Here is a 72,089-nt window from a genome sequence, read left to right as displayed (position 1 = left end):
GTCATGATCTGAGGTCAAATGATTTCTCTGTACTGCCTTTGTTATCCATTATTGTTAGCGTTACCCATTTTGCCTGAGTATCCACAAGGCTGTGATCCATTGAATATTTATGCCCACCTTTTGTTTGCCCTGTAACCACGTCTCTCTTGTGTCTAAATTTCTTTTATCTCTGTGTCACAAATCAATCTACCTTATTGAAGAGAGTTAAAAATCACACAACACCAGGCTATAGTCCAACAGGTTTAATTGGAAGCACACTAGCTTTCGGAACAATGCGCATTCATCAGGTGACAGTGGAGAGCTCGATCGTAACACAGAATTTATGGCAAAAAATTACAGTGTGATGTAACTGACATTATACATTGGAAAATTGATTGTCTGTTAAGCGTTTCATCGTTTAGAATACAGTGATAGTTTCACTTCTTTCATGTGTTTCACAAAACATTTTTTTTAAAGTTGCATTCTCGTGTTAGCTGTGAACAATGGTGATAGCTGGACAATATGTTGAAGGTATTAGACCCCTGTGTTCACTGTCTAGGCCCTGATATTTAGATTGATTCTAATCTAAAAAGTGAGTTAAGAGTTTGACATAAATTCATGCACTTTTTGAGCTCAGAGTTCTACATGAATGCATGCAGTTTTTGAGCAAAGAACAATGTAATCCTGTAAGTAGAAATTCACCCCACAAAATATATGTGTGCCTGGGGGTCTTTGTCTGTCTGTGTGTGTTTGCTGTCTGGGGGGGGGGGGGGGTTGTGAGTGTGAGAAAGTGTGTCTGGAGTGGGTGCAGAGTGTCTGAAGTCTGTGAGGTAGTGCATGTTTGAGTGTGGGAGTGTGTGTGGCTCTAAGGGTGTGTGTGGGTGTCTTTGTGCCCGTCTGTGTGTGTATGTGAGAGTGTGTGTGTAGGAATATCTGTGTATGTAGGAATATCTGTGTGTGTGTGTAGTGCAATGGTGATCACCTGTAATGTGACATGAACCCAAGGTCCCGGTTGAGGCCCTCCCTATGGGTACCGAACTTAACTATCAGCCTCTGCTCGGCCACTTTTCTCTGCTGCCTGTCCCGAAGTCCGCCTTTGGAGGATGGTCACCTGAAGGTCCGAGGCTGAATGTCCTGGACGACTGAAATGTTCCCCAAATGGGAGGAAACCCTCCTGTCTGTTGATTGTTGTGCGGTGCCCATTCATCCGTTGCCATACCCTTTGCTCGGTTTCCACAATGTACCATGCCTCCGGGCATCCTTGCCTGCAATGTATAAGATAGACAACGTTGGCTGAGTCACATGAGTACTTTCAATCTTTTCTGAGCACTTTCAACTTTCACAACATCCTTCCTATAGCGGAGATTCTGGAATTGCAGAGAACTCCAAATGGGGTCTAACATATTACTCTTGTTCCCTGAGTTCCCCAGTCTTTGTCCACAATAAGTTCTGGAGTAAAAAAAATGTGTTCAAGGTCTTAGACATATCTTGCTGTTCCACACATCAGTAGTCTTATTGATCTTTAAGGGACAGCATTTTGCCGTGTACAAGGTGGGAGGTTTTCCCACGCGTAATAGTGGTATCTATGTCCACAATCTGACAAGTCTTGCAGCGTCCACCGTGAAAGGTTTGTATGGAGTTGTCCTGAGGGCCATCCGCTTTATCCTCGAATACAACGTCTTCACTGTCCACTGTGCCACCCTCCAGCCTTTCCAGCACATCACACATGGTTATCAATGGTACAAATATCTTTGCTCGGGGCTCCACAATGTTCTGTGATACACTTAATCAGATCCTTGGGCTTTCCATAACTTTGTGTTTTAAAACCTTCTATAACATGCACTATTTTCAAGTCATAGAAATGTACAGCATTGAAACAGACCCTTCGGTCCAACTCGTCGATGCTGACCAGAAGATGTAAGTAAATACATCCCATTTGCCAGCATTTGGCCCATGTACTTCTAAACCCTTATTATTCATATACCCATCCAATATCTCTTAAATGCAGTCGTAGTATCAGTATCTGCTACTTTCTCTCTCAGCTCATTCCATACACACACCACCGTGTGCATCAAAAAGCTGTCCCTTCAGTGCCGTTTAAACCTTTCCCCTTTAACCTTAAACCTATGCCCTCTAGATTTAGACTCTCCAACCCCTGGGAAAAGACCTTGAATGTTTACCCAATTCATACCCCTCATGTTTATATAAACCTCTGTCAGGTCACCCCTCAGTCTCTGATGCTCCAGAGAAAGTAACCCCATCTTATTCAGCAGTAACCCTGGCAATATCTTGTCAACCTTTTCTGAGCACTTTCAACTGTCACAACATTCTTCCTATAGCGGGGATACTGGAATTGCAGAGAACTCCAAATGTGGTCTAACGTATTATTCTGGTTCCCTGAGTTCCCCAGTCTTTGTCCACAATAAGTTCTAGAGTAAAAAAAATGTGTTTAAGTTCTTAGATGTATCCTGCTGTTCCACACATCAGTGGTCTCACTGATCTTTAAGGGACAGCATTTTGTCTCGAATTAATCTTTTACTCAATATATTTATACAATCACTTTTGGATTCTCCTGATCATTCTCTGCCAAGGCTTTACTCAGCGGGTTGTGAGTTCATGTAATGCCCTGCCAGTATCAGTGGTGGACTCTCCCTCTTTATGGTCATTCAAGCGGGCATTGGATAAGCATATGGAGGTTATTGGGCTAGTGTAGGTTAGGTAGGCTTCGGTCGGCGCAACATCGAGGGCCGAACGGCCTGTACTGCGCTGTATTTTTCTATGTTCTATGTTCTATGTAATGCATGTACACTTTCTGTAATCCTGATTTCTACACAAAGTGTATTCCTACAGCCCCTGTGATCCTCAGCCCCTTGATCCAGCTGGCTATACCTGACATGTACCCCCTTTTCCTTGACCAAACCATCAGTAGACAGCAAGTGTTTACAAATGCTGTCTGCATTGACCTGCACACAAACAGGAACATGCTGGTGGTGATCACTCAATTTATCTCACTTTTAAAATATTCTCACTTACCCGACTTCCCTTTCCCTGCAAATAGACTCCCCAATCACCTTTTGAGAGTTCCTGGCTAATATTATCAAGATTACTCTGGCCCCATTTTATAACTTGAACCTGGGGACCAGCCCTGTTCTTGTCCATCGCTATTTTCAAACTAATAGAATTGAGTCACTTTGGCAAAATGCTTTCCCACTCACACGCCAGTCCCTTTTCCTACCTTGTTTCCAAAGGGGAGGTCAGGTTTTGCCCCTTTCTCTTTTCAGACCATTTACATATTGATTGGGAGTTTTCTGGAACACAATTAGCAAATTCCTCCCTTGCAAACGCTGAACATTGACAGTCCCAATCTAGGTTTGGAAAGTTCAAAAAGCCCAATCATAACAGCCCTTATATTATGATTGATATTTGAGATCTCCTAATAGGTTTGTTCCTCAGTCTGCCACTGAATATTCAGGGTCAGTACGATAATCATGTCAGAGTGATGACCCATTCTTATTTCTCAGTTCAACTAACATAGCTTCATTGGGCGATCCCACATGAATATCCTCTCTAGGTACTGATGTAATGATTCATGCAATGAAAACCCACCACCACGGGTCCTCTCTTGCCTCCCCTTCGATGTTTCCTGTAGCATCTCTACCTTGAAACAATGAGCTGCCAGTCCTACCCCTCCCTCAGCTTTGTTTCTGTGATAACTATAATCTCCCAGTCCCATGTTCCAATCCATGCCCTGAGTTCATCTTCCTTAGCTGTCAGGCCCCTTGCATCGAAATAAATGCAGTTTCATCATCAGTTCCCCCTCCCCCATTCCCTGCTATGTTCTTGCCTGCCTTGTCTACTGAAATTGCTGTCTTTAACTTGTGCACCAACCTCAATCTTCTTTCTGGTCTTATGACTGTTTAAGGTCCAACACCCTGCCAGATTAGATTATATCCTCTCAAGCAGCTCTAACAATTCGCCCCATCAGGATGTGGTTCCCCCTCCTGCTCCCAGTTCAGGTGCCTTCCCCACCCTGTCAACCTGTGCTGACACCTTCAGGTATCCAGGGACTTGCCCACCAAGGTCCCGGTGTTACTCAGTTCTCCAGGAGGACCTACCCTTCATGATGTATATCGTTCGCTTATGAGACTTCCCACAGTGCATTACCTCACAGTGATCAGAAGTAAACTCCATCTGCCATTACTCAGAGTGTGTACAACTCTGAGTATGACTAACTTCATCCAGTCTCCCCAACCATCCCTACCTCTAATTGTTGAGAGAATGCACAACCCTCCCTATTGCGTTAACCTCCTCCAGTCCCTCTCATGGACACCATCTATGTAAGCTTCTCCTGTTCCTGACTATATTTTCCTCCTGTTCCAATAAACCCTTGTGAACTTTGTGACCTAGTCCAATCTCTGGAGTGCTCTGTATAATCAGCCTCACTGTGCCTGGAACCTGGCTTCAATTCCAGCCTTGGCCGACTGTCCGTGTGGACTTTGCATGTTCTCCCCGCGACTGTGTGGGTTTCTTCCAGGTGCTCTGGTTTCCTGCTGTAGTCCAACATTTGCACGATACATGATTGGCCATCATAAATTGACTGTAGTATTCAGGCAAGTGTGTTTTAGGTGAGTTCACCATGAGGAATGCAGGGTTTATTGGACAGGGAGAGGGATAGGTCTGGTTAGGATGCTCTTTAGAGGATTGGTGTGGACTCATTGGGCCAAATGGCCTAATTCCAGTCTGTGGAGATTCTATTCAGGTTATTGTCCAGTCCTGTCAACCATCCCTGTCTCTTGAACCTTGCCTCATCCCCAATACTCGAGGAGAAAGTGAGGACTGCAGATGCTGGAGATCAGAACTGAAAATCATTTCCTGAAGAAGGGCTGATGCCCGAAACGTCGATTCTCCTGTTCCTTGGATGCTTCCTGACCTGCTGCGCTTTTCCAGCAACACATTTTCAGCTCATCCCCAATACTCTCCTTATATGTGAAATCTCCAACAATTTCTATAACATTCCTTGCTGATGTAAGCTTCTCCAGTCCTTACCGCGATCGATATGACTGTCATCTCTTTCTGCTTTTCGAATCCTCCCGATAACTATTGCCATTTGTTACATCACTCCCAATCACTGTTCCATCCTGAAAACCCAAAAACCTTTATATCTCTGTAAACTCATCTGGACTGTCTATACTTCCTTTTGACAGTCCCGTTCTGAGACTTTCTCTATATCAAAATTGTCATTAAGTGTAGGTAACCCTTATTATTGTAATCTCCCTCCAGCCTTACAGCACTGAGGATCTGTAGAAGCTCTCTTCAAGCCGACAGCCATCTCTGTGTCTGTAATCTGCTCCAGTCCCCAGAATTCATTCTCTCTTAGTTCTTCTGTAATCCATTAAACACTCTTTAACACTGTCTGTATAAGTGTAACCTTCACCAAAGACACAACCTTCCCTATCTGTGTAAATCCCAACACAGGTCGCTATCCCTCTAAGCTCCGTCTAACAAAACAACCCTCCATGTCTGTGTATTCACCTTCAGTCCCTACTCACCTGCCTATCTGTGTATCCTTCTGCATGCATTTTTGCTTCAGTCTCTTCAACTGTTCCTGTTAGTGTAATATCTTCCGGACCTGAAAACGCTCCCTCTCTTTAACTTTCTCAGGCCACACAGCCCTCACTATCTGTGACCTACTCCTGTTGGAGAACCCTTCCTCTGTGAACTGCTCCAAATCTTCAACTCTCCATAAGCTCCTGCAGCTCTTACAGCCTTCCCTATCTACCAAATCTCTTCCAGTCCCTAAAACGCCATCAGTCTGTGGAGACCCTAACACCATCCCTATCTGTGTTATCCTCTCAGGTCCCTGCAACACTCACGATCTGTAGATCCCATTCCAATGTCTGGGCGACTCCCGATCCTGTTCCTACAAGACTCATAAACAATGTAATATCCTCCCGTCACTATCATCCACCCTGTAAATTTAAGCTCCTCCTGTATCTTCATCCACCTACCCATCTCTATAACATTCTCCAGCTCTTCCCCCCATCTGTGTAAACATCACTATCCACTCGAACCCTCCCTACCACAGGAACTTCCTTCTGTTTGTGCTATGCTCCCTTATCTGTGAAACTGTCTCCAACCAAACTTGCTACCCCAATCTCTCAAAAAGGAATCCAGATTTCACACCCTCCATGTCTAAATGACCCCCAGAACCTAAGCCTTCCTATATCTATAAACATCTTCAATCACGATGACCCTCCATATCTCTGTTTGTTCCTTCAGATGATACAAACCTCTTTATCTCTGTAATCTGTTCAGCTCCCTAAAACACTCCCTGTCTGTGTAATCCAGCCCTGTCCAACAAACATCCATATCCCTGTAAACTTCTGTATCCATTCCAACATTCCCAACTCCATTAACCAGTCAGCCCTGCAGCTCTCCACATTTCTGTAACCTCCTGTGGCTCTGTGGTCCTCCCTCCTCGTGAAACCACCTCCAGTCCCCACATCCCTCCCAATCTGGGTCCTCTGCTCCAAATGAGACCATTGCTGTCTTCGTAAACACCTCCACTCCTGACAACTCTCCTCATTTGTGTAACTTATTTCAGACCCCATACTCTCCAGCTTCCTGCATACTCTTCCTGCCACTGCAACCGAAATCACAAGTTTATGTAATATCCATCAGTCCTTAAACCTCCCCAACTCAGTCACCTCTTGCAGCCCGAGCAAAACACCTAAACTAAGAAACCTCTCATTTCCCTACAATCCTACCTCCCTCCTCAAATGCCTTCATCACCATTAAACCTCACAATTACTGAAGCCTCCTTTTGGCATTGCAAACCTCCTAATGTCCTCGTGTCCTGATATCCCTCCCTACCTCTGTAACCGCCACCACCCTCCTTCTGGGGAACATGGCAGAGGAGAGAAGATTTGTAGAGTCTGGACCATATTACGGAGGCAGAATCCTGGAAATTACAGATTTGGTCTAATGTCTGTGGTGTGCAGATTATTGCCGATGACTCTAAAGACAGGATTTTAGACTACTTGGAAAACCATTGTTAAATTAGAGACAGTCAGCATGGGTTTGTGAGGGGTAGGTCATGCCTCACAAACCTTATTGAATTATTTGAGGATATGACAGAATACTTAATGGCTCATTCAGAAAAGAAGGATGATTGGGATACAGGGAAATCTATCTATCTGGATACAGGATTGGATAGCCCAGAGAAGACAGAGGATGGCAGCAGACGGACAGTATTGAGCCTGGATCTCAGTGACCAGTGGGGTTCTGTAACAATCAGCTCTGGGACTCTGCTCTTTGTGGTTTTTGTAAATAACTTGGATGTGGATGTTGGAGAGTGGGTTAGTAAGTTTGCCAATCACATCAAGGTTGGTGGAGTGGTGGGGAATGTGGAGGGCTGTTGGAGTTTGCAATGGAACATTGACAGGACACAGAGCTGGGCTGGAAGTGGCAGATGGAGTTCAATCTGGAACAGTGTGAAGTGATTCATTCTGGAAGGTCGAATTTGATTACAGAATACAGGGTGAAAGACAGAATACTTGGCAGTGCGGAGGAACAGAGAGATCATGGGGTCCATGCCCATAGATCCCTCAAAGTTGCCAAACAAGTTGGTAGGGTTGTTAAAAAGGCATATGTTGTGTTGGCTTTCCTTAGCAAGACGATTGATTTTAAGAGCCGTTAGGTTTTACTGCTTCTCTATAGTGACCCGGTGAGATCACACATGGAATATTGTGTTCAATTTTGGTCCCATTTTTACAGGAAGGATGTACAAGTTCTAGAGAGTGTACACAGGAGATTTACCAGGATGCTGCCTGGAATGTAGGGCATTTCGTATGAAGAAAGTTTGTGGGAGCTAATTTTTTTCTCATTGGAGTGAAGAAAGGGGTGGGGTGACTTGGTAGAGGTGAACAAGGTGATGAGAGGCACAGCGACAGTGAATAGTCAGAGACTTTTTCTCCTATGGCTTAATGGCTATTATAAGGCGGCATAACTTTCAGGTAATTGGAGGATGGATAAGAGGATAGAGAATGGTAGGTAGCTGGATGGACTGCAAATGGTGGTAGTAACATTAGATACATTCGGGACATTTAATAGACTCTTGGATAGACACATGGATAATAATAAAATGAAGGGTATGTAGGTTAGTTTGATCTTACAGTCGGATAAAAAGTTGGCATAGCATCATGGCCGAAGGGCCTTGGGCTGAACTGTTCTGTGTACTATGTTCTGTCTGGTAAACTGGGTAATAAGCTCAGATCAGTGTAAAAAGGATATGGCATTCTGGAGGAGCTCGTGAACTGGATACAAAATTGGCTTGATGGTAGGAGACAGAAGGTGATGGGCGACATGTTTTTCTGAATGGAGGCATGTGACCAGCGGTGTAGTGGGACCCCTGTTGTTTGTCATTTGTATATATGGTTTGGATGGGAATATTGGTTTCCTGGTAAGTAAGCTCCTTGGGTGACACTGACATTGGTGGTAAATTAGATAGTGGAGAAGATTATATGATGCAACAAGATTAACAGTACTGTTGGGATAGTGAGCTGAAGAATAGCAGATAGAGTTTAATTAGATAAATGTGAAGTGTTCCATTTTGGTGAAACAAACCAGGGTGAGACTTGTACAGTTAATGTTCAGGCCCTGGGTAGTGTTGTCGGTCAGTGACCCAGGGACGCTGGTACACTGTTATTTGAGTGTGGTGTAACAGATAGACAGGCTGGTGAAGCAGGCGTTTGGGATGGTTACCTTCATTTGGGAGAGCATTAAGAGTAAGAGTTGGGATGTCATGTTCTACCTGTAAAAGGTATTGATGAGACCACCATAAAAACATTTTTGATCAGTAGGAAGAACTCATCTAGTTCACTTACTTCCTTTAAGGAAGGACATTAAATATTCTAACCTGGTCTGGCCAACATTGGACTCCAGAACCACAGCAATATGGCTGACTCTGAGCTACCCTCTGGGTAATTAGCAGTGGGGTCAAAGAATGTTTGTCCAGGCAGTGACACCCACATCCCATGAATGAATAAATAAAAATACATATGTCTCTCTCTACATCTGCAAACCCCTCCAACTGCAATGATCCATACTGACTTTGTAACACGGTTCAGTCCCTGACCACTCCCTGTAACACTCTCACCATCTCCAGCACCTTCACCTCTCCCTGTTCCTATCGTGTCAATAAACCCTGACAATGATTCCCCATCCCACAGCCCTCCTCCTGCGAGCGGACGCTTTGCAAACCATTTAAAATTTACTCCTAAAACACTCTCTCTCATTCAGGATTTTAAGTACTTTGTGGTGATCTTCTCAGCCTCATAATCTAGTATGATCCCTTATGTCCTGAGTGCGGGAGCACTGGGAATATCTTGCTGAGGTTTTTACTGTTAAGTGGAATGTCCTTCTGTTGAGAGTTTTACACAATTCCTTCAAATATATTCTGCTGTCCATTTACAGACACATGTCTCAGTCTGTTTAGCCTGTTTACATTGGTCAGTTCTCCACTCACAAATATGTACTTGGCTATTTTTGTTTCTAGTTGGAGCTTGTCCTCTGTGATTCACTTTAAAACTTTATATTTATTTAAACTGCACTTTATCACAATTTCCCGAAGGATCTCTGCAGGTGACATGACTCCTTCACTAAGTTTCATCACACGGTCGCTCTGCGATAGTTATGTCCCTAGCCAGTTGCACAATCTGGTTTTCAAGGAAACACTGAAAAAAAATTAACCGATCTCCTCTTCCAATATCAATGTTAACCGTGTGTTTGTCCCAGATTATACAAATATTGAAGTTTTCCGAAATTATCACAATGCCTTTGTCAAAAAATTCCAATGAGTTCCTGTGTAATGCAGTGATGAGCAATGAAATGCTGTTCGGTGGCTCAAACTGTTCTGCTGCTTGTGTCCTTGGCAAGTAGTAGCCAGAATTTACATTCAGCCTGACTCTACTTCATGATCTGCGGCAAAATGCTTCGTCTGTAATGCTTTTGGTTTCCATTATTGTTAGCGTTACCCATTTTTCCCGAGTTTCTGCAAGTCTGTGAACTATTGAATATTCCTGTTCACCTTTTGTTCGTCATGTCACCACGTATCTCTGGTGTTTAAATCTCTTTCATCTCTGTGTCGCAAATCCATCCACCTTATTGAAGAGACTTTGTCCATTCCAAAAAAATACGTAATTTATTCTTTCCCACAATTTCCTGTCGCAAATCGATTCGCTGATGTATAGTTTTAGTTAAACTCTGTCCCATCCTGTTCCTTTCTGCTTGTCTACGGCCACATTCCCCGTGATGTTCTGATGCGTCACCTTTTCTCTTTGGATTTGGAAAGCTCCTTTCACCTGTCCCTGCGTCGTCTCTGTCAGTTTAAAGTCCTGTCCATAAACCTACTGACATGATTGGCTAGGTCACTGGCCCAAGCACGGTTTCAGTGGGACCATCGGAATGGATTTTTTTAACAAGTCAAGTATGGGATATGGATGTCTCTGGCTAACCAGCCTTTCTTGCCCAGCCCTAGCTGCCGTTCAGCTGAGTAACTTACTCGGCCATTTCAGAGGGTAATTGAGAGGCAACCATTTGCTGTGGGGATGTCATGAGGAAGGGCAGATGTCCTTCTTAAAAGGCGAAGTATTTGGATCTATTGTACATCAGTAATGGTATTTCTAGATTGTCAATTACTATTTTTAAAATAATTTATTTCAGATCCTACCATTTCAGATGGTGGGGTTCAAACCTTCCTCCCCCGAACATTAGCTGAGGTTTTGGATACATGCTCTAGCAATAACAACACTAGGTCTTCACCTCGCCTGCTCACAGGCTATTCACCCCTGAACACTGATACCAGTGCATCATGGAGCTAAACCCGTTTTTCCTTCATGATTGTTTGATCCTGATACCTTCCTGCACTCTGGTGATAGCACTCAGTTTCTCTCCATGTGGTATTCCTCATTGTAGGAGTCCAATTTGTACCTCTGTCAGCGCCTCTCGCTCTTGCAGCTACTCCAGATCCTGAGCCAACAGAATCCTCCACTCCAGGGAGACACAACAGCACAGGCCAGGAATGGAGACTGGGATTTTCCAGATCTCTGTGGGACTCACTGCCATTCTCTATGTGTAATTCTCACTACATCAGTCTAAATTCCAATCCTGCCTATTTCTCTATCTCCTGCAGGTAATCAGGAAGAATAGACTTCCCAACTACTGGGTATCTTGTACATCACCACATTGAAGATGGCTAGTCAGCCAGAGAGACAAAGGACAGGGATATCTGGAACTTTCAATAAATCCTGCAGTGAGGTAACATCACTGACAGTGAACAGAGCAGAGAGCAATGAGAGGGCTCCAAACATCGGCTAACAAGACATGACTTAGATACAGTGCTGGAGGGGGAGCACAGTATAGACACACCCCAGGACAATCACCACCCCTACTGTAAGTTTTGTTGAACTGAGACAGCATCGGGAGTGTCACAGATATCTATCCAGGCTTGTGATGTCTTAGTGAACATCAGTATAACAGAGGGGAAAGCAGGCTTGCCATGAGTGTGTGAGAATGCTGCCTGGGATTTATCTGTTCTGTGTTCTCTCTCCAACACTGTATATATACCATATCTCGTGGACCAGTGTCTTCAATAATGTTTAACTCCTATAACAGTTCCTATTCCTGTAACCTCTTCCCTTCCTGATACTCCCTCCACAGATTTGAAATATACTGCATTCCAGACTACCATATCCATCGCTGTAACTTGCTTCAGTGCCTACAACATGCGTTATCTCAGTAGTCTCCTCCTCCAATAACTGGAGAAAGAGCCATGCAGATCAAAATTGTTCCTTCGATCCAACTAGTCCATGCTGACCACGATTCCTGCACGAGTCGCTTTTGCCTGCGTTTGGTCCCTATCCCGTCAAACCTTGTCGTCTCCATTTTCCTACCCAAATGTCTTTCCCATGATGGAATTGTACTTTTCTCTACCACTTCAGCAGCAGCTCATTCAATATGTGCACCATTCTCTGTGTAGAAATGATCTCCTCTAGTCGTTTTTAAGTATTTCGTCTCCCACCTCATATTTTTGCCCTCTAGTTATGAATTCGCCTACCCTGGGGTAGAGACCTTCACTATTCACCCTACGCATACCACTCATGTTTTTATAAACCTTTATACGGTCACCCCTCAGCCAGCTACACCCAATGGAAATATGAAGGATAATGATACAAATATCTCTGCCACGTTCCCCACTGCCACTTTGCCTCAATGTTCTGGGATACACTTGTTCAGGACCTAGGGCTTTCTCTACCTTTGTGTTCTAAGACCTCCATCACCACCTCTTCTGTAATGGGGACTCTTTTCAAGACATCACTGTTTCTTTCTTTTGTTTCCTAATCTTTGTCCACAGTACTTTCTGACAAGAAATATTCATTTCAGGTCGCGGCCATCTCCTGTGATTCCAGGCATAGATTGCCTCATTGATCTTTGAGGGGCATTATTGTCTCTCTAGTAGCTTTTTTGTACTTGTATGCTGTAGTATCTTTTTGGATTATCCTTAACCTTATCTGCCAAATCTATCTAATTTCACCCATGTTGCTTTCCAGCTTATCCAGCCTCTCTGTTTCTGTCAAACCCTGCAGCATCAGTAACATCTTCATCAATCTTCGCTCCATTTGCAGATTCAGAATATGCTTCCTAAATCAGGATGATCAGAATTCTATACAGTACTCCAACTGGAGATCCAGCAATGTCTGATACAACCATATCATGATGGACCAACTCATGTATTCAATGCCCTGACCCATGAGGGCTAGTGTGCCTAATCTGTTTTCCCCATCCTTTCCACCTGTGATGTCACTTCCAAGGAACAATGCAAATGCAGCCCTTGGTCTCTCTCCATTCGACAACACTGTCCAGAGCTCTGCCATTAGTTGTGTTAGTCGTCCCTGGTTTGTCTTAACAAATTCAGCTCCATCTTTAATTTCTTAACCCACTGGCTCAATTGGTTCAGGTCACCTTTGATAATTGTATTCACTGCTCACTGTAACTCTTATTTTACTATCCACAAACTTAGTAACAACAATTCATATATTCCTGTTTATGTAAATAATACACATGCGTGACCCCAGAACTAATGCTTATGGCACACTGCTGGTCAGAGTCCCCAGTCTGCACAACAATCCTCTCCCACCATCCTCTGTCTCCTACTGTCAAACACATTTTGTGTCTGTTTGTCTCGTTAGCCCTGATCCCATGTGATCTAACCTTACTAACCAGTGCACCACGCTAAACCCTGTCTAAGGCTTTGCTGAAGTCAGGATAGACAACCTCCACCGATCTGCCTTCATCCATCTCCTTGGTCACCTCTTCAACAAACTCTGTCAAGTTTGAGAGACATGACTTTGTATGCACAAAGCTATGCTGACAATGCCTAATCAATCGTTGCCTTTCCAAATGCATGTAAGTCCTGTCTCGTGGAATTGCTTCCGACAACATTAGTTACCTAACTTACCCCAATGTCCTGGATATACTTGATTACTTCCAAGGCAGTTGTCTAATTTTAATGCGTTTGAAAACCTTCAGCACCTCCTGTTCTCCAATGTGGACTCTTTTGAAAACATCACTGTTTATGTCCCTGCTTTCCAGTGTGTTTTCCACAGTAGGTTCTGTCGTGAAGTGTTTGTTTCGGATCACACCCATTTCCTGTGGGTTCACACACTGATGGCTTCATTAAAATTTAAGGGGTCACATCCTGTCCCGAGTTATTCTTCTGTTGTTAACATACTAGTAGAATATCTCTGGATTTTCCTGAACCTTCTCTGCCAAAGTTCTGTCAGTTCCCTTTTACGCCCACATGGTTTCCATCTTTAGAGTAATACGACACCCACAATGTTCTTCAAGGGATTGACTTAATCCAGCTGGCTGTATATGACATGTGTCCCCTTTTTGTCTTGACCAGCACCTCAATATCCCCAGTCATCCAATTTTTCCCACTTGAGTCAGCATTGTCCTTCACACTAACAGGAATATGCTGGCCCTGACATCTTAATTTATCTCTCTTTTGAAAGAATCCCACTTGTCCGACGTTCCTTTACTTGCAAATAGCCTCCACAAATCAATTTTTGGACAGTCTTGCCTAATACCTTCTGGACGGGGCAAGGCCAGTTTTGATCTTTAACTTGTGGACCAGGCCTGTCCTTTTCCATCGCTATTTTCAAACTAATAGAATTGTGGTGACTTTGCAAAAGTGCTCCCCCACAAACACTTCAGCCCCTTTCTCTGCCTTGTTTCCCAAGGGGAGGTCAGGTTTTATCCCTTTCTCCAGTCAGGCTAGTTACATACTGATTGAGACAGTTTTCTTGAACACACTAAAAAAATTCCTCCCAGCCAAGCTGTGAACACTCTGGCAGTCCAAGTCTAGTTTTAGAAAGTTAAAATCCCCGACCATTACAACCCTATCATTCTTACAGATATCTGAGATCTCCGACACATTTGCTGTTCAATTTCCCGCTGACGACTGCAGGCCTGTAGTACAGTCATATCGAACTGATTATTCATTCTTATTTCTCAGTTCCACTAACATAGCTTCACTGGGCGATCCCCAGGAATATCCTCTCTCAGTGCTGCAGTGATGTTTTCACTGATCCACTCCCCCTCCTCCCTTGCCTCCCCTTCCTGTTGAATCAGTCCTCTTGAACAATGATCTGCGAGTCCTGTCCGTCCCTTAGCTGTGTTTCTGTCGTTCCTGTCATTTCCCAGTCCCATGTTCCCATCTATCCCGTGCGTTCATCTGCCTGACCTGTCAGGCATTTTACATCAAAATAAATGCAGCTTAATTCATCAGTTTTCCCTTATTGCCTGCTGTGCTCTTACCTGGTTATCAGTTGAAATTGCTCTGCTGAAATTCTGTCCCAGCCTCAACCTTCAGTCTGCAGCCTGAGACCATCCCCCTAACTGTGGACAACGACCTCACCTTTCACGTCTTTTACAAACCTACTAACGAAAACTTCTGCTTTCACATCTGAGTGATTAATGCCCCTCATATGTTCCTCCCCATCTCTGTGATATTCTTCAGTTACTGCATTTCTCATTTTTTATCTCCAGAGCTTCCAATCCCCCTGATCGATGTAAGGATATTGATCCCTTGCAGCATGTTTAACACCAGTAGCAGCCTCCAACTCCTCAACGCATCCTGTCGCTGTAACCTCCTCAAATACTACAGCTCACTGTCTTTCTAATATCTTCCATAATCTGCATTCCTGTTGATTTCTGTAACCTCCTCCAGAACAGCACTCCACATCTCTGTGTAACTGATGGGAATGCTGCAAACCTGCCTTCACAGTCCTCAGTAGCTCTCTGAACTCCTGCAGCCTTACAACCATCAGTATCTCTGGCTCTTCCAATCCCGACACTTCTCCCTGGCTGTGTGAACTGATCCAGACCCTTCAACCCTCTCTATCTCCCTTTCTCCTGCAGCTCCAACTTTTGTCCATGTCAGTGTAACTCCCAGCACCAACAATCCTCCCGGGCTCTATAAACTCCTCCAGCTCCAAGTATCACACCAACTGTCTCCAATCAGTGCCTACAATCCTCCCTTTCTCCTAAAACCTTTGTAGCTCCAACTACCACCAATATCTGTGTAATCTCCAGTCCCGACAACCCTCCCAGTCTCTGTATCTCCTGAAGCACCAACGGCCACACCTATCTGAGTAATCTCTAGTCGCTATATTCCTCGCTATCGTTGTAACTCCTTCAGGACTGATAACCCTGTAAATCTCCTTGACATCTTTCAGCCCGACAACCTATCTGATTTCGAACCACCAACAGTGACCTCAAACCACCCGAACTCTGTAACATCCTCCAGTCTCTACAACCCATCTTTTCTCTGTTAGCTTCTCTGGTGTCTGTATTCCCCTTTATCTCCGGTTACAGATCCTTGCTCAGTGAAACAATGTCTCGGTACCGAATCTGTAAGAACACAAGAATCTTCAGTGTATCAATAAATTTGCCTCATTTTCTAAATTTTAACGACTGCAAGTTCAACCTTCTCCACCTCTTCTCATCAATATCCCTCCATTTTGAAGACCAGCCTGGTCAACGTTCTCTGGGCTGCCTCCAATGCAAGGACATTTTCCCTCCAGATAGGGGACCAAACCTGTTCACAGTATTCTCAGTCTGTGCAGACTGGAGTCCTCTATAGTTGTTACAAGCCTTCCCTATTTTTATTCTCCATTCCCTTTGAAATCAATGCCAGCATTCCATTTGCCTTCTCTATGTCCTGCTGGCCCCGTATGCAACCTTTCTGAGATTTATACACGATGATTCTTAAGTTACTCTGTGATGTAGCTTTCTGCATTTGATCGGAAACCAAGTGGTGACAACAATAATCAGGAAAGTGCTGGAATGTATGGTAAACAATATGCCAGAAATGATAAGTGCACACTTGGAAACCTACAGAAAAAGGGCAGACCATCAGACCATCATGTATAGGAGCAGCATTAGGCCATTCGGTCCATCGGGTCTATTCCACTATTTGCTTATGGCTGAATTGTTTTTCAACCCCAATCTCTCACTTACTCCGGGTAACACGTGATCTTCTCACTCAGCAAGAACCGAGTTATCTCTGAGTTAGATACACTGAATCACTTAGCATCCACAGCCCCATAATGCAGTGAGTTGCACTGATCCATCACCCTCTGGCTGAATAAATTCCTCCACATCTCTATTCAGAAGGGTCGTCCCTTCACTCTGAAGCTGTGCCCTTGTCCCCTAGTCTCTCTTGCTCGTGGAAACATCTTGCCCCCGCCCACTCCATCCAGGCCCCTCAGTATTCTGTAAGTTTGAACAATGTTCTACGCCGCCGCCGCCTAAACTTCATCAAGTGCAGACCCAGAGACTTCACCTGCTCCTCAGATGACACAATATTCATCGCTGGGATCTTTCTTGGAAATCCATTTCTCATACCCCTTCACATTCTTTGTCCAGACTCTGAATGAATAACGTGTCGAGTGTGGTCCCAACACTGACCCCTGCGGAGCTCCCCCATCACCAGTTCCCATCGTGAAAAAGACCCCTTTCTTCACACTCTCTGTTTTGTGCCAATCAGACAAATCCTCTATCCACGCTCAGCATGTTGTTCTGAAACGGAAATTTCATTTCACACCCACTACTGGATTTATTTTTCTGTCTGGCTGTAAACAACTGAGTTTCACCATTACCTTCCCACCTGTAATTCCCTGGAGAACGTGGTGGTGAGCAGTCTTCCTGACCCACTGCAGTCCTTTGGGTGTAGGGACAGACACAGCGCTGGGAGGATGGAGCGTGTAAATGTTTGGTGTTCATCTGCATCTGGAGCTCCTGTCGTTCCAGGGGATAGTGGTTCCGGGTTTGTGAAGTACTGTTGAAAGGGCCTGCCTGAGTGACCACAATGCTACTTATAGATCTTTTATTCCTTCATTCATTCATGAACATGAGCTTTGTTGGCTGAGCCAGCATTTATTGGTGATTTGGAGTTGTCCCTGAGAAAGTGGTAGTGAGCTGCCTTCCTGAGATACTGCACCAGCCGTTGGAACTGTTGTTATCTGTGTCCCATCCAGCAGGTGCTTTTCCTGATGTCTGTAACTGCATACAGACAATTCAGCTCTCCCTTTCATATCCTACATACTCCCCGCCATATAAATCTGACAGTTCCTCATAATATCTCACCTCCTCCATTCCCATCTGTGCTAGTGATCACTGAAATTCATTTATTCTTGTTTAAACTTCTGATCACAATAGATCTCTCCCTTTTAAAATGTGTAACCCCTTCAGCTTCTGGAACACTCCATATAACTGTAATCAATGATAGCACAGGTTCCCTTCCTAAATCTCTGTAATTACGATGGTTGCGTGTGCCACAATGGCACTTTTCATCCTCCTTATCCATCTCAGGACTTCCAGCCCCTATAATCCCAATATTTGGAACGCTCCCATTCTCTGCACCACCTCATGTCCTGAGGATCCTTGAACACCACCAGTGCTCCAAAATTTTATATTCCCCCCAGTAACTGCAAATCTTCTAACTCTGTAACATCCAACAGTCTCGACTACCATACAACACTTGCTGGCTCTCAATTTGTATTTGTTGAAGTCTCCACATCTCGATAACTTTTGACTCTACAAAGCTCCGTCATGAACAAGCCACTATCTCTCTATTTCCTTCGCCTTCTTCAGTGTCTGCAACTCTTACTGTATCTTCCAATAACCTGCTTTCGACACTGCAGGTCTGCCGAGCTCCCCAGATAACCTGTTCCATCCCATACAGCTCGCTCAGTCACTGTAACACCCTCTGCTCTGTCTACCCTCCTCTTTCCCACTGTCGTCCAGGCACAACAACGATTCTGTAAGACAGCAGTGCGGAATGGGATGTTATAAATCTTAGTTGAGGCTTGAAGCCTACCATTACCTCGGAGTCACAAGGGGAGGGAACCTGAGAGAGAGCAGCACAGAACAGGAGAATATTAATCAGTAGCGAGGATCGAGGCCGAGGAGGACTTGGAGTTGGAGAAGCAGCAGAGCAGTAGTCTCGAAATCAGCACCGAGTCACAGAGGGAGTGACCATGTGATGGAGCAACTTGGAGTAGGAGCATGAGGCTAACATAACTGGGAGTTGCAGAGGCAGCAACTGAGGATCGAGGCCTAATCGTCCCTGGGAGTCACAGAGACGGTGACCCTGTGAGGGAGCAGAGTGGAGTGGGAGCTGGAGGATTACACGTCCCTGGGATTCGCAGAGACGGTGACACTGTGAGGGAGCGGAGTGGAGTGGGAGCTGGAGGATTACCTGTACCTGTGAGTCACAGAAACGGTGACCCTGTGAGGGAGCAAAGTCGGATGGGAGCTGGAGGATTACATGTACCTGGGAGTCACAGAAACGGTGACCCTATGAGGGAGCAGAGTCGGGTGTGAGCTGGAGGATTACATGTACCTGCGAGTCACAGAGACCATGACCCTGTGGGGGAGCAGAGTGGGGTGGGAACTGGAGGATTACACGTCCCTGGGAGTCACAGAGATAACTTTCTGCTACTGGGACCTGCCCGCACTGAGTTTTGAAGAAGTACAAGAGCAATCAGAGAAAAGGCTGTAAATTCATTGGCAGATAATACACCGTTATTAGCGACTGTCAGTAAATTGATAGAAGTTAGCAAATTTATTTTATCAACTTCTGAAATAAGGGTTGAACTCAGAAATAAGAGGGAGATGTGAAATTCTGAGCCAATATATACATTACTCTCAATAAGTCACAGTTGAATAAGGGAATTAATCAGATTGTGTTTTTTTTCCGCTGATGTTAACTTCATTCTAAGTAATTAATTAAGTTGCATTTTAAGACCTGACAATACATGTTTGTCATATGGAAAATATGTTCTGTTACATTGGGAAATAATAGCCCCTGTTCGTGTACTAGATAAACACTGGGTCTTGGAGCTCAGATAGTAACTAGAGACTCTATGGGACATCTGTGATGCTGAGAGTTAGGTAATTAGCACACACAGAGAGCAGATCACCCTGCAGACATGACAGCCGAGAAGAAGAAAAGGAATAGGGGACAAGACAATCGAATAGAAACATTCAGGGAATGGAAGAATATCCTGATATCTCCCTCCCAATTCATTTTCCTGGTTTGGAAGTTGATGAAGGTGCGGGCTGTTCAGGGGAGGGCAGTCAGAGCCATGTCTGCGGCACCACAAGCAGCCTGACTGTACAGGAGGGGAGGGGAAAGGAAGGAGGGGCAATAGGCACAGGGGAGACAGGAAATTGAAGAAGGTGTCAGTGTTTCTGTAATTCCTGGATAGTGGGGTTAAGAATATTGCGGTGTCTGCAGGACATCCGTCTGGGGGACAATGAGCAGTCAAAGGTCATGTCCATGTTGGTAGGAATGACCTGGGTAGGAAGGGTGAAATGGTCTGGGAATCAGAATTTAGGGAGCTAGGTGCATGGTTAGCAAACAGGACCTCAAATGTAGCTATCCCTTGGTTACTACCAGTGCCGTGTCCAAGTGAGAACAAAACTCGGGGTTTTAGGTAGATGAGAGTGTGACTGGAACGATGGTGCTGAAGGAAGGGCTTCAGATTCCTGGGTCATTGGGACTGGTTCTGGGGAAGGCAGCAACTGTACAAACTGGATGGGCTAACGTGACAGAGCTGGGACTGAATTTCTTACGGGGTGTTTGGAAGGGATTGAAAATAACATGGTGTGTGCTTAGGATGCAAAAAGGAATAGTAGAGGAGACTACCAAGATTGTCAAAATAATGGGAGATACAGTTGGCACTAATTTACAACAACAAGTTTAACAGTGGAATTTGGAGTAAGAAAGAAAGCTTTAATCTGAGGTAGTCTGCATGGACGTGAATCATCGGAGTTTGGGGAATTACAAATGCAGGTTGGTGTGTGGAAATCTGATGGACTAATCACTGAGAGCTGGCTCAAGAATGGCAGGAATGGGTGTTAATATTGCTGGGTATAAAGGATTCCAAAATAATAGAAGGGAAGGGAAGGGGGGAAGGGTTGAAGTATTGGTTTAGATTAGCATTAGTTAAGGATTCCAAGAGAAAGAGGATCCGTCAAGGGACATAATCAATTTGGCTGGAGCTACAGAACAAAGAGTGTACAATTGCACTGTGAGGTACAGTCTGTCAGCCAGCAACCATTGGAAAGGTTGGAAAGAATAAATATGCAGGGTCATTTGAGAGCGATGACAATACTACAGATTAGTTACACTGAGAAACTGAATTTCTCCAGATATTGACTCAGTTACTGTTGGTGCAGATTCATGAGGGGCCAACACCCCTGGATTACATGAAGGAGAGCTCACTTCAGGAGTATGTGCCCAGTCCAAGAGAACATGTACAGTTGGACCTGGTCCTTGGGAAAGAGATGGGGCACGTGGATCCAGTGTCAGTAGGGGAATGTTTTCGGGCGCAGCGATCATTTTATTGTAAAGTTCAGTATGATGGTACATAAATGAGGAAAACCTTTGATTATCCAGTTCTCAGTTGTGATCACACTGCAACCCCATCTCATAATCCCAACTCAATCTGACCTGTTTCACTCTACTTAAAGCTCCAATTTCACTGGCCTTATTGAAAAGTTCCCAGCATCATTCTTGCTCCAATGAAGGTTGCTCTCAGTCAACTAATGTTTTTCATTCTCAATTACTGCATATAATTCTCAATTATATGCAATAATTGTGAATGAGAAACATTAGTTGATTGAGAGCAACCTTCAATGGAGCAAGAATGATGTTGGGAACTTTTCAATAAGGCCAGTGAAATTGGAGCTTTAAGTAGAGTGAAACAGGTCAGATTAGCTGGGATTATGAGATGGGGTTGCAGTGTGATCACAACTGAGAACTGGATAATCAAAGGTTTTCCTCATTTATGTAGGAAGGACAAAAAGGCCAACACAGTGAAGTAGCATTATGTATAAAGGATGGAATCAGTATTATCGTGATGCTAATCAATTTAGACATTGTTCCTCCCTGCCCTCACCCTTCATCCCTACGTAATGATCCTATCAGATATTGGTAACTTTTGAAAACTTCAGAAAATAGCACAATCTAGAGGAGATCACTCTGTCCACTGTCTGCATTGGTCAAGATGTGACATTGTTTTTTTCAATCCCTAGTTCTCTCTCCCCGGATAGTGGAGGACTTCAAGTACAGATCCAGGCACATTATGAAAATGGTTTGAGAGTTTCTGCCTCTACTTTGATTCTATGTGTGACACCCAGAACCCGACCATATTCTGGGTGAAATAATAAGTTTCCTCACCACTTCGCAAATATTTCAACAAATTACATTAAATATTTCCCGCTTGTAACTGAGCTCTTCAACAGGAACAAGGTGTTCTCTCCCTTTCTACCCAGGCTCCTGACAATATGTGCACCCCAGTCAAATCTCCTGTCAGCATCCGCCGTTCCAAGTTTTCCTCATAACTGCACTTCCACTGTCACCTGGTGGAGAATCTCCTCTGCACTCTCTCCAGTCCAATTCCATCCTTCCATGTGATGGCGTTACCAGAACTGTACACTGTCCCCAAGCTGTGACTGAGCTCATTATTTATACAGTTCCTGCATAAGCTTCCTGCTCTGAAGTTCCGTATTTTGTCTGATAGAGGAAATAATGCCATTTGCTGTATTAATAAGATTATTAATGTTTCCAGCTTCCTTCTGGCCAGACTGACTATACTCTCATTTATTGTGTATTCTTCTCTATTTTTGATTCTCCCAAATGCTTTGCCTTGCACTTCTCTGGGTCGTTTGCTCCATTCACCTGGATCCTATAGTTGCTGTTTTTAAGCAGCCTACCATGGGATCTCTCGTCAAATCCAAGTAAGTCACATGCAGTTACAGGTTAGCGCCTCAAACCGACACAGTCAGATTAATTACACACTATCTTCCTTGCACAAATCCAGACCGATTGTCCTGCTGTCCCTGGGACTTCCTCAGTGACCGTTTATCCACTGTCTCAGAATTCCAGCCGCGACCGATTCAGTCAGTCCCTTGCTCTACATTAATCAAAGCTGCGGTGTTAGCCATTCTCCTATCCTCCGGTATCATCCCTGCATCCAGTGAGGATTGGATAACGTGGGTAACTATAAGTCTGCGGATTTTCCCCAGCTCCTTTTAACAGTCTGGAACATTGTATTATCCCTTTTTTTAAGGATTTGTATCTCCTGCAAAATTTGTTGCTCCTAATATTTCACACTGCATCCCTATTTTAGATCAGACAGACAGAGGCCTAAGCCATCTAATGATTTGGTCAAGTCTCATTTTAATCGAGTTTCATGGAGTGTTTCTCTCCACAAGGTGAAGTGCATTTTCTCATGATACCATCTCCAATCTGCCCCATTAACTACCTTCCCTAACCACGTGGTCTTCCTCTCATCTGACACTAAGCGGATGTTTTTTTCCCTTCATCATAACAACTGCCCACTGCCTGGATACCCCAGAATGCACCAGCCTCCCTGTTACAGGGGCCATCTTTAAAACGTCATTGTACTCTTGGATTGTCAATCCGAAACTGGCCTGGACATGGCAGAGGGGGTAAAACTGGGGCTGCACTTTGAGACCAAGCCGCTGAGATTCTGGTGGATGGCATGGTGCACGAAAGGGACATTATCTTCCTCCAGGACTGGCAGGGGAGGCCATGACACTACACCCTGCCAGTTTGGTTGGAGGTTGATCCCTGTGTCAGTGAGATGCCAGCATTCTTGGTGAATGCCAAGCAGTGTCGGAAGGAAGTCAGTGACCTTCTCCACGCCACCATGGTATGTACCACCATCTGCATTTTATGACCGTGCCCTCACTGTCTCTCTGTTACTACATAAACCCCCACAAAGGCTCATGTTCTCCCACTGTCACTGAATGCAGCACCTTCTCTCGGTCTGTACCAGCTGTTACAAACAATTCCACCTCCCTTAATACTGCTTGGTAATTGTCACATTTTGGAAGGAACCACCCCACACGAGAGCAGAAAGAGCCAAGAGGGACAGGGGGCTCCCAACATTCAGCTCCTCACTCCATCACAGGGGAAGGATCCTGACCCAAACAACCATGAGAGGCTGACTGACCATGTCCAAGCTGTCAGACTGGGATCTGAGATTCAATGTGCTGGGCATTTGACTGACTGTGGACAATGATATCAAGCTTCCTGGTTTGTGTCTGTGCTAAACACCAAGACAATACAGCAGTCAGATGAGTCTGGTAGCTCTGACTGAGGGGAAACACTGCTGAGTGCAGGGTAAAGCAAGGCAATAATTCTGTAAGTATTGAAGTCAGTTCAAAGTGAGTGTGTACAAACACCGAATGAGCAGCCCAGAGGGACAGTCCCTGAGCTGGATGTGTGTCCCTAAGCAGTGTCCTTGCAGCAGCATTGCAATGAGAGTTGTCAGTGCATCCCTGAGCTGCAGCATTGAAATACAGAAGCGTACTGTCATTGCGTCGGATGTGTGCTGGGATGGCATGGTGAGGCTAGCCTGTGACAGATGACAGCATTGGTGGGTGTGGAGTACATGCAGCTTCTGTCTATGCAGTGTCCCCCGAGATGTTGGTGTCCAAGGTAGAAGGCCGTCGGAGCGACGGGCGAGATGAAGTCACCAGGAACCAGCTCGGATTTTCACATCCAATTCTCCATGTTGAGATTCCCTGCTGTGGGTGGAAGGGTATGAAGCTGCAAGTTGTTGAGAGATCCACTGTATGTGTCTGTTGATCATCAGTCATCAGTCAGTCAACATCTTGCCACTCCTGCACTCAAATCTTGTTTTAAAGACCAGTCCAGTATAGGAACAGGCCCTTCATCCCAGCAAGCCCGCACTGACACATGATGCCTGTCTAAAGTTCAAATAATTTTTTTTTTCTGCGATACCTTCTATGTCATTCTATTCCCTACTTACTAATACTTGTGCAAAGATGCCTCTTAAACTTTGCCATATTGGCTTTTACCCCTCGATCAGTGCATTCCAGGCAATTTCACGTTCACGTTTCAGGTGCATACAAACCATGTTTGCTCAATATCTCCTTCTGGCTAATACCCTACAAACCAGACAACATGCTGGTAAAACCTTTCCATACCCTCTCCAACACTTCCACATCGTTCTGTTGGTGTGGCAACCAGTAATGTACACAACATCTGAAATGTGCCTGAACTAAGTTTCTCTACAGCTGCAATATGACCTGCTAATTTTCATACTGCATGCTCCAATGCACAGCTGCAAGTTTGCCATCAGTCTTCTTGATCACCCTCTCCACCCGTGTTGTCACTTTCAGGGAACTGTCGAGCTGTACACCTAGATCCCTTCGGATGTTGATGCAGCCAGCAGTTTTCCCATCCACTTTATACTTCTCTCCTGCATTAGACCTTCCAAAACACATCACATCGCAACTGCCCAGATAAAGTTACATCTGTGTTTTCTCTGTCCAAGTCTGCAGCTGACCGAAATCCTGCTGTATTCTCTGATAATCATCCTCATAATTTGCAACTCCACCAATATATTTACAGATCTCCAGTTACAAAAACACTGTTCCACCACGAGTCTGTCATCTATGATCAGGCAGTTCTCTATCCATCTTACTAACTGACCGCTGATCCCATTTCACATCACCTTCCGTATGAGCCTGCCATAAGCAACCATATCAAAGGCCTTGCTAAGGTACAAATGGCCAGCATCGAGCCCCATGTCCTCATCAATCAATTTTGTCACTACCTCAAAGTAATCCATCAAATTTGTGAGACATGATTTTCCCCACACAACTGTGTTGCCTGTTGCTAGTAAGTCTGTACTAGAGTACTGTTGGAGTTGCAGTCATTCAGACAAGTGATTATTCCATCATATTCCTGACTTGAACCTTGGAGGTTACATTAGATTCCCTACAGTGTGGAAACATGCCCTTCAGTCCAATCAATCCACACCAATCCTCAGAAGGTCAACCCAACCAGATCCATTCGCCTGCCCTACATTTAACCCTGACTAATGCACCTAACACTGTGGGTAATTTAGCATGGCCAATTCACCTGACCCGCGCATCTTTGGACTGTGGGAGAAAACCGGAGCACCCGGAGGAAACGCAAGCAGACACGGGGGGCCGGGGGGGGAATGTGCAAACTCCAAACAGACACCCAAGGCCGAAATTGAACCTAGGGCCTTGGTGCTGTGAGGCACCAATGCGAAGCACTGAGCTCTTGATGGTTACTGAACAGTGGGAGGTATGTCGTACCATGATGGTTACTATACAGTGGAAGGTATGTTGGGCCGTGATGGTTACTATACAGTGGGAGTTAGGTCGGGCCATGGTGGTTACTGTACAGTGGGAGGTATGTTGGGCCGTGATGGTTACTATACAGTGGGAGTTAGGTCGGGCCATGATGGTTACTGTACAGTGGGAGGTATGTTGGGCCGTGATGGTTACTGTACAGTGGGAGGTATGTCGGGGTGTGATGGTAATTATACAGTGGAAGGTATGTCGGGCCGTGGTGGTTACTGTACAGTGGGAGGTATGTCGGACTGTGGTGGTTACTGTACAGTGGGGGGGAGGGGGGGTATGTCGGTCCAGGAAGTTGCAGACTATGATTTGTACAGAATATGATTGTTCTGCTACTGATGGACCATTGTACCTCATGGATGCATCGTCATTGTTTGCTTAATCTGTTTAAAGTCTGTACCATTCAGTACATGTCATGGTGTGAAGGTTCTTCAAAATGTGAAGTTAGCCCTTGTTCCCCATAAGGACTGTGCAGTGAACATTGTTACCGATATATGAAATGGAGGGATGTATCTGCAGCAGGCAGATCGGTGATGATGTGGTCAATTATAGGTTTCCCTTTTATTGATTCGCCATAACCTGCTGCAGAGCAGTCTAGCCGCCACAGGATCCAATATCAATGCTGAGCACTATGATTATATTAGATTTCCTACAGTATAGAAACAGACCCTTCGGCACAACCAATCCACGCCAACCCCCTCCAAAGAGCAACCCACTACCATAGCCAATTCAACTGACCTGCATTTCTTTGGACTGTGGGAGGAAACCCTTGCACACACGGAGAGAGTGTAAAAACTCCACACAGGCAGTGGCTCAAGGCTGGAATCAAACCTGGGACCCTGGTGCTATAAGGCAGCAGTGCTAACCATTGAGCCACCATGCCGCCCTATATTGACTATATGTCAAGGAGCTGTCCCCCTCTGTCTGGCTGTGTCCTGTCAGTGGGACAGAACATACCACAGAGGATGGTGATGTTGCCTGGGACATAGTCCTGTTCACATAATCTTGCTTTCCAGACAATATCTGATTGTTGCATTTTTAATCTGAGGGATTACATTTTGTACAGTGAAGAGTTAATATCACTTTATTTCTTACATATGTTAAAATAAACCAAACATCATTGTTTTTCAGTTGAAAGCAATTGAAGTGAACAATAATTGAATTACCAGAGCGCACACCTAACTATTACACAATTCAGTGACTGTAGTAAACAGCCAATTCATGTTCAGTTCAGTGAACACGCCATCTTGCAGGCAGCAAAGCTGTTGGAAATGACATTGAGAAAAAACCTACATTCATACACAGTTTTACTGGCCCTCACCACGACCTCCACAACACTGGCCATCTCCAAAATCTGTTCAGAGAGCTTCCTAACTTGAGCTGGACAGTTACTCACACAATCCCTCACAATAGACTGGTTAGAGACATACCTGAACAACAGGTATGTGTGTGGGGGCCAGACTGGTCAATGGACTAGCCAATGGCACTAGTCCAGTTGCAATTCCACATTTGTAACAATGACCTGTAAACAACCATGTCTTGCAAGTATACCCCTTCTGGTGTGCCACCTAAACTCTGTAATTCTGTACCTTGGGCCTAATCCTGAATTAAGGTGTTATAAAGGTGATGGGCTCCTGCAGCACATGGCATCTTACATTGAATCCCTCATAAACAAGATCCAGTGTATGCTATTTCCACAATGTCAGTATCCAAACAGAATTGTGCGGCTCCATTAATGGCTGGCATCAGCCCAGCCCAACATCTTTGTGTGTGACTTGAGCTGGAAATCTCTGGAACTGTTTGCAGCATTTTTCTAACCATTAACAGCAAAGTCTTTTTCCTGAAGGTCCGACATCCTTTCGTAATACCAACTTTTAGATCGTCCAGTAAACACAAAATCCCTCCTTTATTAAGTTCATTTTTATAACAATATGATGAAAACAGTACACAACTCACATAATGGAACATTGAAATGATGGGTCTCAGTTCCACACCCAAGACCAAGTTATTATTAAGTGCAAGGACTTTTGAAAAAATAACATAGAACAGTACAGCACAGAACATGCCCTTCAGCCCACGATGTTGTGCCGACCATTGATCCTCATGTATGCACCCTCAAATTTCTGAGACCATATGCATGTCCAGTAGTCACTTAAATGTCCGCAAAGATCTTGCTTCCACAACTACTGTTTGCAACGCATTCCATGCTCTCACAACTCTCTGTGTAAAGAACCCGCCTCTGACATCCCCTCTATACTTTCCTCCAAAACTATGACACCTCGTGTTAGTCATTTCTGCCCTGGGAAATAGTGTCTGGTTTTCGACTCTCTCTATGCCTGTCATTATCTTGTATACCTCAATTAGGCCCCCTCTCCTCCTCCTTTCCTCCAATGAAAGAAGTCCGAGCTCAGTCAACCTCTCCTCATACGATAAGCCCTCCAGTCCAGGCAGCATCTTGGTAAACCTCCTCTGAACCCTCTCCAAAGCATCCGCATCTTTTCTATAATGGGGCGACCAGAACTAGACGCAGTATTCCAAGTGCAGTCTAACCAAAGTTTTATAGAGCTGCAATAAGATCTCACAACTCTTAAACTCAATCTCCCTGGTAATGAAAACCAAAATTCCCTGTCCACTTGGGTGGTCATTTTAAGGGATCTTTACAACCCTGTCCCCTTGGGTGGTCATTTTAAGGGATCCATATACCTGCCTACCAAGATCTCTCTGTTCCTCCACACTGTCATGAATCCTATCCTTATTCCTGTACTCAGCTTTCAAATTCGACCTTCCAAAATGAATCACCTCGTATTTATCCAGGCTGAACTCCAACTTCCACCTCTCAGCCCATCCCTGCATCCTGTCCATGTCCTGATGCAGCCTACAACAGCCCTCTATACTGTCAACGACACCTCCAACCTTTGTGTCGTCTGCAAACTTGCTGAACCATCCTTCAATCCCCTCATGCAAGATATTAATAAAAATTACAAGCAGTGGAGGCCCAAGGACAGAGCCCTGTGGAACACCACCTACCACTGACTTCCAGGCAGAATATTTTCCTTCTACTACCACTCGCTGTCTTCTGTAGGCCAGCCAATTCTGTATCCAGACAGCTATGTTCCCCTGAATCCCATTCCTCCTGACCTTATGAATGAGCCTACCATGGGGAACCTTATCAAATGCCTTGCTGAAGTCCATATACACCACATCCACAGCTCGACCCTCACCATGACCTGCCCCTCACAAAACCGTGTTGACTGCATTTAATCAGGCCATATCTTTCCAGATGGTCATAAATCCTATCCCTCAGAATCCTATCTAACACCTTGCAGACGGCAGACGTTAGGCTTTCTGGACTGTAATTGCACGGGAAATCCTTATTTCCTTTCTTGAAGAGAGGAATGACATTTGCCTCTCTTCCGTTCTCAGGAACGTCTCCAGTGGAGACCGAAGATGCAAAGATCTTCGCAAGTGATGAAGCAATCACATTTCTCATTTTCCAAAGCAACCAAGGACAAATCTGATCCGGGCCTGGCGACTTGTCAATCTTAATGTTGCTCTTCGGAGGATTTGTATGACTTGTTGGTCCGAAGGGCCTGTTTCCACACTGTAAGCTAAAATGTGCTTAAAAAAAGCAGTGTGTGTGTCATCATTTTGATTCAAACCTGGACCCTCAAAGCCTCATTTGAAGACCCTTCCAAGATATTGACCATCCTTTCAGCAAAAACTGGCCTGTAAATTAATAAAGCAACATCACATCCTCTTTAACACCCTGCCCTGTCCGGCCTTTCGTTCCAGTTCAACAGCGTATTGATTTGTTAGCCCTGACCTCCCTCAAATACACCTCTGTGATAGTAAAAATGTCACACCTCCACATGTCAACTCATTCCCTTATCACATCTGTCAGCCTGTCTGAAAATACTCCCAGCATTAACGTAAGCTGGAATATAATGCCTGGAATACCCTGTACCTTGGAGTTCTTCAGTCATTTCCTGTTTGTAACCAAGCTGCTGAAACCATGAACCACAACTCTAACTCTGGCACTGAATGAATATCTGTGGAATTGTAATTTCTTTTTTAAAAAATGTATTCATCAAGTGCAACTTTCCAGAACTGAGCATTCAGCTCCACATACAATGAGTTTCTGATGGTTAATTGCCCACTCAGTGTGCAGAGGGGACAGCCCTCAGTAATGGAGAAAGTGAGGACTGCAGGTGATGGAGATTTGAGTCAAAATGTGTGGTGCTTGAAAAGTACAGCAGGTCAGGCAGCATCCAAGGGGTAGGAGAGTCGATATTTCAGCCATAATCTCTTAATCAGGAAGGCATTGGTGCATTCCTTTATTATTTTCATTCCATTATTCACAAAATGTTGTGAACTGTACTTACTCAGGAAGGCAAAACTGTATACTGCACTGAAATAGAAAGCAGTCAATCAGTTGGTTGGACAGGGTGTACAAAAGTTGAAGGGATGTATACACTGATTGAATGAATTACAAACATAAGGATAGGTAAAACCCCTGGGCCAGATGGGGTTACCCAAGGTTACTCCAGGAAGTGATGGGAGAGATGGGCGTGCCTTTGGCGATGATGTTTGTGTCCACACTCACCACTGGAGCAGTGCCAGCCAGATGTTTGGAGGGTGACAAATGTTATTTCCTTGTTTGGGAAAGGCAATAGGAATAACTCTGGGAATAACCGAACAGTCAGTCTTACATCAGTGGTGGGAAAAGTATTGCAGACGTTTCTGAGAGACAGTATTTACAATAACTTAGAAAACGACAGTTTGGTTACAGATAGTCAGCATGGCTTTGTGATGAGCAGGTCATCCGTCAGAAATCTTATTGAATTCTTTGAAGATGTAAAAAACACATTGGTGAAGGTAGACTAGTAGATGTGGTCAACAAGAAGTTTAGCAAGGCGTTCCCCATTGTAGGCTCATTCAGAAGGTATAGAAGCAAGGGGCGCAGAGAAACTTGGCTATCTGGATATGGGCGTGGCTGGCCCACAGAAGACAGAGGGTGGTAGCAGATGGAAAGTATACAGCATGGAGTTCAGTGACCAGTGGTGCCCCACAGGGAACGGCTCTGGGACCTGTGCTCTTTGTGATTTTTATAAATGACTTTGATGAGGAAGTAGACAAGTAGGTTCGTAACGTTACCGGTGACTCGGATGTTGGTGGGGTTGTGGATAGTGTGGAGGGCTATTGTAAGTTGCAACAGGATATTGACAGGATGCAGAGCTGGTCTGATAAGTGGCAGATAGAGTTCAACCTTTAAAAGTGTGAAGCAATTTATTTTGGAAGGTTGCAGTTGCATAAATAATACGGGGTTAAAAACAGTATTCTTGGCAGTGTGGAGTGACAGAGGGACCTTGGAGTCATTGTCCATAGATCTCTCAAAGTTGCCTCCCAAGTTGATAGGGTTGTTCAGAAGGAATACGGTGTGTTGTCTTTCATTATCAGGGGGATTGAGTTTAAAAGCCGCGAGGTTATTTCTTTGCTCTACAAAGCTGTGGTTCAACGACACTTGGAATATTGTGTTCAGTTCTGGTTGCCTCATTATAGGAAACACATGGAAGCCTCAGAGAGTGTGCAGAGGAGACTTACCAGGGTGCTGCCTGGACCGGAGGCCATGCCTTACAAAGAAAGGTTGAGCGGCTAGAGCTTTCCTCCAGCGGTGGTAGTAGAGTCAGATACATTAGGAATAATTAAGAAGACTCTTGGGTAGGCACACGAAAGTTAGTGCATTAAAGGTTACGTAGGTTAGTCTGATCTTAGAGAGGGATAAAAGGCTGACAAAACATTGAGTGCTGAAGTGCCTGCACTGTGCTGTGCCATTCAATGTTTAAAGTTTCATCAGATTGTGGATTCTCATCAGTTAGTGGAAGTGTGAGGGAGTGAAATGTATGAGGGAATGGGGTGTGTGAGGTCAGGAAGGTGGGGAGGGGCGTTAGATCAGTTTTGGTATAATTGTTACATTTACCTGAGTGTCAGCACAGTATGTGTGGTTATCTAGACCAGACAAAATCCACCAAGTTCAGTTATTAAACGAGTTTTGGCTTGCCATTTGCTCCTGATTTCTTCAGAGACATTCTGTTGGGTGACCTATGAATTAATATCTGACCATCCACAGACATGTATAATTTTATTTTGGTACTGTTGAATGCGAAGGTACACTTATTGGATATAGTTTCAGAGGGTTTACTCTGAGACACAAAATACTGCAATCGACTGTCAACTGTGAACCTTTTCACCCAGTGTCTGGTCCAGGGTGCAGATGGGGGACATGCCAGATGTTGTCACCATAAGTAACTTGCGCAATGTGATTCTGATACTCCATGTCCATGCATCTGCTCCCTGGGCCATGCTCTGACTGATGATGAATTTATAAGGCATGGTTCCTGCTCAGTCATTGGTATTTAATTTAGACAGCATTTGTACCTACACTGAGAGTAGTGATAGCCTGTTGGCTAGTTTCCTCCTGCTCAAGTTGGATTCCAAATGATTCTCTGTGAGGGAATGTTTGAATGACTGCCCTGACCCAAGTTGGAAACTCTCTTCACAGATTCAGGACCAGGACAGGGTCTCTCTGAGTGCAACATGCAGCTGTGAGGTCCAGTAGCACTGTACCCGAATTCACCCTTTTTGATTCCACTTTTAATGTCGGTCATGATGCAAAATAATGGGTTTACGGCCCTGCACAATAAATAGGAGTTTTCCATGTTTGTGAATCGTGCAATAATAACGTATGAGCTACAATTATTCAACTGAACAATAACTGCATCATCTGTGAAGCCAATAAAATTGATTCTATGTTGATGGAATTAAAATATAAACACTGAAAGACTTTTATGATTCAAATGTAAAGAATGAACATTTTGTTTTGTATCGAAAAAGAGCATGTTGTCTGACCGTGATGGTGATCACAATTACACATTGAAACTCAGTGTTCCAATGCATATATTGTTGCTCTATCATTTGCAAAATAGTTGAAATCTGACAGATTGAATATTCAGAGTGAGCATTTGATTGAACAATTAAATAGAATTATAACATTTAAATATAATCAATCGATTTAATTTCTCATCTGAAATGTGTGAGCTTCAGCTATTTGCCAACAATTCTGTTAGTTTTAAAATAATGATGGAAAAGGATAGACGAGATCTAAAAGTTGAAGTTCTAAATTGGAGAAAGGCCAACTTTTACGGTATTCGGCAAGATCTTTCAAAAGCTGATGGCGGCAAATGTTCACAGGTAAGCAGACGGCTAGAAACTGGGAAACCTTCAGAAGTGAGATAGCCGGAGTTCAGAGACAGAATATGCTTGTTAGGGTAAAAGGAAAGGCTGGTAGGTATAGAGAGTGCTGAATGACGAAAGACATTGAGGGGTTGATTAAGAATGAGAAGGAAGGATATGACAGGTACAGGCAGGATAGATCGAGTGAATCCTTAGAAAAGTATAAAGGCAGGAGGAGTATACTAAAGAGGGAAATCAGGAAGGCAAAAAGGGGACATGAGATAGCTTCGGCAAATAGAGTTAAGGAGAATCCAAAAGGATTTTACAAATACATTGAGAACAAAATGGTAAACAGGGAGAGAAAAGAGACCTCAAAGATCAGCAAGGCGGCTTAGTGTGGAGCCACAGGAGAGGGAGAAATACTAAGTGAGTATTTTGTATCAGTGTTTACTCAGGAGAAGGACATGGGCGATGTAGATATACGGATAAATAGATGGTGATATCATCGAAAAATATCCATATTACAGAGGAAGAAGTGCTGGATGTTTTGAAACGCATGACAATGCAAAAATCCCCAGGACCTGATCGATCAGGTGAAACTTGAAAGGGTTCAGAAAAGATATACGGGCATGTTTCCAAGGTTGGAGGGTTTGAGCTATAGCTGGAGGTTGAACAGGCTGGGGCTGTTTTCCCTGGAACGCTGGAGATTGAGGGGTGACCTTATAGAGGTTTGAAGAATCATGAGGAGCATGGATAGGTTAATAGACAAGGTCTTTTCCCTGGGATGAGGGAGTCCAGAACTAGAGGGCATAGGTTTTGGTTAGGAAGGGAAAAATGTAAAAGAGATATAAGTGGCATTTCTTTCATTCAGAGGGTTGTACGTGTGTGGAATGAACTGCCAGAGGAAATGGTGGGTGGTTAGTGGGTGGTGCAACATTTAGCTGGCGTCTGGATAGGTATATGAATAGAAAGTGTTTAGAGGGATTTGGGCTGAGTGCTGGCAAATGGAACTATATTGGGTTGGGATATTTGGTCGGCATGGGCAAGTTGGACCGAAGGGTCTGTTTCCATGCTGTACATCTCTTTGACCCTGTGACTGTAATTTAGAATTGACAATAAATTGACATGCAATATCAAATAAATAAATCGTTTACATTATTAAATTGTAGCATACAATAAGTTGAAAACTTGCTATTTTTAGAATGAATGATAAAGAACAAAGAACATTCCAACACAGGAACAGACCCTTCGGCCCTCCTAGCCTGTGCTGATCCAGATCCTCCAATTTTCTAAACCTGCCACCTATTTTCTAAATGTCTGTATCCCTCTGCTCCCTGCCCATTCATGTTTCTGTCTAAATACATCTTAGATAATGCTATCATTCCTGCCCCTACCACCTCTGCTGGCTACATATTCCAGGCTGCCACCGCCCTATGTGTAAAGAACTTCCCACGTATGTTTGCCCTAACTCTTTCTGCTCTTACTTTGAACTCATGACACCGAGTAATTGAGTTCAACAATCTGGGGGAAAAGCTTCTTGCTATCCACCCTGTGTATATCTGTCTTGATTTTGTATACCTCAAACTTCGACTTTGTAATGAAAATCGTCCTAATCTACTCAATATTTATTCATAACCAGCACCGTCCAACCCAGCCAGCCTCCTGCCAAACCTACACTGTACCCTATTCAAAGCATCCACATCCTTTTGGTAATGTGGTGACCAGAACTATATGCAGTATTCCAAATGCGGCCAAACCAAAGTCCTATGCGACTGTAACATGACCTGCCAGCGTTTGTACTCAACACCTGATCCAACGAAGGAAAGCATGCCATATTCCACCTTGACCACTTTACTGACCTGTGTTGGTGTCTTCAGGAAACAATGGACCCGAACACCCAGATCTCGCTATAAGTGGATTTTCCCCAGGACTTTTCTGTTTACTGTGTTGTTCATTCTTAAACTGGTTCTTTCAAAATGCATCACCTGGCATTTGCACAGATTGAATTCCATCTGCCATTTCTGTGCCCATCTCTCCAATCTATCTATATTCTCTGACAGTCCCCTTCACTATCTGCATGTCCAACAATCTTAGTTTTATCTGCAAACTTGCTAATCAGGCAAACGATACCTTCTTCTAAATCATTGATATATATACATCACAAACTACAGTTGTCCCAGCACGGATCCCTGTTGCACACCTGGTCATAGGTCTCCATGTTGAGAAATCACATTCCACTACTAGTCTCTGTCTCTGTTGCCCAGCCAGTTTTCTATCCATCTGCATAAAACACCCTGAAACCCATGCGACATCACCTTCTCCATCAGCCGACCATGGGGAACCTAATAAAACGCCTTACTCAAGTCCCTCAATATCTTCTCGAGCAGCTTCCCTACCACTGATGTCAGGCCTGCCGGTCTACAATTACCTGGATTATTCCCGCTATCCTTCTTAACCAAGGGGACAATATTAGAAATTCGCCAGTCCTCCGGGACCTCACCCATGTTCAAACATCCTGCAAAGATATATGTTAAAGCCCCAGTTATTTCTACACTCACACCCCTCAGTAACCTGTGGTTGATCCCATCGGACTTGGGGACATGTCTACCTTAATCCGTTTTTAGAGTATCCAAAACTTCCTCCCTCTTTATGTCGACTTGAACCAGAGTACTCAGAGATCTATCCCTAACCTCAACATCCGTCATGTCCCTCTCCTTGGTGAATACAGATGCAAAGTACTCGCTAAGAATCTCACCCATTTTATCTGACTCTACGCATAACTTTCTTCCTTTGGGCCAAACATTTCTCTACTTACCTTCGTGCTCCTTATATATGAAATGAACTCTTTGGGATTTTCCCCAACTCTGCTTGCTAACGATATCTTATTATCACTTTTAGCCCTCTTATATCCTCGATTGTGAAAAGAAAATAAACATTTGTTCATGCAACTAGGTATTCAGATCGTTTCAAAGTGTTTTGTGCAAAAAAATATTTGAAGTCCGTCTCAGTGCAAATAAAAAGCAAGAGAAGAAACCTCTTAGGAAGAGGAATTTTCAGCCACTGTCCCCCCAAAGAACTTCTGAGGTAGTAAAGAATGAGGGTTTGTAACATGGGCACAACAGTAACTATGGGTGATTTGAACATGCAAATTGGCTCAATTAATCAACTTGACAGTGATATCCTTGAATAAAGATTGATAGAGTGTATGAGGGATTATTTCTGAGTGCCGGACGTCATGGAACCAACCAGAGAATGGGACGGCATGGTGAATCAGTTGTTAACACAGCACCAAGATCTAGGTTGGATTCCAGCCTCGGGGGACTGTCTGCGTGTAGTTTGCACATGCTCCCCCCTATCTGTGTGGATTTCCTGTCACAGTCCAAAGATGTGCAGGTCATGTGAATTGACAATGCTAAATTGCCCATAGAGTTGGTAACATTACTCAGAGGGAAATGAGAATGGGTGGGTTACTCTTCGGAAGGTCGGTGTGGACTTGTTGGGACGAAGGGCCTGTTTCCATACTGTAGGGAATCTAATCTAATTTAGATTTGATATTATGTAACAAGAAAGGATTGGTGGATGAGCTTTGCCTTGGAATAACCACAACATGCTGGAGTTTCACATTCAGATTGAGTGAAGACTGAGTCATACATGAGAGTTTTAGTGTTCGGCAATGATAATTAAACTGACCTAAGGAAGGATTTGGCCTGGGTGGACTGGGGGAAGAAAAGAACAGTCAAGGCAGGACAGCTGAAGAAATTGGCAATAATTAGGGAGATACTAAACACTAAAGAGGAATTGCATAACGGAGAAAAATCATCTCTGTGGTATGTATTACATGTACATACATAAGGAAGTCAATGATAACATGAAGGCAAATCCCAGTGCATATCATACTGCATACGTGAGCCACACTGTGGAGGATTGGGCAAGTCAGTGATCTTGTGGTGTTGTCATTGAAGTCTTACGTGATAAACCCAGATAATGTTGGAGTGACCTGGGTTCAAATCCTGCCACAAGTGGTGGAGCTTAAATTCAAATCTGGAATTAAGAGACTGATGGTGGTTATGAATCGATTGCCGAGAAAAACGTACCTGGTTCACTGATGTAGTTTAGGGAAGGAAACGGCCATTCCACCATAGATTCCCACTCTCAGACTGAAGATGTATCTTCTTATCTCCATTCTAAAGATTTTCTCTTGACTTTCAGGTTATGTCCTTGAATCCTTTCTCTCCTAACAGTGGAAGCATCTTCCCAACATCTCCTCTGACCAGGCAACCAGTATTCTGTATGCTTCTATTAGAGCCCTCTTCATCCTTATAAACCCCAGCGAGTATAGACCCAGAAACCTCATATGTTGAGATTTTCATTCTTGGGCCATTCTTATGAAGCTCCTCTGAACACGCTCAGTGGTGGTACATCCTTCTTGAGTTATGGGCCCCAAAACGGTACACAATACTCCAATGTGGTCTAACCAGAGTCTTTCAGAGCAGTGGAAATCCATCCATTCAAGTCATCACAAAAGAAATGTCATCACTGTATTTGCCTTTCTGACCAGACGGGCCAACTGAATTAATAATCTTAAGATGGACAATAGTAAATTCTTACAAAAATGAACAATGATTGAAGCATGCTGGGAAGTAGAACCCAGCCTTGATCAAAGTCTCTGTGCTCATCCACATTCTGCAGAATGCAGACAGGCTGCAGCTACCCAGAGATAGTTTGCGAACAAGCCTGACAGCTACAGACCCTGTAATACATACCTGAAATTGGAATGAAACGGGATAATGGAATGTCGCCTTTGGGCCATCAATGTGACAACCCCAGGTTGGATCTGATTGATCAGGGTAAATGAACCTGATCATTCCATTGGCAGATCCTTCACACCCTCCCAAAAGGCGTGAAGACTTGGAAGGATAAGAATCACCATAAAACCCCTCGGAGAGTGGTAACTCGAGAATAACCACTGAAAGAGAAGACACCTACAAGACCATCAGAAGAACAAGAAGACTTCACCACGTGGAATCTGGTCAACTTCTGGTGGGGTGGTATGTGATCATCCAAAGTTAAGTTAAACCATAAGATGGATTGTAGTGTTTTTCATTATGTTATAATACGTTTTATCGTTCTCATATTAATTGTGTTCAACAAAAAAATATCCTTGCTTATAATAATTGACTCAGTTCTTTTGCTGAATATAAGATTTCAAAATACACTGTGCTGCAGATACAGCACCTTCCTAACTACTGACACAACCTTCTCATTTAACTTGAGACAATCCTGACTGGAACTCGCAACACTTCTGAATTTTCTCCCCAGTTATAAAATAGTCCATGCCTCTCTTCTATCTCCTCAAGTGCATCACCTCGCACCTGCCCAAGTTATACTCCATCTGCCATGTCTTTGCCCACTCTCCTACCCTGTCTGAATCCTTCTGCATCCTCCCTGCCATCTCATTGATACCTGTCCCTATGTCTACCTTTGCGTCATCCAAACACCTCGCTGGATTGCCCTCAGTTCCGTCATCTAGATTGTTAATGTACAAAGTAAAAAGTTGTGGTTCCCTTGTGGAACACTAGTAGTCATTGGCTGCTATCCTGAGAGGGACCCTTTTATTCCCACTCTCTACCTTCTGCCAGACAGTCAAGTTTCTGTACCTTGTCTCTGACACCATGGGCCCTTATCTTACTCAGCAGCCTCCTGTGAAGCACCTTGTCAACGTCCTTCTTGAAGTCCAGAAACATAGTATCCATTAGCTCTCCTTGGTTTCACCTGTTTTTTTTTATCCTCAAAGTGTTCTAACAGATTCATTAGCATGACACCCCTTGATGAAACCATACTGACTTCGCCCTAATTCATCATGCACCGGCAATTATTCATAAATCTCATCCTTCGCAATGGATTCCAGGAACGTACCAACGGCCGGGGTAGGCTAATCGGTTTGTAATCTTCTGTCTTTTGCCTTGTTCCCTTTTTAAACAGAGTGTCAGCAAGATCCAAGATGGCGGCGACCCAATAGGTCGATTCTGCCCAAGACTCAGGCAAAGTGCCCCCCCACCTCACCTCACCTGCTAAATTGCTAAAAATGTTTTTTACCCAGCATCCTTGGCCATTCTACATCAGGCTTTAGCAGTCTGATGATTTTTTAAATGACCAGAGGTAAAGGATCTCGCTGTTCACAAAAGACACTCCCCCACTACCCCTTAGCAACAGAGACGTGGCGTGACCTGCTGGGGCGAGCCTTATCTCGGAGCTTATTTAACTCCGAAAGATGATTGATGCTTCCAGTGAAGAGACCAGTCCAGTTTGGAGTCGATCTCAGTCATGCTGAAGAAACATGATGGAGACATTGAGAAACTCAGGTAGCGTGTCGGGATGGGGCGGGGCAACAGGCCACAGCCTCCGAGACCACCGCTGAGTCATCCATGGGGCAGGTCTGGGCTCTGGAACATCGATTCCTGACCTTAGATGAACATATTGACGACCTCGAAAGTCGAGGTCATCGGAAAAAAATATTCGGTTGCTGGGCCTTCCTGAACAGGAGGAGGAAGGGCAGCTTGTTGATTTCCTGGAACAATGGCTCCCACAGCTGCTGAAACTGGAGTCAGAGCTGGGCTGGTTGCCAGTTGAGCGGGCCCATCGGGTTGCTGTGCGCCGGCTCGGGTTGGATCAGCGCCCCCGCCAGGTCCGAGTTCAACTTCAACATTAGAGGGAAAAACAGATGCTGCTGGAGTCTACCAGAGACTCGGGGAAGGATCCCCATGCCAAGATATACAGCGGCTCCTGGATAATGTTGTTCTGTGCCTGTGGTCCGCAAGAGGAAGGCATTTGATGAGGCAAAGAAGCATCTGAGGGATTTAAATATTCAATAATCTATTCGATATCCGGCAATGCTATGCTGCAGTCATGGGGGATCTGTATATGACTTCAGATCACCGGAAAAAGTAAAAGAATTCCTGAATGCTCTCAAATAGACTGCACGATTTGAGCTATATGGATAATGACATTATTTTGCCCTTCGTTTCTTCTTTTTCTTCCCTCCTCCTTTCTTCCTTTTTGCCTCTTCTCTATCTTTCCATGGTGGTGGGGGAGGGGGAGTGCCCATTCCTTATCCTTTCTATGGACTCTTTTCTATAGCTCGTGCAGTTTATTTGATTATTGGGAGACGTTTCTGAGTGTTTTCTTTTATTTGGTTGCTTATTGCTTGTAATTTTGTAATTTTATATATTTTCATCTTGTTGTTTTTCTAAGTGTATCGAGGTGTTGCTGTGGGGGGTCGCCCACCTTTAACTTCTGTCTTATAAGATGTTGCAATTTATTTACTCTAATTTGTAATGCCCGGGCCGAGGGCATGCCTCTGGCTGGGAGATGTTGTGGTGGGATTATTGGAAGGTAGTAGTGCCCCTTGTGAACAAGGGGGAAAGCCTCCTTTTAAGTATGTTTTATGTTATTTGTTTTTAGGAATAGTTCTTAGTTGTTTTGATTTAGCTGTTTTAAAGAGTGTTTTATGTGTGAATCATTTTTGTTTTTTACTCAATATCTTTTGGGTAGGGTTCTTTCTCCTGGCGTTTCTCGGGTTTGCTTGGACTATCGTGGCTAGTCATTCATTTAGGTGGTGCACCTGGAATGTCAAGGGGTGCCACTCATTAATCGAAAGGGAAAATATATTATCAAGTCTTAAAAGAAAGAAAGGGTGGATATCACCCTTCTACAGGAGACACATCTACTTGAAAAAGAGCATTCGAAGCTGCAACAGGGTGGATTTGGCCAGGTGTTCTTTTCATCTTTCAGCTCAAAAAGTAGGGGAGTTGCCAGTCTTACTTGGAAGAATCTTCCCTTCCAAATGCTAAGCCAGATAAAAGAAGAGTCTGGATGATATATATTAATTCAAGCCCTAATATATGGAGAGGAATATGCGATTTTGAATCTCTATTGCCCGCTGGTGCACCATTTAAATTTGTCATGGAAGTGATCTCCAAGTTGGTGGCTCTTGGGGTGTGCCACACAATTATAGGGGGAGATTTAATTATATCATCGAACCAGGGGTGGACAGAATGCCTAAGATCTCTGCGGGCATAGCTATGAGATCTAGGCAGTTGGCAGATCTGAGTAGGGAGTTGGGCCTGGTAGATGTGTGGAGGTGTCTTCACCCTCAGGGTAGAGACTTTACTTTTTATTCTGACCCACACAAGTGCCATACAAGAATCAATATGTTTATGTCCCCTCGACACATTTGAACTCAATATTGTTTTGTAAAGTATGTAATATAACTATTTCCGAACGTGCCGCAGTATATGTGGAGGTTAGGACTAGTGATGACGAGATAGCTTCCCGACATTGGCGTATGGACCCTTTCCGATTGAAGGATAGTGCGTTCATAAAATATTTCTGGCAGGAATTTAAAACCTTCCTGGGTATCAACTCAAACACGGCCAGTAACCGTTCGGTGATGTGGGAGACTGGTAAGGCATATGTGCGAGGCTTGGTCATCTCATATTCTGCGACCAGAAGAGACAAAAGAGAGAACAGCACCAGCTCGAGGCTCGCATGAAGGTGGCCAATACAGCGTATGTGGATAGACCCTCCATTCCTAAACTAAAGCGGATCACAGCCCTTAGGATTCCACACTTACTCAAATAGCAAAGAGGGAGGTATTATTTGCGAAGCAGAGATTACTTGAATATGGTGACAAACCTGGCAGGTATCTAGCATACCTTGCCAGGGAAAAAAAAGGCTCCCCGAGCTATTATTACGTCTATTAGAAAGAGTGCTGGAACCCAGACTTGTGATCGTGAAATGAGCAATGCAGACTTTGAAAGTTCTGTTTGAAATTGTATAGGTCAAAGGGCTGTGAGGAATGAAAGAGGAAGATAGAGTGTTTAAAAAAAATCTGGCCCTCCTGGGCCAAATCTTGGAGCAGGTATTGTTCTTGAATGCACCCCCGGCAACCCAGGAAATACAGGAGGAGGTAAGGCAGCTCCAGGGGGACCAAGCGCCCGGACCAGATGGATTCCAGTGTGAGTTCTATAATGAATTTATTGGGGAATTGGCCGGGTCACTTCTAAATATGTATAATTATTCACATAGTCAGGGCTGCCTCTCGCCTTCTCTGATAGAAGCAAATATCTCTCTCATTGTTAAGAAGGGAAAGGCCCCAGATGACTGCTCTTCGCATAGACCTATGTCCTTGTTGAATGTGGATTTTAAAGTTCTCACAAAAATGTTGGCATTAAGACTGGAGAGGGTTTTACCAATCGTTATAAAAGAGGACTAGACGGAGTTTATACAGGGTCGCAGATCAACTAATAACATTAGAAGAGTCTTACATATGCTATAAGCCTACCAGCAGGGAGTGATACTGGGATTGAAGCAGAGAAGGCATTCGATCGATTAGAATGGCCATATCTCTTTTATGCACTGGAATGGTTTGGTGTTGGAGAGGTTTTTACTAAATGGGTAACAGTATTAATTAATGATCACAAAGCAGCGGTTTAAGTTCGGATAGCGGTAGCGTTAGGAGACGTTGTCGTCAGGGATGCCCTCTCTCACCATTATTATTTACGCCAGTAATTGAGTTGTTCGTGGAAGCTATATGAGCTGACCCTAATATAACGGCTCTCGAGTTGGATCAGGCAAGCACAACATTACTCTCGATGCAGATGATGAACTCCTTTTCTTAAATGATCCATTGACATCTGTGCCCGCTTAATTCAAGTGGTTACCTTATTTGGCATGTTCTCAGGTGATAAAATCAATTTTATGAAATTGGAGGCAATGCCAGTGGTAGGTCTTGCCAGTATATCCAATTTTCTGGACGCATCCAGTTTCCCCTTTCGGTGGTCACTGGGAGGTTTACTTTACTTAGGTATTTTTAATACTCCGGCATTTGGTCAGCTATATAAAGCCAATTATACACATTTAATAGAGAAAATAAGATAGGAACTTCAACGCTTGGAAGATCTCCCGAAACCTTGGTTCTATAATATAGCTTTGGTCAACATGAATACGCTACCTCGCCTGTGAGAATGTTCGCCTTCATGCTGCTGAGACAGGCGCTGCGTTAGCTTTATGGTTGGCTCGGCTCCTTTATTTGGAGTCAGAGACGGCCCCTTATTAAATTAGAAAAGCTGCTGCTTCACAAGTAAAGGGTGGGCTGGATTTTCCGGATTTCAGGAGGTACCAATTGAGCTTTCTATTGTCCTACATAGCTTATTGGCTCTCTTGTGACCCACAAACAATCTGGTTAGATATGATGCCTCCCAAGCAAAATATCCCCTCATCAATCTACTATTTATAAACAAGATGACAGTTGTTACGATCATTGTAAAAATCCTACTTTATTTAATATACACACCAGAACTGCAAAAAGAGGAAGAGGAACACCTGTACAAAGTATTCGCCAAAAATGGACACCCTCGCAATTTCATCAACAGATGCCTAAGGCAGAGACAATAGGACGAGGACATGCCGCAACCCAAAGGACTAGCCACACTACCATACATCAGGAGCATTTCTGAACTGACAACCAGACTACTGCGACCACTAGGACTCATAACAGCACACAAACCAACAGCCACGCTCAGACAACAACTCACCAGAACAAAGGACCCGATACCCAACATGAGCAAAACCAATGTAGTGTACAAAATCCCATGCAAGGACTGCACAAAACACTACATCGGACAAACAGGAAGACAGTTAACGATCCGTATACACGAACACCAACTAGCCACGAAACGACACGACCAGCTATCCTTAGTAGCCACACACACAGACGACAAGCAACATGAATTCGACTGGGACAACACTACCATTATAGGGCAAGCCAAACAGAGAACAGCCAGGGTATTCCTAGAGGCATGGCACTCATTCACAGACTCTATCAACAAACACATCGACCTGGACCCAATATACCAGCCACTGCAGTGGACAGCTCGAACTGACAACCGGAAGTGGCAGAGACAGGCCACTATAAATACCGGACAAAACAGCACAGAAGCGCTTCACAGGAGGCTCCCAAGCACTGAGGATGTCACCTAGACAGGGGACGAAACGTTTGCAAGGCAAATTCCCAGCTCGGCGAACAGAACCACAACAACGAGCACACGAACTACAAATCTTCTACCAAACTATATTTAATATAATCAAAGCCTGGAGGATAATGCGACAGGATGAGGGCAACCTACAAAAATCCTCCCCCTATCCTCCGATAGAGGGAACGTTGGAATTCCAGCCAGGGGTGACTGATGCATATTCAGAACCTGGGAGTGCAAAGGTATCTTCTGTTTGGGAGACCTGTTCAATGGGGAGGTCATGATGTCCTTCAAACAGCTCAGAAATTTGGGCTGTCTAGTAAATACATTTTTCAATATTTTCAAATACGAGACTTTATACAAAAGAAGACCACACTGATAATTAATCCACATAAATTGGATACGGAAAGGGGGGTGCTTCGGCCGACGGGTCCGCCCACAGTCAGTACTCTCTACCACAAACTATTTAATAAGGTATCAAAGAACAAGGAACGGTTGTATAACACCTACAGTCAAGTATTGGGGATGGAAATCTCCTTAGAGATGTGAAAGGACGTCTGGGAAAACGCCAGGAAGATGTCTATCTGTAACAGAACTCAGGCTATCCCATTCAAGATACTTCATTGGGCTCAGATGACACCTGAGTGACTTGCAAAGCTCAAGGCAGGAGCATCTCCAATGTGTCCTACATGCAAAATAGAAATTAGTACTCTCACGCATTGTCTGAGGACATGTCGTAAGATCCACATGTTTCGGACATAGTCGTGAATGCCTTGGCAAAGATTTTGGGTACAGAGCTTGGGTGGGACCCAGTGCCTCTACTTTTGGGCTCTCCAAATTTCCCTTCTTTGGATGTATACGGGAGGAAATTATTCATTATCCTTTCATTTTGTCTGGGGAAAAACATTTTAGTGAATTGGATATCCGAAGGTCCCCTCGGACTTTCCATTTGGCCCAGGATAGTCATGGAATATATCCCCCTTAACTTCCTTACGAATATTGTGCACCAAAAGACGGAATTATTTTATTGAGCATGAAAGCCCTTTTTGAACTACATAGACATAGATATATCAGCCACATTGTTCAGGGTCTTTGCTTCGCCGTGGACATGGTTCCGGCTGGTTCGGGGACCCCAGCGAGGAGGAATCCTGAATCAATACGGGTTCTGTTATGACTAAATATAATTTTTAAACATATGTATCTAGTTATTTGTTTACTTATTTATTTTCATTTCTACTTTTGTTTATTTTTAGTAATGGAGGATATCCTATTTTATGGTTTGCTAGTTTGGAGATTATATTAGTCGCTTGTTTTTAAATTCTATATTGGCCTTGTTATTATATTGTAAAGCAGAATACACCAGATTGTACTATTATTATAATTCTGTAAAAAAAAAATCAAATATCTTTTTTTTATTAAAAAAAAACAGGGTGTCACTTTCACAATTTTCTCGTCTTCTGGGACCCTCCCCGATTCCAAAGATTTCTGGAAGATCACCATTAATGTCTCCATCCAGCTTATTTACCCATTTAGTTTTTCAAGCAATTTCTCCTGATCAGCTCTGCCTCCTCACTGTCTTGAATTCTTATGATTTCATTCATGTCTTCCGCCGTGAAATCTGACATGAAATAATTATTCAGTTTCTCATCTGTTATTTGTTCCACACTACTATCTCACCAGCGTCATTTTCCAGTGCCCCAATATCCACTTCTGCTTCTCTTTTTTGCCCTTTATATATCTAAAGAGACTCTTACAGCGGTCCGTTATATCCCTGGATAGCTTATCTCCGTCCTTATTTCTAATTTTGTTCATCTTTATAAGCTTCCCAATCCTCTGGTTTCCCATTATCATTTGCCATGTTATCTGCTTTCTCTTTTGCTTTTACCCTAGATATGCATTCCCCAATTATCCATGGATGCCTCATCCTCCCTGTACAATGCATCTATTACCTCTGGATGAATCTTTGCTGTGACTCCTAAATCGCTCCGAGAAACTCCCGCCATTACTGATCCACTGTCTTTCCTGCTAGGGTCCTCTCCCAGTCAATTCTATCCAGCTCCTCCCTCATGTCTTTGTCGGTGCCTTTGTACAGCTGTAATATTAACTCCGATTCTGCTTTCTCCCTCTCAAATTGAAGTTTAGGTTCAATCATATTAGGATCACTGCCTCCACAGGGTACCGTCACCTTAAACTGCCTTATCAAGCCTGCCTCATTGCACAACACTAAATCCAGAACGGCCTGTTCCCTTGTTGCCTGAAACATAAGCTGCTCCAAAAAGTCATCTCGTAGACATTCCACAAATTCCTCTCCTTGCAAACCACCACCAATCTGATTTTTCCAATCCACCTGCATATTGAAATCCCCCCACTCACTGTAACTTTGCCTTTCCTACATATCTTTTCTATCTCCTCATCTATCATGCGCCCCAGCCCCTGATTATGATTCAAAGGCCAGTACATTACTACAACTATGGTTTTACACCTTTCCGGTTCCTCAATTCTACTCACAGGCATTCCACACCATCTGACCCTACTTTGAGTAATGAGAACTGAGCGATGGGACTGCAAAACACCTTAGCTTTGTCTCAAATTGATAGTTTAGACATGGAGTAAAAATATTTCATTTTAAATTACTTTGAAATGTCGCCACAGTGCGCTTCTTTGACCAAATAGTCTGCCTGTATTAGTGAAGATTACAAACTGTTGAAACTGTTAGAGAAGAAAGATATGAAGAGGACACAACCCTATAAAGAGGTATAGGTTGGAACGAGTGAACAGCCAAGTATTTGTCTATGGAACATAGTAGGAAAAATGTGCCTGTGCTCAATGATATTGGCGGGTTGAATGGAAACGTAATGTATTTTTTCAGTGGAGAGATTGGCGTTAGGCACAAAGGAACCGGGCACTTGGGTTACAAAATAAAAACTTTACATGTTCATCAAATTTTTAGGGATAAAATGTTGAAACTTTCTGAAACTGAACGCATTTTAAAGTAGGGGCGATTTTCTACAGGTCTACAAGGAAGTGGTGTAACCACATCGAGAGAGCGATGGCCACAATGGTATGAAATGCAATACATAGAAGATTCACTCAGCTGACCCTGGGAGGAGCGTTTATTTATGGAGGAAATCTTGAGTTGACTGGCCCTGGATCTGCTGGGCTTTAGGCGAACTACATGTGATTTTGTTTAACCCCAGAATATTCCAAGTAGTCTTTCAAGTTGAATTGTGAAACAATGTTTCAGCTTGTATCAGAGATTACCATGAGTGGATGGAGACTGAAGAATATCTCTGTTAATCATCTCATTATGTTGTGTCTTTGTGTCTTGCCAGAGAGCAATGGAGGATAAGACATTGAATATTCCTAAGACAGAGGCAGGCAGATTCTTGACTAAGAGTGACGCACTAACGTTGTAAGGGCAAAGGAGGAATGTGTGATTGAGGTCACAATCAGATCATCCACGATCTTATCACATGATGGAACTGTTTTGATTCTTTACTCCTTATGTTAGTTTCTACATTTCTGTTGTCTTTGGATACTGAAAAAAAAATGACACGATTGTCTTGAACATGAAGACTTTTCCTTTCAAATTTTTGGGAACAGCTTTCCATATGTGACTTTTAAACGGCACTCAGGCAAGATTCATGACGTTGGGCCGAATGGATAACTCTAATACAGCAGATTCCTTTAAGTTGTTCTTGTGAGGTGCGTTTCATTACAAAGCCAGCATTCTGTTGACACTGTTTAATTTCTATTCAGTCTATGGTGATAGACCCCTGGGGATTTTGTGCTGCAGGAACACTAACAGGTATGTTACAAAGCGAGAAACGGGGTTCTTAACAATTCGATAGTGAAGGGAGAATGATATACCATCAAATCCTGTGTGCCCTTGGAGATTGTATTCCTCACTATTTGATGCTCACAAGCTATGGAAATAATGAGACTTCATTCTCTGTTTCCAACAATTAAAGTGGTAGACTCATACAGCATACAAACAGGCATTTCAGCCCAATAGATCTATGCCAGCCAGAAAACACCAAACTACATTATTCCCAGTTACCTGCAGATCTATAGCCTACTATTCCCTGGCATTTTGCGGTTAAATGCTGTCTTACCTTGTTTCTGTGGCCTAAGCTTTTTCTCTTTCAATATATGCTCGAAATGATTTCACAGAAATAGATCACATAACTTCAATGACAGCGACAAACTCATCGGATCAATAAGATGTCCTCATTGTTTAATAATTATTAAAAAATCGAATTGTCTTTTTCATTTATTTGGGATTTTAATGGAGTTATACCAGCATTAATTTCTCTTGAGACGTTCAAGTCCAGTTGGTGTTGGTCCATCCAAGTGGTTGTTGAGAGGGAGTGCCAGCTGTGCATCTTATGTGCTGGTTTAGCTGGGAGTAAATATTACTGGTGGTGGATGGAGTGTTACACAAGCCGCCATGTAGTGAGGAACAGCTCGTTGGAAAACGAAATCTTTGTCAATGCGAATATGCGAGAAGGAATTTATTATTCTTCAGAGAAGTAATAACCTTACACGAGAAGTCTATATAATAATGTAGCGAAGTCTGTTTCTATGTTATTGGTGTCCTTAAAATAATGGTGTCAAACAGCTGAAATAATGCTGATGCTGTCGTTGGGCTGAGCATGTGAATTAACATGGATGTTTTTAGAGATGTATGAGCTGTCCTCGGTTGAGTAAGTGCTGATACTCCATGGGATGATGCTGGTTTGCAATCTCACCACTTACTGAGCACAGTTCGATGGAACGAACCGACAAGTCCCATTGGTTGCTGCTTCAGAATATATCAGAGCTTTCATGGCTGCCACCACATGAAATCATGTCTTAAAGACAAGGCCCATTGAGTCTGTACCATTCAATGCGGATACAAGTGCTTCATAAAGTTTGTGACGTTTCCTTCCTTATCACCCCTCTCAGGCAATGCATTCTAACACAAACCATCGTCTGGGTTCAAAACAGATTCCACAAATCCTCTCTTCATGTCTTGGCTTTCATTTTTATCATGCTCCCCCTTGTTTTTGACCCTTTGACTCAGGGGAACCCCTACTGTATGTACACTCTGTTCATACCTCTCATGCTCTTATACACCTCTGTCAGGTTCACTTTCCTCTCACAATGTACATAGGTTCAGTAGATTGACCATGCTAAATTACCCATCATGTGCAGCTAGGTGTGTTATCTATGGGAGACGCAGGGACAGGTTAGGGGGCGGTTAGCCATGGGAAATGCAGGAATGGAGTATGAGGTGGGTCTGGGTGCAATGCTCTGCAGAGGGTCAGTGTGGAGTCGATGGGCCAATGTCCCGTACAATAACAAAAATAAAGAAAGATACTGTGGTTCTGGAACAAAACGAAACAAAGTGCTGGGGAAACGGAGTAGGTGTGGCAGACTCTGCCGAGAGAAAAACAGAGTTAACATTTTGAGTCCACTCACCATGCATCAGACATGAAAGCAGCTGAGAAATAGTGTCATATGTGTTGGTGGATTGTGTTCAATATAAGGAGAAATAGAAACATAGAAAAATATAAACAAATGGACTGTGGATAATCAGATGGTATGGAAATAAATTGGGAGATCATATTCATTTATTTTTCACCTTGTCCGAAATTCCTGAGTATCATGCCCATGTAGATATATAGCCAAGTCCCTGTTTCAAAGGAGTTCTGTCCCCTCTATCTCTCCATGCTGGGTGTGGTCATCTTCTTGTCTTTATTAATGGGACATGGGTGTTGTTGGCTGGGCCAGCATTTATTTCTCTTTCCGAGTTGATTTGAAAAAGTGCTGGGGAACTGCACCTCTGAACCAAATTGCTGTGTAAGAGGCATGAGTAGCTGATTGGACTCATTCTCTTTCTGCTTTACACACCCGCTTTGCTGAATGTTCTCCTGATGTTCCAATATTGTAGTCTCTGTAGACTTGCATGTCCTCGTCCTGTTCCTGACCAAGCCGCTCAAGATCTCAATGTCCACCTCCTGTCGCTCAATGAGAGGTCTGGGGACTTATGGAATCTCCCTGGTCAGATGTCACTTTTCAAGGGCTGAAATATTTAGGAAAGTTGTGTTTCTCACTCTGGGTAGCTCAGTGATTAGCGCTGCTGCCTCACTGTCAGAGATCCCAGTTCAGTTTCAGTCTCCAGTTTCCTCCCACAGTCCCAAGATGCACATGTTCGGTGGATTGGCCACTCTCAATTACCCATAATGTCTGGGGATGTGGATGCCAGGGGCATCAGTCTTGGAAATTGCCAGTTTAGAAAGATTGGGTGGGGTGGGTGATAGGGATCGGATGAGATTGTCTTCGGAGGATCAGTGTGGAGTTGATGGGTCAAATGGCCTGCTTCCACACTGCAGGTATTTTATGATTAACCTCTTTGTTGCAGAAATCAGTTGTGGGAACAATCTTTGATTTCATTCCAATATCCTTTCCTCAGTGAGGAGATTAAATCTGTGTGCACTACTCCAGATGTGATCTCACTAAGACACTGTACAGCAGCAGCACCACTTTACCAGCATGCTGTAAGGTTTTCACGAAGGTTAGAGCAGTCTCCGCTCTCTGGGAAGTATACAGCATTGTTGTAAGGTCATTGTCCTTCTCTACTCCACCAGCATAATGGGAGATCTGGTGATAACGTCACAATGACAATTGAGAAGAACAGGTAAGGTGTGGCCAGATGATATCAATGTTAATATATGCCTCGCCAAACATCTCACCTGAATCTACCAAGAACCTCACCAGAGCCCATGTCATGCAGATTCCACAGAATCTGGTAAGGGGATCTCAGAAACAGCAAGGAGAAATAAACATTTATCAGAGTTATATATCAAATTCAAAGTTGTGATAAATATGAGGTGATGCAATTTGGGAGAAGGAATCAGACCGGGGTAAGACTCAATGAATGGCAGCACAGTAGGAAACTCAGAGGGTGCTTCTCCACACAATCCTGAATGTGACTGGCCAGGGTAATAGATGAGTTAAGAAGGCATTGGGAATCGTAAATAGCTTTTACACATCAGAACATAGATTATTAGAACTATACAGAATTTTCGTTCGGCCAAGGTCGAATACTGTGTGGAGTTCTGGGAGCCACATTATCGGACGGATACGATTCCACTGGAGGAGTGCAGAGGAGATTCACCAGGATTTTCCCTGGTTTGGAGTATGTCACCTGTGGAGAGAACCTGGAAAAGCTTGGTTTGTTCACTTTGGAGCAGAGAAGACTGAGGGGTGTGTGATTCAGAAGGATAAGATTACGAGGGGCATGGATAGAGTGGATAGACAGCAGTTGTTCCTTTTAGTCAAAGGGCAAAACCAGGGAAACACACTTTTAATGTGAAGGGTTTGAGGATTTGAGGATTGTTTTTCATCCAGAGGGTGTTGGGTTCTGGTCTATACTTCCTGAGAGCGGAGCTGTTTTGGTAACCACATAACAGCTAAATAGGACTTGGACGAGCTCTTGCAGTTTCATAACATTCCCGGCTACAGGCCTCATGTAGGAGAGTGGGATGAGTGTAGACCGTGCTGTATGTCTTACGATACAAAGACTATGCTCCTAAGATTGTATGATGTGGACATGAATTGATGGGTTCCTGAACAGAATATTAACAAGAATTATAAGGGTGAACTGTCAATGGAAAGGGTTAGAGAAAACAAGTGCAGCTTCGTTACAGTCTGAACCCAGAGGAAGGAGCATAGAGTTCAGGGCAATAACAAAACTCTGAAGCAACTACTTCAGTTCAACCTTCACAGAAGGAAACAAACCGAACAAATCAAATCTTCCCAGCAAGACTGGAAAGCGTAAGTCTCGAGAGAAAAAGAATGAAATTAGTAAATTAATGCTTTGGGAGAAATTATTGGGACAGAAGGTATGGTTGAATTTAGAATACAGATGGAAGGTGAGAAGATAAAGTCCAATACCAGGGTTCTGAGCTGAAAAAAGGAGGCAAAAATAGGATGAGGGAGGAGTTGGCTAAGGTTGGCTGTAAGCAAAGATATTAAGGTGGAACCATTGATGAACAATGGCTGGCTTTCAAAGCAGTTTTATTTTGCAAATGGTCAGCAATAGAATATAACAGTGAAATGTAAGAAAAGGGTGATCTGCCATGGATGTTTCATGAAATGAGGGAGGCTATCAAAATAAAATAAATGCCATAAATAATGGCAAAGATCAGTGGGAAACGAGACGATTGGGAAAGCTATAAAGGTGAAAAGAAAGCAACAAAAAAACCTGTGAAGAAACATAAGTTAGATAGATTATGAGAGCAAACTGCCTCAGAATATAAAGACAGATATCAAACGATTCTAAAAATACATAAAATGAAAAGAATGGCTAAGGAAGCATTGGTCCTTTAGAGGGTGAGAAGGGTTATTTCGTGAGAAAATGGCCGAGGAATTGAATCGATATTTCGTCGGTCTTCACAGTGAAAGACACTAATAAAATGCCAGAATTATCAAAGAGAGGAAGGTGAGGACCTGTAAACAGCCATTTCCATGAGAGAGATAGTTTTGGGAAAGTTCATGGATCTAAAGTTAGATAACTCTCCTGGGCCTGATGGAATGCATCCTAGGGTACTAACAGAGCTGGTGGAAGAAATAGTAAATGATTTGTTTTCGAAATTCACTGGATTCTGGTACAGTTCCAGCAGAGTACAAAACAGGAAATCAGACACCACTGTTTATAAAGGGTAGAAAAAAATGGGAATTATAGACCAGTTAGCCTAACATGTGTAGTGGGGAAAATACTTCAAGCTGTAATCAAGGAAAAAATAGCAATGCATCTAGATAGAAATTGTTCCATTGGACAGACACAGCATCAGTTCATGAAAGGCAGGTCATGATTAAGTAATTTACTGGAAAACTATGAAGACCTTATGAAACGGGGACCCAGTGGATGTGGTGTACTGAGATTTACAAAAGGCATTCGACACAGAGCCGCCAAAAAAGCTGTTCATTAAGGTAAAGATGTGTGGCGTTACAGGTAATGTATTCACATGAGTAGAGGATTGGTTAACTAACAGGAAGCATAGAGTAGGAATAAATGAGTGATTTTCTGGTTACTGATCAGTGACTAGTGGTGTGCCTCTGGGATCAGTGCTGGAACCGCAATTATTCACAGCTTAGATGGACGATTTTGAGTTGGTGACCACGTGTAATATCTCAAAGAATGTAGATGATACGGAAATGAGTGGCAGAGCAAATGTGCAGAGGACTGATAAAGTTTTCAAAGCGACAAAAATAGTTGAAGTGAGTGGGCAAAGGTCTGGCAGAAGGAGCCTGGCAGAAGAAAAATCACAGAAGTTGCTCTACAGGTGCAGCAGGTAATTAACAAGGCAAATGGAATGCTGTCCTTAATTGCAAATATGATTGAGTTTAAACACAGGAGGTTGTGTTGCTTTGGTACAGTGTGCTGGGGAGGTCACACCGGTAATACTGCGTGCAGTTTTGGTCTCCCTACTTGAGAAAGTATGTCATAGCACTACAGTTGATGCAGAGGAGGTTCACAAGGTTGGTTCCGGAGTTGAGGCAGTTGGCTTATGAAGAGAGACTGAGTAGACTAGAATTATATGTTGATTGGAATTTGAAAGAATGAGGGAGAATCTGGAAGAAAGAGGTATAATTAAGAAGGGAATAGATAAGATTAAAATAGAGAGGATATTTCCAATAGCAGGTGAGAATAGGACAACAGGACAAAATCTCAAAATTATGAGGAGCATATTTAGGATTGATTTGAGAAGGAACTTCTTGACCAAGAAGGTTGTGAATCTGTGGAATTCCCTGCCCAGTGAAATAGTTGAATCTTTATTATTGAATCCCTTTAAATGTCAGATAGATCTTTTGGGCGGGGCGGTAAAGTAACAAAGGGTTATGGTGAACGGGCGGGTAAGTGGAGCTGAGGCCATGAAATGATCAGCCATGATCTTATTGATGCTCCTAGTTCTTATGGAATGGAATGGGAGTCACATTTGAGAAACTGACTGGTTGATACATACAGAGAAGCAATGGATTTAATGCATTTGGATTTTCAGAAAAATCTTGGTAAAGACCCTGGCCTAGTTTACAAAGGCAAATGTTACAGGATTGGGTTTAAAATATCTTTATGGTTTTAGAATAGGAGAGATGACAGGAAACAGTGAACAGGAATAAAACAATCTGTTTTGAAGTACAAGGATCATTGGGTGTCGCAGGGTTTGGTGCTTGGGACCAAGCGGTTCCCAATGCATGTCAAACGTTTAGTTAAGGGAATCAAATGCAATATTTCCCAACCTGCTGACAGCACTAAACGAGGTTGGATTGTGATTGGGTGAGGAGGATGTAAAAAAGCTCCAAGGTGATTGAGACAATTGGAGTGACTGGGCACATACATGGCAGATGGAGAGCGATGGGGTGGGTGTGATGGTATGTACTTTTGTGGGAATAGTAGAACAGCAACCTATCATTTGAAAAGAGATTAGTTGAAACATGTTGATCTTCAAAGAGATTTATGTTCTTACTTTGTTTCTTCTCTGCAGACCTCCAATGTCCATGCAAGGCAGTAAGTTCTGAACCTAGAAGTCAATACCGAGAATGGCATTGGCACGCTGCCCACTGTACGCAGACCCACCAAGTGGTGAGCTGTAACATTGAAAAGGATTTGGATCTCCCCTTGTACACCAGTCACAGAAAGCAATATTGCAGGAGCAGTAAGCAGTTAGGAAGATAAATGATGTATTGACCTTTATATCAGGGAATTTTGAGTACAGGAGTAAGGGTATCTTACTGCAGCTGTACAGGGGGTTGGTGAGATCCCATCTTAAAAGTTAACCAAAAGTTAGTCAATAAAAATGATTTTTTTCCTGAGACTGAGTTTTTCGTACCCCTCGCTGACCTCCTATGGGTAGTTCATGTGCTACCCAAAACATTTCCTGTCTGTATGCTATCGGCAACACAATCGGTTGCACTTCGGCACATTTCTCCTCCACACTAACTTGACGTGGTCTCCATTTCCGTCTTAAAATTCGATCTTTCAGATAATGACCCTCACGAATATAATCTGCCTCATTTTCAGAATACAAATCCAAAAATAAATGTTTTATCATCTTCTCAGTCTGTTGCAAGTCCCATAGTCTTTCAGGACTAAACACGTCTGTCTGATCCACTGCCTGTTCAGATTTTCATGGCATCATTACGGCAAACAGGGTGTCTGGTAACTGAACCTCAACTCCTTCATCTTTGTCTTTAGCTGTGGTTATTGCTGTGACTTATGACAGTGGGATCTGGTTACTGTACAGCCTGGGAAAATACCAGGATATTTCTGATTTAACTCCTCAGTTTCTAGGTCTTTCTTGCGCTTTTCCACAACCAGGGATGCCACTCTCAACTTGGACCATGCTAAATAATTCTCAAGAACAAACTGCATTGCTGGAACTGACTCTGTCAATCATTCCTACTGTAACTTCCCTAGTCATCAGTAGGCACTCCAATCTGATCTTACATAGGGGAATGCTAAATTTCTGTCCATCTATTCCACAAATCACCACACTCTCGGGTAACAGATCAGAAAGATTGCAATTTTTCTCATCCCTTACTATTAGAGATGGTTAGATTCTATATCTCTCAAAATTATAACTTCTTGCCCTTTTCCCCCTGTTATTTCTGAGTAAACGTTACTCACAGAGGTGAATCCTTTATAGATATCAGGTACGAACTCCACACCCAGCCCCAGTCTAGGCTGTGCACTTTCCTGCAGCTCCTCAGCTCGTGTTGCGGTCTCCTTTAAAACTTTCACGAATGCCACTGGCTTAGCTTCTTTTACCACATCTTTTCCCAAAGTGCCTTTCTTAAAAACCAGCACTGTGACCATACGTATCCCTGCTTATGGCAGTGAAAACACCATTTTCCTAGTGCCCTTCTGAAACCACCGACACTGTAATTTTCTGTGTCCCACTCCATTACAGTGAAAACACCTGAGACCTTTCACCTCCTTTCCACTCTCTTGGGCAACTTCTTTAACCTCTGGTAATCTCTTATTCTCTACTCGTTCTTTTATAGTGTAGCATCTCCCCTTCTCCCAAATTCTATCCCACTCAGGATGAAATTCTGGCTGGAAGCTTGTCTTATGTAGCAACATGTATTCATCTGCTAATTCTCCTGCCCTTCTCAATTCCTGAACTTTCTGTTCCTCCATGTGAATTCTTATCATTTCTGGAAGTGAGTTTTTAAACTCCTCCAGCAGAATAATCTCCCTTAGACCTCATAGGTCTTACCCAGCTTTAAAGCCCGCACCCATCTATCACAATGCCTGTTTAATTCTTTCAAACTTAACATAAGGCTGACCTGTTCCTTCCTTAATTTTCTGAACTGCTATCTATATGCTTCCAGTGCCAATCCATAAGCACTTAAAATAGCTTGTTTGACGTCTTCATAATCTCCTGAACCCTCATCTGTCAGCGCAGCAAATACCTCACTAGCCCTGCCTGCCAGCTTAGTCCTAACGAGCATTACCCATAGATCCTTGGACCACTCCACCTGCCAAGCCAAATTTTGAAATGAAATAAAGAAGGCTTCAGCACCTTTCTCATCAACCCGTGGCAGAGTTTTGTCACCATTGTATATATCACTAACGCTCCTTTTAATTTCAAACATATTAACTTGACTTTGCTTCCAAAATCGCAATTTCTCAAGTTCGAATTCTCTCTCTCTTTGATCAGCTAAGAAATTTCCTTCTCTTTTTCTCCCTCTGTCTTCTCTGGTTGATCAGCTAAGAACCTTCTCCTCTCTTTCTTCTCTCTCTTACTCTCTCCCTTTGTTTATCTTTAAACTACATTTTCTTCAATTGTAATTTAAGTTTTTGTTTTCTAAATCTCCTGCACTTGTCTGTTTTTCTGATGCACCTTAGTGTCTCAGTAATTTCCTGACAATTTCTGCTTTACTCTTGTTCTTGGCTAGACCCAAATCTAATTTCTTTGCTACTTCTAAAAGTTTGACCTTTATCGTTCCTTCTAAACGCCCTCGGCAAATGTGAGAATCATCTTCAAACCCCAGAACCTCTTTAACATTTTTAAGAGCCATTTCTCTCACTTTTAATTTAACCAATCACAAGTCTCCGAAATTTAACAAACTGTCTCACCGACGTTTTATTTAAAGCTCTTGGACAATAATATGCAAAATAATTAAACCTACTGTGTGTTTTTCGCACAGTATTTAAATCTGCCCAAATCTTTGATTGGATCTGTCTAAACCTGTTCAAATTGCAAACGAAAGCCCACAAACTGTTACAACGCAGGGTAAACACCTCTCGTAATTTAAACCAGACGCAGACAAAAAGTTCAGCTCATGCTGGAATCTGTTAAATTTCGAGAGGCAAAGATCTATTTACAGAGCTCACTATTTAAAGTAAAACTAATAATTTTGTTAGTTAAGTCCAACAGAGAATATTAAAATGAACAACTATTTCGAACTCATTTCGTTAAACCTATCTTATTCCTGACACACTACAATACTGGTCCGATAAAACAAAACATCATGATTAATATTTACAAACAATATATCGCATTTCAAAACCAGTCAGCTTTTTCAATTCTCCTTTGTAGATTTTTCTCCGTAGATTTTTTCTCTAGGTTGGCTTCGATGTTCTGCTGTACAAACCTCTTATGGACAGGTACGTTTTAGAAAGCTCTTCAGTAGCAGTCTATCTTTGTGCTGACCATGACAGTTCTTCCCCTAAATGTTCAAAATGAGCGGTTTTATAACTCAAAACATTGGATCATTTCATTGATTTTGAAGTCATAAAATACATTATATTTCAAACTCGATTGGATTTCAGTGTATTTGGGCATAATTTAAACTGACTGGCCCAATTTGAATTTGTTTTTGTTCCATGGCAACTCAGCCTCACTGTTGATTTCACAGTCAAATTTTATACTTTAACTCCTTTCAGAATAATGTACACCTCTACACCTTCATAACAATATCATTTGTTTTCTGTAAATTTGATGATCCGAGTAAGTTTACATAATAGCATATTCTGTTCCATAAAAAGACCCGTTTACTGTCATCCTTCCTTTATCTAAATCTTTCTTTCCAGTTATGATTCCAGTTACGAACAATGTTACTGGTATTCTTCAACAAAGTAATACGTTGTGTATGTGTCTGTTTGCATGTTTGTCTGTGTGTGTGTGTGTGCGCGTGTGTGCTTTGTGATTAATCTGCTATAACTAAACTGATATGAAAAAATGAGATGCAATCACCTTCCCATAAGAAGTAAATGTGCAACATTTCCGAGATTTCTGATAATAAAAAAGGTGCAAAAATATCCTTTATTCAGGATTTAAAAGTGAGCACATGACGTTCATGTACAGGACGAAAGTAATTTAATGAACATGTACTGGGATTATTGAATAACCAAATATTTAGCTTTCTCCTGAACTTTTAAATTCAGCATTTTTCAAGTCTGAGTTGCACATGTTCTTATCAATATGTAATCGTCATCAGTGACAAAAGCAGAAGTTGCTGGAAATGCCAAGTAGTTCTGGCAGTATCTGTTATGAGAAAGCAGATTCAACATAGTGTAGCGAAATAGCCCTGGGATGTTTACTTTCCGTCAATAGTGTTCAGCAATGTACCGGTTAGATGCATTAGTCAGGGGTAATTGCAGAGTAAGAGAGTAGGGGGATGGGTCTGGGTACGTTACTCTTTGAAGGATCAGCCTGGTCATGCTGTGTGAAACGGCCTGCTTCCCCAAAGTAGGGATTCAGTGATTCTATGAATTCTTCATACAAAGGGTGGTGAGTGCCAGGATCAAGAATGACTCAGAGCATGTTCAGGGCATAGTGAACAGCCAGTGGTCGTGGAACACGTTGGTGCCAATGACATAGGTAAGAAGAGTGAAAGGTCGTGCGAAAAAAGCTCAGGGAGCTTGGAGTGTGTTTAAAAGCAGGTTCTCCAGGATTGTAATCTTGGGATTGCTCCCTATACCACCTGGAAGTGAGACAAGGAAGAGGAAGATAGTCGAGTTGAATATGTGGTAAACCTTTTAACTAAATGTGTGCAGTACTTGGAGTAAAATGAATGAGCTGACAGCTCAAACAAAGGTAAGTAAGTATGGCCTTGTGGAGATTACTGAAACGTGGTTATCGGAAGGTCAGGACTGGGATGTTAAATGTCCAAGGACACTCTATTCAGACAAGAAGGAACAGCAGGTGGAGTGTCTATATTGTTTAAGGATAATGTCAAGGCTGTATTAAGAAATGATACGAGCACATGGGACGATAATGATTAATCAATCTGGTTCGAAATAATGCACATGGAAAGAAACCCATTGGTAGGAGCATTTCCAGCCCACAAGCTCCCACCCCGGAAAACTACTTGCAAAGTAGCAAATAGCATGAAGCAGGAAATATTGATGGCGTGAGACAAGGGCACAAGAGTAATCATGGGTAATTTGAACATTCATATTTACTGGACTAATCAATTTGGCAAGGGGAGCCTCAGAGAATGATTCACCAAATGTATGAAGGATTACTTCTTCGAGTAAAATGTAATCTAATCAAAGAGAGAACTGGCTTTGGTATTACGTAATGAGGAAGGCGTGATAAATCATATTGTAGTACTGGATTATTTTAGAAAGAGTGACCACAGCATGCTGGGGTTCACATTCAGATTGAAACAGTAAAGACAGAGTCACATATGAGAGGTTTAGTGTTGGACAATGATAATTTTACTGGCCTGAGGAAGGGGTTGTTTCGAGTGAACTTGGCAAAACATTAAAGTGCAGGACAGTAGAAGAACAGTGGCAACGACTGAGGGAGATAATCAAAACCCCTCAATTAAAGTGTAATCGTGAATGGAACAGGAATTGTAAAAAGGTGAAAAGTTATCCATGTCTGAACAAGGAAATCAATAATAACATGAAGGTGATAGCCTGGTTGGATTATCGCTGAATACTAATCCAGACAATTTTCTGGGAACAGGCTTCAAATGTCACCATGTTAGATGGTGGAAGATAAATTCAACATAAACCTGGAATTAAGGGTCTATCAACGATAATGAATCCACTGCTCATTGTTGGATACACCCATCTGTTTCATGATTCTCCTTTCGGGACAGAAACGACCATCCTTACCTGGTCTGACCTACATGTGTCGTTAAACCCACACAAATTTGGTTGATGCTTAACTGCCCTCTGGGCAATTAGGGCCGGACAATGAGTGCTGTGTAACCCAGCGACGCCATCATCCTGTGAATGAATTAAAGAAAAACGCTTACATTGTCAGCAAATAGTTACTAAAAACAAAATCAAAATGGCTACGAAGGAAAAGGAGCAGAAATCATAAGAATTGATAAAGAACACTTCTCCCAGTAGACATTAGGGAAAAGAATGCTGTACCGAAATGATGGTATTTTAGAGGATGAAAAAGGCAAGGTAATAATCGGAAACTCAGAAGTGGCAGAGGTAAAACCAACATTTCCTATTTTCACTGTGGAAGATAATTTCTTCCCAGAATGTACAACAATTGCAAAGGATCTTGATGGAAGTACAATGATTGAGGAAGAAGATATTAAATACATTGATGGGATTAAAGTCAGTTCAGGCCCTCAGCCTGCACTCTATCATTTTAAAGGAGGTAACGGCAGAGGTACTGGATGCGTTAGTTACGATTTTCAAAACATCCCTGGATTCTAGAACAGTGCCGAAGTATTGGAAAATTAATAATCTGGCACTAGCATTCAAAACAGGAGATAGGCAAACAAATCACAAACTATAGACAAATCAGTTTATCTTCTGTCGTGGGGAAGTTTCTTCAACAACTATAAAGTAGGAAATAGCTGAGCGCTTGGAAAAACAAAAATCAATTTACCAGTGTCAGCAAAGTTGTGTTTGACAAATCTGTTCGAGTTCTTTACGAATGTAAGCAACAATGTGGATAATTGGGATGCAGTAACTGTTGTACATCGAAACTTTAGAAGGCATTTTACAAGATGGTGCATAAAGGACTGATCTAGAAGGTTAGATTCCAGGGCTGAAGTGTAGAGTATTGAATTGAATAGAGAATTGGCCGACGAATAGAAAGCAAAGCATTGGGGTAAAATCGTCTTTTCTGGTGAAGTGAAACTACTGAGTTGCTGCAGCTTTCAGTTTTCGGACCTCAATTGTTTGCAATCTGCCCAAATGATCTGGAAGGAGAGACTGAGTGCAGTAACTAAACTCACAGATGGTATAAAACTAGGTGGTAAACCAAGCTGTAATGAGGAGCTAACGAGTTTACATACGAATATTGATAGGCTTGGAAAATGAGGCAGATTGCTACATCTGGCCGATTGTGTTTAGTGTGGATAAGTGCATGCTTGAATTTCCTACTGCCAGTCTTAACGTCTATGTTCTTGTATTGCTCCACCTACAGTTCTTTGGATTTTATTCATCGTTGGTGGCTGAGGTAACAGGAATAGTGGGATTTTGGTTGAGAGGGAGATGCAGGTTGCTCTGTGTGTGGGGAACATGACATTAATGTAGAAAAAATACCGCAGGCAGGCCTTGTTGATTACCACAGCAGGCCTGCCAACCAGGTGGCCTATCCCTGTTCTTAATAAACCAAATCACACTGTTGCAGGCAGACAGATAATCCATAATTAATATGCCAATTTCATAATAAAGGGACAATGGCCATTTAGATCGGAAGTAAAGATTTGCCAAGTCCTGTTAGATTTAATGGCTATTTGAAACTGCAGTCTGAGAAGTGGGTGACGGTACAACAAAACACTTGAGCATTGTTGCAACTTTATAGTTTAGATATTGAGTAAAAATATTACATTAACAACATTCTTCGAAAGTGTCCATTATCTACGTCTTATGAACAATATTTTGAATGTTTCATGGGAGAATACAAGCATTGAAATGGTTAGAAAAGGAAAATGTGAGGAGGATATAAGTAATTTAAAGAGGTCTGGGCATGTTAAGGGAACGGGTAAATATTGGACTTTGCATCATAGTTGGGAAAGCGTGCCTGTGTTTGTGAACGCTGGCGAGTTGAATGGAAAAACAGTGTATTTTTCGGGAGGCAATGTAAATCTTGAAATATTTTAAAACCAAACACGTTTAGAAATAGGAAAGTTTTTCTACAGTTTACACATTAATGATGAGACTAGTTTCACTTTATAGTTACAGTGTGTCTCCTTATTATTGAGCCTTGGAGTAAGGGGTAGAGCTGTTCTCTCTTCACCCTGTCCATACAAACCTCCCCCCCCCCACCCATGCTGTTAAATACCTTCATCAGGAGCACACCTGATCCTTCTTTGGTTAAAAGTAAAATCAAATAAATCGAGCCTCCCTTCAGTTTGAGTACTCTCTTGTCTTGTTACTTCTGAGATGTATCACATTTATCAGTGTAAAATTTCATCAGCGATTGATCTGGCCACCTGAACAATAGTTTTATACCCTCCTGCAACCTCACACGTTCTTTCTGACTGTGAGTCACCATCTCATCTTTGTGTCATCAACAACATTATTTATCATTTTCCCCAAGCTCCATTCTTCCAATTCTTATCATCTTTTATGAAGTTCACTATTGAAGTTGATTTCCTTCGTGTTCTTCAGATGTAGTCCACAGGAAAAGAATTGAGAATTCCATTCTCTTGTTTCTTTTTTCCTATTTCGATGAATTTGCAGCGTGTTGCAGTTGAGGTTTTTTCGTATTTTGGACATGGAGCTCAATTCCACTTTTATACTAAACGTCTCTGTATGTTTGATTCATAAGTCTGATACGTAATTAATATTGGATTAGGTTAGGTGGTATTCACTGCAGCATTTGTGTTTTACGCAGACCTGGATAATGTTCTTTGTATCGTTCCCTGGAACAGTCAGAGCTGAAGGAACTTTCTGTCTGTACGATGGTCGCAGCTTCATAATTTTGTTTGAAAGAGCTAGAGAGATTAGATTACTTAGTGTGGAAACAGGCCCTTCAGCCCAACAAGTCCACACCGCCCCGCCGAAGTGTAACCCACCCATACCCATACCCCTACATCTACCCCTTACCTAACAATTCACCTGACCTGCACATCTTTGGACTGTGGGAGGAAACCCACGCAGACACAGGGAGAACGTGCAAACTCCACACAGTTAGTCGCCTGAGGCGGGAATTGAACCCAGGTCTTTGGCGTTGTGAGGCATCAGTGCTAACCACTGTGCCACCGTGCCACCCACCCATCCAATTAAATTCTACATATATAGCTTCACGGCAGGAGATCAAGGTATATCGTAAGTCACCTTGAATTGGAAAGAAATTATTAAAACATACGCCCACTTTTCTTCATATTGTAAAAACAGGTCCAAAAAAGTGTTCTTAGAGTAGCATGGATCTTACAGCTTCTCTTGGGATTGCAGGCAGTCAAATATTTCATGTAGTCTTTAGTTACAAATGATATAGTTATCATAGTTTATTAATTTAATATTATTTTTTCTATTTTGTTTTATTAACATTCAAATGCAACCAAAAAAGCAAAACAACTCACGACTTTCTTTCAAACGAATATGTTTAAAATATATCTTTTTAAGGTGGTTTACGAAAAAAGAAATGTCTATTTATCTTTTAAAATGTTTCTTTTATTACACAGCAATGGATGTTTTAGTTTTGAAAAGTTAATCAGTTTTTTTTAAAAAACAAAGGAGTTGTCCCTTCATTCTGGAGAGTTCTACACGTGCTCAAATCCGGAGAAGAATTTTCTTCTCAGAACTTGTTGAAGGGGAATACTTTTATTGATTTAATCAGCTAAATAGTTGATTTTATTTAATTTTTGTATATTTGAAAAGTATAAGTATATATTTTTCCTGTGTCTGTAGATAATGAAAGGTAACATAATGTGTAGTAAAATGAAATCCTGCTTTTAAGGTCACATTTAAGAGACAGAGAGGACGGCTGGTAGATTTAGAAAACAAATCCAGTAAATCAGTCAGATAGATGGATCGCAGTCAGCAAAGATAGGAATATAGTTCAAAATCCTCCTGTGGCTACACCTCTATCGAAATGATTTTCAGTTTTTAGAACTGCTGAAGGGAATTGTGTCTCTGAGGAAAACGGAAGAGTCATCAGTTATTGGACACTTGGAATGATTCTTACGTTCAGCAGCGTTTGACAAGATTTAGTAGAATTATTGCTACAGTGAGCTCTTCTGTCAGTGGCATCAACAGGATATTCGATGGCAGTGACCATAGATTTAGGATGGTTTGTTGCTTTCCCTGTGCTAGCATTAAGAACGTCTCTAATCTTTTAAAGCACATTGTTAAAGGTGAAATTGAGTAGCCAGAAATTATTGTACAGAGTGGTAGGATTGATATTTCAGGGAAAGGTTAAAGCAGTACAGAATGAATTTAAGAGGGGAGGCCGAAGATTAAAAATAAAGCGATAAAAATAGTTATTTCTGATTTACTCCCAATGCCAACCCCAACTGGCAAGGAACACAAGGTTAAAGGAGAAAAAACAATTGCTGAAGAAGTATTATGACGTTGAGGGATTTCGATTTTTGTGAAATAGGAATCTATTTTAGAATATGAAAGACCTGTACAGAAAGGAATGGTCTAATCAAAACTGGAAAGCAACCAATATCTTCGCAGAGAGATTTGCTCATTCTATGTAGGGAGACTTTAAATGGATAGAGACAGCAAGGGGGATATTCCAAGTAGCATAACAAATTGTAGGTATGATGGAGAAGTTTATGAATGTGAGGAGAGCATGTCAATTAGAAAAAAAAAGACGAGAGATTCAAGAGTATACATTAATTCTGAAGCACTCAGTTGCATTTATTAAAATGTAAGGGGTCTTACAGGGAAGGCTTATGAACTCAGAGCATGTTTAAGAACATGGGACTGGGACATCATATTTATTACAGAAAGTTGGTTGAGAGAAGTTCAATTCGAGAGTGTAGTGTTGGGAAAGCAGAGCAGGACAAGCAGCATGCGAGAAGCAGGAAAATCAACGTTTTGGCAAAAGCCCCTCATCAGGAATGAGCTGCTGAAGGACTTTTGCCTGAAACGGCGATTTTCCTGCTCCTCATATGCTGCCGGACCTGCTAAATTTTCCAGACCCACATTCTCGACTCCAATCTCCAGCATTTGCAGTCCTCACTTTCACCTGAGAGCTGTTCAAGACTGACAATTCAACGTTCCAGGTGTTAATTGTCACAGAAAGGATAGAAAAATTTGGCTGTGAGGGGAGTTCTACCCATTTTGATTAAGGAATCAATTAATGCTGCAACTGAGAAAGATATTTGTGAAAATTCATCCAGTTAAAATATACGGGTAGCATTAAAAATAAGAAAGCAGAGATCTGTTTGAAGAGATTCCACTAAATGCTCATTTGTGACAAATCAATCAGTCAAAATATATTGGTAGAACTTAAAAATAAGAAAGGAAAGAGCACGTCAATGGTTTTGTACCGAATACTCTCCAACAGTAAGAAAAAAATTGAAAAACAAACATGTAGTCAGATCTCGGGTATATGTAAGCTTAATAAAGTTGTAATACAGGTGGATTTTAATTTTCTAAATATTGATTGGGACTACCACAGAATTATAGGGTTGGATGGTGAAAAATTTGTCAAACGTGTTCACGAAAATTTTCTTCATCAGTATGTAAATGATCCCCAGGAGATGGGGAATAAAATTCCATTCCTGGTTCACTAGACAGCAACAAACAAACAAAATTAAGTGCACCTCATATTCATCCAGCTTGAACTCTATTTGTCCACTGTGCCACCAGTTTAGGTGTCATCTGCAAACTTACTAACCTTGCCTTCGATATTCTCATGCAAATTATGTACATAAATGACAAACAATGAATACCCAGAATCTACCTCTGTGGAACACTGCTGGGCACAAGCGTTCAGTCCGAAAGGTAACCGCCCACCATTACTCTCTGTCTCCTGCCAATGCACCAATTGAAATTGCTGAGGAGAAACCCTGCAGTTCTGGCAGTATCAGAGCAGAGAAAAACGGAATTACCTTTTTTTGAGTCCAATATTAATTGTTCAGAACATGTTCATATAAGATTCGATATGTTAACTCTGTGTCTCTGCCCAGATCCTGCGTCATCTGTTGCATTTCTCCATCGTTTTTCATTGTATTTTAGATTTCCACAATCTCTAAAATTTATCTTTTTTTATTGGTCTAGATGCTGAACCCGGTTATATTTGGACAATATGCTGCATTCCTGTTCTCATTACTTGTGCCAGTGACGCATGTATTACACGAGATTCTGTTTCTTCTTTAAGTTCCGCAAATAAATGCGTGAATCTCATGAAAGTGATTTTGATTTAAAAGGCCTTTTAGAGACAGCTACACTCGAAGAATAAATAGGTATAGTTCATTAATTATGTCATTGTGCGTTTTATGACTCACATTGTCTCCTCAGTCGCTGAATATTTTCAATATATTTCTCTGAATAATTGGACATTGGTGAGGGCACTGTTGGAGTATTGTGTGCAATTCTGGGCTCCATCCTATCATAAAGGTGTTTTAAAACTTGAAAAGGTTCAGAAAAGATTTCCAAGGATGTTGCCAGGGTTGGAGGTTCTGAGCTACAGGGAGAGGCTGAACAGGCTGGGGCTGTTTTCACTGGAGCGTCATAGGCTGAGGGGTGACCTTATAGAGGTTTACAAAATTATGAGGGGCATAGATAAGATATATAGTCAAATTGTTTTCCCCGGTGTCGGGGAGTCCAGAACTAAAGAACTAAAGATATAAAAGAGACCTAAGGGGCAACTGTTTCGTGCAAAGGGTGGTACGTGTATGGAATGAGCTGCCAGAGGATGTGGTGGAGGCTGGTACAATTGCAAATTTAAGAGGCATTTGGATGTGTATATGAATAGGAAGGGTTTGGAGAGATATAGGCTGGGTGTTGGCAGGTGGGACTAGATTGGGTTGGGATATCTGGACAGCATGGACGGGTTGGACCGAAGGGTTGGTTTCCATGCTGTCCATCTCTATGACTCTATGGTTGTCTTGCAGCCCATCATCTCTGTACCAGCTCAGTATGAGCTAAATCCTCACTCTAACTCTGCTGCAACTCACTGCAACTCACTGAAATTCAATACGGCGGCACGGTGGCACAGTGGTTAGCACTGCTGCCTCACAGCGCCAGAGACCCGGGTTCAATTCCCGCCTCAGGCGACTGACTGTGTGGAGTTTGCACATTCTCCCCGTGTCTGCGTGGGTTTCCTCCCACAGTCCAAAGATGTGCAGTTCAGGTGAATTGGCCGTGCTAAATTGTCCGTAGTGTTAGGTAAGGGGTAGATGCAGATGTAGGGGTATGGGTGGGTTGCGCTTCGGCGGGGCGGTGTGGACTTGTTGGGCCGAAGGGCCTGTTTCCACACTGTAAGTAATCTAATCTAATACATTTTGCTATTTGTGTCTGTTTTTTTTCTGACTATCCTGTACAGATATAAACAATCTTAACAACCTGTATAACCTGTGATTAAACAGTATTTATATAAACTATAATTCTGTACATCACATTTAAAGATGACCTATTCTGTTCACATTATCGTTCAGCATTCCATGTAACAAAGAACATCTGTTCTCTTGCTCTGCATTTCATTTCATTCCATTTGTCAGAAATAGTGATGGTTGAAGACTCGTGAGTGAGAGTTACTGTACTCCCTTCAGGGCTCTTCATCCTCTGCCCCCAGTCCTTTCTGTCTCATAGACAATATAATATTCATTCATTCCCATAAGCATTAATTCATGGAATTTAATGAACAAGGTTTTGGTACCTTGTTATGGATCTTGCCCGACCCCTCAAAACATTTTTAAGCAAATAGCGCAGACCACAATATTGTTATTTGTTGAAGGTATGTGTATGGTGGATAATCACAGTCTGAATTCGCTGGTCCGACTGCCGACGTTTAAACAAACAGAATTTAATTTCAAAAGTAAGGAATGAAACACAACGAACTGAAAATCCAGTACCTGAATAATTCATCCTATCCAAACTTAACAGGCTTAATGATGTTGTTCCAGATTACTTGCAATAATCACAGTTAACAAACCCCTGAGCACAAAAAGTAAAAACTACACAGAAAAAGCTTACAAAGGTTACAAAGTCAGGGGGCAGAAGGAGGACGAGAGCGTCTAGATTCAACCATGTTCCTGACTCAACTAACCCTCGAACTGTACTGACCTGTACAGCTGGAGAGCTGGCCATATCCCCTTGATCCCACCAGTTTTTTGTTGGAGACTTGAAAGCCTTCTGCCCGAGACATTATTTGTTAGGTAAAAACCAAAGCACCCTAATGAAGTATTCAAAATTGAGACATCTTGGAATTTTGGGTGGTTAGAAAATCTCTGAAAATAGTTCAAGAGCAACATAACTTTGTAAAGTGACTACCTTTGTGACGACTCCCCTGATATAAAACTGAATCATCAATATCCAAAGATGTCTTCAGGTTTCAACAGCATCCCCCCCACCCCGCCCCCAAAAAAGACGGTTAAAATACGGATGTACGTACATTTACTATAAACATGCAAAAATGCACAACTACATCCGGATTCAGTGTGTGGTATTCCCATCACTGAGTGTCTCAATCTGTCATTCAAGTATTGACAATGCATCAACAGTCATGTTTTCAAGACCTGCCACATGCACAATTTTCTAATTGAATGGCTTCACCAACAGGCTCCAGCAAAATAGTCTCGCATTTTTGTACTTAAATTTCTCCAAAACCGTCAATGGTTTATGATCAATGTAAATGGTCGTCTCAGATGTGTTACTGCTTATATAAATACTGAAATGTTGTAGTGCCAACACAAAGCTCACAATCATTTCACAACTGTTGAATATTTCTACCATTGAACATTCAACTTCTCGAAGAAATACTTAATAGGTCTTTCTGTCTTCTCGTCGTTTTCCTGCAGGATCCCAGCACCGACACCCACATCACTCACATTTAATGCCACCTTGAATCGTTATGCATATTTACGTGTGGTTAATACATATTTCATGCCGTCAAATGTCCTTTGACAGTCCTCTGACCACTGAAACTCTCGTCTTTCTTCAACAATTCAGTGAGTGGAGCAGTCACATTGCGAAAATGAGGCAAAATTCTTCGATAAAATCTACACAATTCCAGGAACCATAGTACGGCTCCTTTTGTCAACGGTACGGAAAATTCCCAATTGCATTCACTTTTACATCCCATGACACCGTTTATCTATGTCCAATAGCATGGCCCAGGAAGGTGATTTGTGCTTGGGAAATTCAATTTTTGCCAGATATACCACCAAGCCTGCCTTCCGAAGCCAAATAATCAAATCCAATAAATGCTGTAAATGTTCCTTCCATGACTGATTAAAATTCACCAGGTCATCAATGCACATCACACATTGGATAATCTGCTAACTTATTGGTTAGCCCCTGAAGTGTGACTGGCACGTTTTTTATGCCAAATGTAAGTTGCTTGTCCCACATTTTCAACACAGCCTTCCAATTGCGGAACTGGGCATAGATCAATCCTTTAACTGCATTGACTTTACAATAGTCCACACATAACCATTGGGTATCTTTTGGCTTTGGCACCATGACTATGGGTGAGTTCCAGTCACTGTAACGCACGTTGATTATGTCATCTTAGAGCATGCATTCAATCTCCTTCTGAACCTGTGCCAACTTTAGAGGATTATGCCCGTAAGGATGTTGCTTACTCATAACAGCATCACCTATAGTTACATTATGCACAATTGGGTTAGTACTTCCAAGTTAATTTCTGCTTATCTTCCCATGTAATAGTAATAACTCTTTCTAGTCATTACAATTTTTCTCAGAAAAGTAACTCAATAATTTATCGAAATTTTAGATAACTTCCTCATTGTCCACTTTATTTAAGGAACGCCATAAACATTAACACCTTCTCCCCTTGCTTTCCTTGCTTCCCTGTCAAAATACCTTTTGAGCATATTCACATGACAGACGCTGCGAGATAGCTTATTGTCTGGAGTCCTTATCAAGTAATTACCCCCATTCAATATACTTTTTATTTTACAAGGTCCACTAAACCTTGCTTTTCAAGGTTCACCTATCACTGTAAGCAACAGTAATAACTTATCCCCGATCGCAAAATTGCAAATTTTAAATTTCCTGTCCGCTTCCTGTTTTAATGCATGCTGCAATACTTTTAAATCCTGTCCCGCCAATTCCTTAGCGCTATTAATCGTTACCAAAAAATAGAGACATAGTCCAAAAGTGTGACCTTTCAATTCTGATTTACTACTTTCTCCTTAATCAATTTTAATGGCTCAAACACTAATTCAAATGGATTGAATTTGCTATATTAATTTGGTGCATCCCTGATCACAAAAAGCGCAAATGGAACTTCATTAACTGAATCATCTGGATAATCCTGATCATAAGCCCTCAACATGATCTGTAATGTTTAATGTTACCTTTATCGTTCTCCCTGTAATTTTGGATGGTACGCAGTAGATTTGCATTGCTATATCCCTTAGACATTATCGTGAATAATTTATATATGTTCTTTGAACCCTAAATCCCACTGTCGCTCTATTGGTGGTCCTTATCTATTTTAAAAAGGAGTAATTCCTCTGCAATTCTATTAGCTGTGATATTGCATCTTGGGATTGCCTCTGGAAATCGTGTCTATGCATCCATTATTGTTTCCAAATACTAGTGCCCACTTTTTTTGTGTGTTGGGGGCCCAACCCAACAATTAAGACTCTTGTAAAGGGTGCCTCAAATGCCAGAGTAGTTCTGAAAGGTGCAGGTTTTATTATCACCTGTGTTTTTCCGATTACCTGACTTGTATGACACGTCTGGTAAAATTCAACTACATCCTGTTGCAGTCCAGGCCAGTAAAATGTCTCTGTATTTCACCCTGTGTTTTTGTCACTCCTAAATGTCTTCTAGTTGGTAGCTCATGCACTTTTCGCATCACCTCATTTCTATATACCATTGGCAAAATGATTTGATGAATCTCTTCCCATTTCCCATCTCTTTGACTATGTGATTGTCTCCATTTCCTTATCTGGACATCATTTTAGGTAATGACACTCAGGGATACATTCAAAATTCCTAACGTATATGCTTTTTGATGCAACTGGTTTAATCTTTTATCTTTCTGCTGTGACTCAATTAGTTTAGTTGAACTTAAAATGCACACATGATACTCTACTTGCTCCTGTTTTGTATCAACTATCTGATGAAACAAATTCTCCGTTAATGCCACTAAAGCTTCTTTATTTTTACATTTTTGATATTTCCTCTTTCAAGCGGTGACACTGGGAACTTGTTTGCCAACACTCTGGAAATTGTCCAGGAAAAGACTCCTGCAATGCTTCAGTTGCCTGCGTCTCCACTGGCTCTTCAACCAGAGTAGGCAGGACTCCGACCGGTGAATCAGCTATATTTTCTGCAAGGATAAATTACATTCCTGGCGCTGAGAGTTTGTCCAATACCCCTTCCACAATTGTTCCACATTTTTCTGAATATGTTATCCTCGCTTTACAAAATGTTGCACTTTTTGTCTCAAGATGAATTCCCTTTAGCAGGACATTTTCTGGAAACAGTTCTTCAGGAGTACATATCTCCTCATCTTTCATAAGCATAGACTGAGAGGATACGGTGTCCCTTAATATTGCATCCTCTTTACCTGCCCTATGTGAATTAACTTTCACTTTGCAGGTGTATTTTTCTGATCAGATCTGTCACTTCCTCCTTAACAAACCTCTGATCAGTTTGTACACTCTGATGAAGGTTTCTTGTTTCCACTGTGTTTTCTGTTACTACTCCGACAAAACTCACAGGCTTATCCCGTTTTCCTGCGTCTGATTTTTTTCTCCCCTGAACCCACCAACACATTGATTTCATGTGTCCTAATTTGTTGCAATGAAAACACCATAGCACGTTAACTTCATTGTCTCCTCCAAGTATTTCCTTTCTACCCTATGGAAAGTTAACATTTCGATCTTCACCGAGATCTACCTTTCCCTTTCTACGTGAGGATTTCTCTTTGCCCCAGTTTCTATCCATCATGGACTGAAATTGATTCT

This window comes from Chiloscyllium punctatum, chromosome 12 (assembly GCF_047496795.1).
Source record: "Chiloscyllium punctatum isolate Juve2018m chromosome 12, sChiPun1.3, whole genome shotgun sequence".
Taxonomy (NCBI): domain Eukaryota; kingdom Metazoa; phylum Chordata; class Chondrichthyes; order Orectolobiformes; family Hemiscylliidae; genus Chiloscyllium; species Chiloscyllium punctatum.
This window is presented reverse-complemented; position numbering follows the sequence as displayed.